This window comes from Capsicum annuum, chromosome 8, assembly GCF_002878395.1.
Source record: "Capsicum annuum cultivar UCD-10X-F1 chromosome 8, UCD10Xv1.1, whole genome shotgun sequence".
Lineage (NCBI taxonomy): Eukaryota > Viridiplantae > Streptophyta > Magnoliopsida > Solanales > Solanaceae > Capsicum > Capsicum annuum.
In genome coordinates, this window is record NC_061118.1 from 152383192 (window position 1) to 152446371 (window position 63180).

Here is a 63180-nt window from a genome sequence, read left to right on the forward strand (position 1 = left end):
CAGAATTCTAGGGTAACTAAGTCAGAAGAAGTGTCATCAAAGGTCAAAAGAGCAAAAATGCCAAGGTCCATTGGTGATGTAAGCGCAAAGTGCAAATAAAGCATGAGCTTTTAATGAAGAAAGACACAAATGAGAAAAGTACGAATATGTATGTGTAGTCCAATACTAATAATTTAAAGCATGAATAACAAATATATGCTTCTAAGGTGAAATATCAATGATTTAGAGTTTCTTCGTCAGGAATACACTCATTGGCAAGGAAAAGTAGCCTTATAGCCTTCATAACAACACTGACGTGCCGATTAAGCGAGGCAGAGCGCTCAACATGTTTTGCACCTCACTTCAAGGCTTAAGCGTGCCTTCGCCTTTGAAAACACAGGTGAAAAGCACAAAGAACTACTCCACTGCAGAAGAGAATTATAAAGTAATGGTCACTAGTCCACCACTCCTTCATATGCTGGAAAATCTAGTACCATCCATCTCCATTATGGTCAAGTATTCCCTGCTGAAACTAATGAGGTTATGCTTTGTGATAGAAGATTACAGACTTCATGCACTAAGTTGAAAATATTAAACGTCAAAGAACCAACATGAAACTAAATTATCCCGGGGGCAACTCCATACCAGTAGAAGTTTTAATTCACGATGGAAAGAAATGTATACGTGAAGAGTCATTGAATGCTTCATGTTATTTGCACAATGCATATCTTCTGGTAAGAAACATTCTTGCACTAATAAATTAACACTAAAGATTACCATGTACACCAGTATCCCTTACAGTAGCCATGAACTTTTCAACACCGCGCTTAAGTATTGGATTATAATATGTGAACAAGGCAATAGGGCAGGACAACTGAGGAACAACCTGTCAAATGTTGGGAAAAAAGGTTAAAATATCACATACTAGCAGGGTTGCCTGTCATTCTTTAATTAAAAAGCGGAGGCTATGGATTTACATCTTCTAACATTGACATAACTTTGGCAAAGTTGGTTCCTTTATTCAGTGATCGTGAAGCAGCAGCCTGAAAAAACGGTTTTAAGTAAAGAAAATGAGAAAAACAAGAAGTAAAGACAAAATTTAGGACTAAAATGCAGTGATTCCTTTTATCAAAACCTGGATGACTGGCCCATCAGCCAACGGATCGGAGTATGGTACTCCTAGTTCAATGATATCTGAACCACATCTATCCAGCACTTTCAGTGCTTCTGCAGTTGTTGCCAGGTCAGGATCCCCAGCAGTGATGTATGGAATTAATGCCACCTTTACAACCAAAAAAATGTGAGTTTCCAATTCAAAAATCAGAGATGATAAATAGAAATACTATTGAACTGTAAATCATCTCGACGCCGGAGCTTTTACAAACCATTTGACTATCTCGGACAAGCTCAGTGTGAAAAAAAAATGAAAAATTTTCACTTGATTGTTTCCTTTCCATTCAATCAATGTTCTAGACAGAAATTCAACTAAAGCAGGTGAAAATTCTCTACAAACAAAAGTCAGGATCTTTCTAGGGGATAAACCGACCTAATCACTAAGGCCTCATTTGGTTGGAAAACAAGTTATCCACGAATACGATTGTCATCCCACCCTCAACGTAGAATAAAAATAATACTACAATCGCAGAATAAGTTATCTCACGATTTTTTTTTCCAACAAAACATGGGATAACTCATCCTAAAATTAATCTCGGGATTAGTTGTCCTTATCCCTTCTACCAAACGAGCTCTAAATTCCATACCTCCATAGGAGCAACAGATAAAATCTTTCCCAAAAGTATCAAAGACAATCAAAATCTCACACAACAAAAGAAGATTTCTGCATACATAACAACTCAGCACTTCATCCATCATTATTCAATCATATACCAAATTCTGACCAATACCAAATTCGAGAACTAAAATCCTCCAAAACAAAAATAAAAAACTTTTTATTGGTGGGGGGAAAAGAAGACTGAGGTGGAATGTGATACCTTGCCTTGTTTCTTCAATCGAGTGAAAGTCTGGGAAAGTCCAACAGCTGCTGCATTGGTGGTGAGGGAGGCCATGGTAAGAGGTTTAGGGGAAGTCGAAATCTTGAGTCTCTGTGTATATGATTTTGGAAAAGGGTGACTTTGGAAGTTATTGCTATTGGAATGAATAAAGTGAGTTGCTTTCAGAAAAGATGCCATACCATCACCACAAGGCCCCGGCCAACTTTGTTGAAATGGAGATGTGTAAAGTATCTATCTCTACTTTATTGGCAATGAAAAGGCTTTTCCAGATTTAGAAGGGGGGTAAGGAAAAAATGAGTATTCGCGTTTTGGTCCTGTATGTTTGGTGTAATTACGTTGATTATTATTAATAGTTGTTGTATTCCGCTATCAAGTCAGCTTCAGCCTACCAACTACTTTTGTTTGAATGGTTGTTCGGTACTGTATTCGACGCCCTCCATTCAATTTCTAAATAAGTCCTCTTTTTTAACTTGGGCACAGACACCTTTTGATAAACTAGTTTAGGTGCGTGTGTATAAATATTACGATAAATAGGATATTTATTTAAATAATAAAAATAAATATAATAATTAAATTTAATAATTTTTGAATATGTAAAGATGAAGAATTTATTTATTAAACCTAATTTTTACCAAAAATATTTTTAATAGTTGACCGATATTCATCTACCATTTGTAAATTGCAATAAAACAATACAATGATAGACACATCAAACAATACAATTAAATCTAATCTTTATACACAAAAAAATTTTCAAAATCATCCACACTCATCTACCACTTGTAAATAATAACAAAATAATACGATAATAAAGATATCAAAATAATACAACTAAACCTAACCTTTACATAAGAAAATTCCTCAAAGCCGACCAACATTTCATCTATCACCTGTAAACTCAAACAAAATAATACGCTAAAAGTGATATCAAAACAATACAATTAAACTTAAATTTTACACACAAAATTCTCAAAGCCAGTTGAGATTCATCTACGAACTGTAAACTGCCACAAAATAACAAACCAATAGAGATATTACGATAATACAAAACCTAACCTTTACCTAAAAAACATCGAAGAAGTCGAGGGTTAAAAAATCAAGCATCCACCAATCTAGACATACAATCAAATCAAGTTAGATGAGCATCGATCATATTCTCTCAATAGGCAAACCGGTTTGTTCTTAGTATTACGTATTAGGAGTATTTTTCTAATTGAACAGTAGAAAGAAAAATATTAATTAATTCTCCTACCATATATTTTAGGAGTTCCATATATTTTAGGAAAGTATAGTAGAAAGGAAAATATTAATTGATTCTCCTGCCATATAGTTTAGGAGTCCCATATATTTTAGAAAATCAAGTTAATATAATAAAAATAATTAAATAATAAATTTTTAAAAATGGTGAAAAGACAGTTTTATCTAGAGAAGAATCTTTCAATAAAAGGCAAAAAGTTCAAAAATTCTAGATTAGTGTCTTTAAAATTAAAAGTAATTTTACAAACTTACTCTTGATTAAATTTTGGTTATAATCGAGATATTTTTGAAGACATAAACATACACTTCATTAGAAATAAAATCAAAATTTAAAAGAAACATTTATAAAAAAATTACGAGTAGTGTATTGTATTCGACGAATAAAATAACTTTTTATGGCGAAAGTTGGGAAACAAATTTACTTCCATATTAGTTATGTTCTCTCCATTTTTCAATACACTCAATACAGTTTTTAAGAAATCCTCTCCACCTACTTGGTTCGGTCTCTCTATTCACATACTCCCTCTGTTTAAAATAGAATAATATAATTTGATTTAATACAAAATTTAAGAAAATAAAAAAGACTTTTGAATTTTGTGGATCGAAATTGAAGCAATTCGCAGTTGTATCTCTTTATCTTTATGATCATTTTGACCCATTTTTGGTAGTCAATACAGCGACTGTTTAGTGCATAGCCTTTATGACTATTTGATGGAGAAGTTGAACAATCAATTAAACGTCTGTGTCAAAGATGTCGAATCCTCTCTCTCCTCATACAAAAGTAGGCCAGACCACAGCCATGATTTGGTCATAACGTGATAAATATGTGAACTTGAAATAAGAGTAACTCTCATAAACGTAGCAATCATACGACCCCATTAAACACACGTTTTATTTTATGAAAATTGGAAAGGGAAAGAAAGAACTCTCAGACTACAGAATCTGCATATGTTGCCCAGGTCGATTAGAAGGTTTAAAAATAGGCAGAGCTGGTTGCAGAAAGCCAGCTTTCAAACAATATGACTAGTTAGTTTGTCTTGTGGCAACACGGATCTTAAGTTCTTTAGATGCCTCATGATATCTATCATCGCGCAAAAACCACTACAAGAGACTTGAACTGGGCTACAAGTACTCCGTCTTTAGCAATCTTTCATCAGACTCCCTTGGCATGAAGCTGACCTCTGCCCTCTAATGGCACAAATCTTCTTTAAAATGTACCTGGAATAAGAGCATATACATATCAAAGATCATAGCTATTAGTTTATTTTCACATAACTGCAAAGACATAATGCACATACAATTAGGTTAATTATTACATTACGATGACTGCCATGTTTAGCCGAAAAAATAAACTGAACTATATGCATACACTCGTGAATAGAAAGCAATCAATAACCAAGCAAGCAGCAGAAAGGGAATAAACATTACCTCTTCATTCACTTTTTAATTGGTTTGGTGACTGCGAGAAAAACTCTTTGGCATTATTTGCCACTTCTGCCTCCAGTATCGCTTCTAACACAATGTCAGACCCCTTTGCTTCATCTGAAAGAACAAAACTATTAACCTAACAAAGGAAGACAAATCTCAACAAACTACTTCTAATCAAACTGCTGAATGCACACAGGGCGTGGGTGGGGGATCGGAGTTGATTCTCAAGAAAACTTCACTCTTCATTTTGCCAACCGGCCTTTCATGTTGGGACTAAAGTGCCTCAATGTGTTACAGAACAAAATTTCAGTACTTTTTTACAGAAAAGATAACATCGTTATAAATATTTAGTATTTATGTTATAATTTAAATATTGGCATGCCATTACCAAACCAAAATTAGAAACAGATTGGATTGAACTACATTTAGATCAATCTCAAACTAGACACATGAAAGAAGAATCTACTGTAATCCCTGACCGTAAAGTTCCAAATCTGAACCTTAGCTACTGCAACGTTGTTACTACCTCCCTCTCTAACAAAGTTAGCAGACAGTTCCGCTAGAAACAAATGATTCTGAACTGTATATTGTAGATTAGGCAACTTGGGCTGTCATTTTGCAGGTAGAAGACCGAATATCATAATTTGGGGCATTACCATCATTATACACCAGACTTCATATCTTAGAAAATGTTTAATTTTACAGCATCTTTGAACCTATCTTTCCAGTCATGACAACAAATGGCAACAGTAGACAGAACCAGCAGTGGGAAGATAACTCACCCCAGTAGGATTTCTGCAAAGGTCCTGCTCAGAACCTTTAGAAATACACAGAATTTTGCAAGTCGAATGGTATGTACATAGTAGTTACCAAACAGTAGAAAACTATTCTGTTTGAAAGGATATAGGACCAGTTGGGACTACCAAAAAAGAAGCCCGAGGAAATCAGAATCTCGAAAATGGTTCCTTACCTTTATGTTTTGGCAACAACCCTGCACTCTCTGCTGAAACAGGGAGCACAATAATACTGCCAGATTCATCAGTCAGCTCTCTCAAACCTTCATTATCTACAGAAATGGATTTCAAAGGTGTTGTTTCAGCCAATCTAGCATAAGCAGTGGCTTGGCTGTGCATATCGGTCGTCAAAGCTTTCCTTGAACTATAATCCTGGTAATTATTAATCATATAAATATTTCCAATTGAAAAGAACGATAAAGATAATGAAAATAATAGTCAGGGAAACCACAAAACCTCAGTTGTGACAGTTGCCACTGTACTCTCCTTCTCGGATATCTGAGGTCCCTTTTCAACAATGATGCTCTCTTTATCAGATTTTTGAGGTCCATTATCAGCTGAGTCACAAAGAAGAACTTTTTTAGAGTCGCAAAGAAGAAGACTACGTGAGAAACTAATTTTTTTAAAAAAAAAGCCTAAAATCAACCAAGTAAAAACAAAGAAATACCAGTGCTATTTGCAGTTGTTGTATTGATGCTGTCTACAAGCCTCGTTGTCAATGAACCAGGATTCATAAAAGAGATAGTCCGAATTTCATGACGTATGGCTTCCAATTGAGCCATGGTATCTTGCAGTTCCTTATGAACCTGATAAACAACTTGAGCTGAAGGATAAAATAATATTTGGTAACATTTCATTTCAAGCTATTATAATTTAGCCAATAAGCTTAAGAGCAAACAACAAAGTCTATATCAGTTGTAGCCATAATGTAAAAACTCAGCTCCAAAAGATGAAGGGGAAACTTCTACATAGATACGAATGAAACCTGGCGAGCTTGAGAATGCTCCATGACATTTTCAAACTGACCACGGGCTAATTGAACATAACCAATTGCACGCCCAGCAAATCTGCCTGCTGTTCTTGCTATAATTGGCAGATCTTTAGGTCCTACAACCACAATTTAATGAACAACATATTTCCATTAAAATTGGCAGAAATAAACAATCACCAGTAGCAATTGCAACAAACAACGTGATTAATTCCATAATACAGCTATAACAACCACACTTACATAACCGAGCTCAACTAGTTTGGAATTGAAGCATAATTGATAGCTTGCGTACTCTTGCAATCAAAACCTAATTATTCAATGGATAATTTTTAACCTATTTTAATTAGCACCTACTATTTATTTTTACAGAAATTAAAGAAATTACATGAAATATCATCCTAATATCGGTTATATGGACCTCAAAATTCAATTTTGGACACCTAAAAGGGAGTAAATTGAAGAATAATATTAAATGAGGAAAAAAACACGAGAAGACAGGGAAAAAAAAAAAGAGTACCAATAAGAGCAGCAGTAGCACCGAGCAAGAGAAAAATCTCTCCATATGAAAATCCAAACATCTCAAATATTATTGGTACTACTTAGCCATGAAGGCAATGGGCGAAGAACGGAAGAAATGAAATTGGAAGTGATCAATTATAAGTTAGCTAATTTCTAAAATTAAATTAGATTAAGCTAATTAAATATTTTTAAATTAAAATTTAGATATTTAAAAACAGTAAGAAAAGTATTTATAACTTGTAATTCTTTTAATGTCAATAATATATTTTGAAATATGAGTTAAAATTTAAATATAAAAAGCAAAAAAATGACACATAATTTATTCGATTTGTTTTTATCACCTAACCGCATTATAAATTGAAATATTTGGCCAAACAGTAGTAAGTAGTTTGCAGAAACGGCCAGAGTAAAAGATAATACCCATTTGAGTTATCAAAAAAATTCACGATTATTTTATTAAAATTAATCCTTTTTGGAGCGATTTTCTATTTTTTTGCTTCGCGCACTAAGTGATGGAGGTAATATATAAAGAATGGGTTTACACCCCCAAACTTTGTTTTAAAAATCAAACATCCCTTTAACTTTGAATAATAATTATTCTTCCTCCTTTTTTTTATTTGATTTTTCAAAATACCTACTTTATTTTTATATTTATATCAATATTTGAATATTTAAAAAAAAAATGATAACCACAATTTTTATTTTTAATCTATATAACATATTTTCTATAAAAAGCTAAAAGTTATTTTTTAGATGAAAATATAAAAGTGAGAAATATTAATTGAGTATATAAGTTAATGACATTCTATAACGAAATAATGAGAAAAATAATAAAAATTAGTTTTATTAAAAACAAAAATTCCAATATCTATTTATACGTGAAAAAAAAGGTAATTATATTTTTATAAATATATTCAATGCAAGTAATATAAATTAATTAATGCAAGTAATATGAATTAATTAATAGTCGAGGGTCCTTCAAAAACAACTTCTCTACCTTCTCAAGATAGTGGTAAGGTTTGCGTACCCCTACCCTCCTCATACCTCACTTAGGGGATTTCAGAGGGATGAAAATCAATCAAACACCCCCTTAATATTGAGCAACAATTATTCTCCCCCTTTTCACCATGTAATGCCTATTTTATCCTTAATATTTTTAATATTCTGTTTATATAATTTTTTTATATTATATATATATATATATCTTTCATAATCGAGGTATTTATCATTTTTATTTAAATTCATTTACATTATTAGTAAATTCTTTTATAAGTTAATTACAAAATCTAATGGTATTTTTTACATTCAAAATTTTTATATTATAGGTATGAAGTATGTATGTGTGTATATATAATTATGTATATAGATGCATATTTTGATTCTCTCCTTTTTAGATATCTGTATAGATAAACGACTTTTGGTTGTGAATATAAATTATTTTTAAAATTATAATTTAAAATTCATTAATAATAATCATGTATTTTTTAATAAATATAGATCTACAATAATATCGTACTCGATGAAATTCCCTAAGTGAGGTATGAGAAGGGTAGGGTTATGCAAACCCTACCACTACCTCCGGAAGGTAGAGAAGTTGTTTTCGAAGGACCCTCAACTATTAATTAATTTGTATTACCTGCATTGAAATATATTATAAAAATATAATTACCTATTATTTTCACGTATAAATAGATATTAGATTTTTTAATTTAAATAATTTTTTTTATTTTGCTCATTTATTTCGTTATAGAATGTCATTAACTTATATACTCAATTAATATTTCTCACTGTCACACCCCCTTTTCACCAAAAGATTGAATTTTAAATTTGAAAGGGTTTTTATTATTGAGTGACAAAAGATGAAAACTTGTTTCAAAAAAAGATTATTTATATTTAAACTCAGAGTCGCCACTTGACATAATTCCTGTACCAAGTCACCTTTGGAAAATCCTTTTTGAAATTATTTGACTCTTTAAAAAAAAAAATTGGTTTGCGAATAGAGATTCCGGCTAAGGAATTCTGTTGACCGAGGGGAAGGTGTTAGGCACCCCTCGATCCCGAGGTTCGACCACGGTCGCTTGGTGAGTATATTGGCTAATTTGACATTACAAATGTATAAATCACACAAAACACATAAAACAACCAATCAAACACATGAAACAAAATAAATTCGAAAAAACATAATGTCCAGTCCAATTATTGCAAATCAAGATATAAAAATACGAAAATGTAAACCTACTTTAGTCTAGACTAATCCTAAACTACGCTCCAATGCTTTACCCGATGCCTCGGTCCTTCATCACAGTCATCTTCCACCAACATAGTACATCGGGGCATTCCCCGGTGAATAAATACAAATACCTCGGGGCATTCTCCGGCCAAATGAATACACTTTTCAAATAAGGTAAATAAGACATTCAACAAATATTCCAAACATTCCAACAATCCACCAATTCTTACTTTGCCTACCCGAGCCTACTATTTGCCTACCTGCTTGATGACATATCACGTTCAACATCAACAATGAATCAAAAACCAAGATATTCACTTTTATCAATTTTTAATTTCCGACCCCCAAATAACTAATTTTACTTCCCAAATGAGATATCATTTCATCACACAACTCATAATCAATCCATAATCAAGGGAATCAAACTCCAAATCAAAACAAACAATTCACATCATCACAGATCAACCAACACACCGTGTTCAATTCAAAGTATTGAATATAACAAACAACAAAATAAAGAAGAGAATGAATAGAATTGGACCTCAATGCCGCTTTCAAAATCGTTGCATTATTCCGATTAAAATCCGATAGAGTCCGCGTTCGAAATACCTTGATTTGAACCTCAATCAATGAACTCACGCAAACCCGAATCAAAACTGATTTAACCCTTTTTAGGAGTAGCCGAATTCAATTGTGGTTTCCACCGAAACAGCCGTATCATAGAATGGTTTTGGGACTTTTTTTGGTGAGTTTCAACCAAAATTAATGGAGGGGCCGGCTGTTTTCCAATAGGATCGTCAGAACAAACAGAAGCGAGTGGTTCGAGGGTTTCGGGGCTGCGAATGAAATTTTCCGGTGAAACCCACCCAAATTTTCTCTTTCATACGTTTTCTCTCTGTTTATCTCTATCTCTCACTCTTCTCGTCACCTTCCTTATCTCTTCATCTCTCCCTCTCACTGGTGTGTGTGTGAATCAGTGAGATATAGTATATGATAGTGATGACTTGTATATGGCAGTAGTGTGTGAGCGTTTTTGCGTGCTCTGTTAATGGAAATGTGAGGTTGTGTGTAGGTTATATTGTGGAGAAAATGATGGATGATCCCCTTTCTGATAAAGGTGGTGTATCGTATATATAATGGGAAAGATGGGTCAGTTTATTGTTTATTGAAAAATGGAAGAAAATGGAAAATACTTAGGAAGATTCTCCTCTCTATGTGTGTGATCCGTAGGCCCCTCTCTATTGTGTATTCTTTTCTTTTCAGTGAGTGCTCTTAGGATAAATGTTATTAATTGTTATTCTGAAAGGGTTCTTTTTTGTGGAGAGCTCTCTGTGTCCACGAAAATGGAAAGGAAAATGTCATCAAAAGGGGTGGGGTAGGGGGTAGGTTATAGGGTAGGTGGGGTAGGGTGAGTTGCTTAGGATAAAATTTATTAGGATAAGTAGAGTAGTGGTAGGTTGTTAGGATAGGATTAAAACAAGATAAAATTTGTTAGGGATTTTGTTAAAGGTTATTATTTTTGTATTTTTGTGAAGGGATTATCACACGGGGTAGGACACATTGTAAGACGAGGGTAAAAATGAATAACTTGGGTCTTCGGGAGGGATAAAATTAGGTGTCTACATCATGCCCCCTTTGAATGTAAACACGAAGTATTTTCAGATAAAGTAGTAGACTACGAGACCAAATTTTGATCCGGCCATTATTTAAGGAAAGAAACAGAAGAAAAAAGAGCAACTGGGTCTTGACTTAAGACATCCTACCTACCCAAGTTATGAAGGAATCAATTGACATGTATCTCAAAGGGTTGGAAGGAGAGGAACTATACCGAGTTGGAGAGTCGAGTGAGGTTCCATCGAGGTTCCGGTACGCAGCTCTGTCGTTACATCAAAATAAAAATTACAAGTTAACACATAAAAAAATTACAAAAATCCTATCTATGCAGCTTCTTTTGGACTTTTGACTTGAGTTTCATCACCCTATTCTTCAGGCGGGCTCCTGACTTACAATTTATTCAACTTGTTGTTTGGCTTTTAATTTTTTTCACCCTGTTCTTCAGGTAGGCTCCTGACTTGTAATTTCATCACTCTGTTTTCCGGGCGAGCTCCCAACTTTTAATTTCATCACCCTGTTCTTCAGGTGAGCTCCTGACTTGCAATTTCATCACCCTGTTCTTCAGGCGGGCCCCTGAAATCAAAATAAAAACTAGAACGAGAATTATCCCAAACAAAGATTACGATAAAGAAAGATTTTATTTTTCTGAAAGTAATGTCCCATTTTCCAAGAGGGTCCTGAACAGAAAGTAAATTCTCATTTTTCAGAAGGGTCCTGAACAGAAAGTAAATTCTCATTTTCCAGGAGGGTCCTGAACAGAAAGTAAATTCTTATTTTCCAGGAGGAACAGAAAGTAAAATCATATTTTCCAATAGGGTCCTGAACAGAAAGTAAAATTCCATTTTCCAGGAGGGTCCTGAGCAGAAAGTAAAATCCAATTTTCCAGGAGGGCCCCAAGCAGAAAGTAAAATTCCATTTTTCAGATGGGTCCTGAACAGAAAGTAAAATCCCATTTTTCAGGAGAGGCTTGAGCATAAAGTAAAATCCCATTTTCCAGAATGGTCCTGAGCAGAAAGTAAAATCCCATTTTTCAGGAGGATCCTGAACAGAAAGTAAAGTCCCATTTTCCAGGAGGGTCCTAAACAGAAAGTAAAATCTCATTTTTTAGGAGGGTCCTGAATAAAAGTAAATTTCCACGGATGCTTTTCCAATGGTAACTGAATTAAGTAAAGCGAATTTGCCCCTATTTTAACAAAGAAAATTTGTTAGTTGAAAACATAGTGGTGGCTTGCAGCACTTGGCTGTCCTGACACCTGCTCTAGTGTCCATTCCCTTCATTTTATTTCGGATTGCTGGCACTTGCCCCTGCTTTATCGCGTCATTGATCCAAACTCAGATTATTAAGAGTGACTCTGAAATAAACACACTATCTCTGTTTTTCCATGTTTCTCAGATAAACCCTTTAAACCTTGGTATTTCCATGAGTTTTCAGATTTGCCTGTTGACAAAGCTTTCTACATGCCCTTTTTTTCAGCTCACAATCATGTCTCTTTCATGCACTGGCCTTTTGGTCTTACTTTGTGTAATTGAAGAAGTTTGTAGCCAGTTTTGAAATCTTTTCTCACTTGTTTTGACATGGACTTGACTCAAAGACAAGAGAAAAATAACAACAATTTTTACTTTATTCAGATAACCGACTCAAGAAAATAAAAATATAACTAAAGAGAAGAAGAAAAACAAAAACGACTATGAATATCCCCATTAAAAAAAATGAAAGAAAAGTTTATCTGAAAATGACAGTCAACTCTAATGATTATGACATGCATATCAGATTAAACTACCGGATCTTTCCATCCAAAACTTTCTACCAATTGTTGTTGAGTTAATGACCTCGAAATTGAGTTGCTTCCTTAGGTCAATTGCATTTAAGACCTCATTTAGCTAGTGGCCCCTTGAATGATTTTTGCCAACAAGCCTCTCTCATTTTCCTTTTCTCAGCTCACCATTGCTTATGGTGTCCGCGAGGATTTTTCACCAATGAGACTCTTATTTTTATTTATCTCAACTCACCGTCGTCTTACAGTTTCCGTGAGGGTTTTCACCAATAAGACTCCCTCATTTTATCTCTCTCAGCATACCATCGTCTTACGATGCCCGTGAGGATTTTCACCAATAAGACTCTCTCATCTTTATTTCTCTTTTGATTTCTTATGTCAAGGAAGATAAGTAGTTCCCTAAATGCATCATCATATCCCTTGCATGCTTAGCCTTAACATCCTCAAAGATTGATCTGAAGGTCTTTCTTTGGTTGTAACTTGGCTTTTGGATAGGGTTAGAAAGAAAGAATGACATGGGGCCCAAACGACACTTGATGTGGGGTAGGACTTACAACTTTTGGAATCGACTCAAACTACAAGAATTAACTCATGCCTCAGTTTTGTTGACTAGGTGACTCTAAATTTTATTTAGTTGGACCTAGCCCTGAGTAGGGCAACCTACATATCTCACTCCCGAGAGAGGAGAATCAGGTCACGTGTAGTTCTGGCAACTCGTTCTTTTGTTTGATTTTGATTTCCTTTTCTTTTCTTTTATTGACTCTCTTCTTTTTGAAATTTTTTTACTCAATTTTTCTTGACACTCTTCTTTTTTCTTCCTTTTTGACATATTTTCTCTTTTTTTTTTGAAACTTTTCTAACTCTATTCTTTTGCTCGATACTTTTATTTTGAGTTTTGCTGACTCTATCTTGATTTCAAAAAAGGTGTATGAAAGAAAATAAAACTAAGGCTCACATGGGGTAAACAAAGCATGACACAATGTTTGGATAGCTGAATGAAATGCCTTCATCATATCAATCCTTGAAAATGCAAGTACATATCATGCAATATGAAAGTGAGATATGAAGATCATTTGTGACATCTTTTTAAGCATTAACTTTGATTGAGTCTGTGCGTCACTACTTCTTCGGCAAACTCCAAATTTGTTGTACATTCCTCACATTGAATGACTCATGCTTTCGTGGAGCTGATTTTCTTTCTATTCATGCAAATACTATTTGACCTAATTGAGCCATGTCTTTCAATTGATGACCAAGTTATTCTTGTAATTCTCAAAATAATTATCTTAATTTTCAAAGAAGGCTTGAACTTGTCCCCAAATGTCTCAGAACTCTACCTATTTTCTCTGATGCTATCTTTTTCTAACTTTAACCCTCTGATTCAATGTTCATGCTTAAACTCGATTTTAAGATCTGACTGAAAATTCTGTTAGCATGTCATATCACTAGAGTCAACATAAATGTAATGTGGAAAGAAAACAAACAAAAACATATTTAAAACACACAGGAGAAAGGGACACTTTATTTAATTTAAAATAAAAGATAGAAGGGTTTGAACATAATGACAAATGAACAAAACAAGATAGATCCCGAACTACAACCTTGAAATAATTTAGATAACAGAAAATAAAATAAAACAAAACAAACTACCAGACCTCTTCCTAGTAAGGAGAGGGGTGACTTCTCAATTGCTCAGCCTGACATCTTAGCCACTGGTTTGCATATCAGCATGACTAGAGTTTCTTCACTGTCAATGTTCTGCACCATAATCAATTTGTCTTGAATCATCTTTTCAATTTCTCTTTTCAAAGCATGACAATCTTTAATAATGTAACCCTGAACATCAGAATGATATGCACATCGTACATTAGGATCAAAACTTCTTGAATGTGGGTCAGAAGTATACCCAAGGAAATGAGTGATCATGCCTCGTTGTGCCAATCTATGAAATAAACTGGCATATGACTCTCCAATTGGTGTGAAACTATCCCTCAATTTCTGCCTCATTTCATTGTTTAACTTGGATCGAACATATGGCCTAGAAGGGCTTCAGTATGTTTGGGGAATTGAAGGATGACTTTGAGGAGTTGGTGCGCGCCATTTTATGTAAGGAGGGAGTTGAACATATGGTTGTGCGCAATATACAAGATAAGGAGGGGGTAAACAGAGTATAATGGATTTTGGGAGTGATTATGAAGAGCTTGGGTATGAAATTGGGCTTGAGACTGACGACAACGACGACGTCGTCTTCTTGGATGTGCCCGTTCTCCAACTACAATAGCAGTGTCATATTTCTCATTCTTCTTCCCTCCAGGTTCCCTTAATTGATTGCAATATTGTCCCAAATATTTCACGGATTTCTCATGCCCATCTTGCTCTTCAAATTTCGATATCTCAAAGATTGGAGAAAGGTTAGCGCTTGAAGGCATGCCCCAGTCTTTGTATGAAACATCTTCTTTACCCGCAGGTCCTAGAGAATTTTCATAGCATTTTCTGCACTCTTCATTTTTTCAACTATTTTCTCCGACTCTTCTGGCACACTGGACTTCTTGTTAAGAAATTTTGGTAGTCCAATTAACTAAAAGCAGGCTCAGGAGTATAATCCAAAGAGTCTCAACAAAAAACAACAAATGTGTTAGAGTTCAACACTTTTTTAGAACCTCTTTTTCCTTCTTTTTTTTTTTTTGAAAAGATCACCGAACCCGAGAAGGGAGCCTACGTATCTCACTCCAGAAAGAGAAGAATCAGGTGTGCGTAGTTCGTGAAGTTTTGCCAAAATGACCAATTAAACTCTTTTCCTTTCTTTTTCTTTTTCTTGAAACTTTAAAAATAAAAGAAAATAACAAATTGTCAAAAGAATTGACGAAAATCTTTTTGCATTTTTCACTTTTAAAATCCCTATACAAAATGAAACCTATGATTACCAAAGAAAAATCTTTTTGGGTTTTCAATTTTGAATTTCATATGAAAATGAAACTTGAACCTATTAAAGAAAAATCTTTTTGTAATTTTCTTTTAAAGATGTATATAAAACACTTACTCTAAATAAAGAGTGAAGAAAACCTTTTTGAATTTCTGAAATAAGATCCCCGAACCAACAATAGGTTGTCCACGTATCTCACATCTGAAAGAGGAGAATCAGGGGTGAGTAGTTCGTCCAGATTGGACAATTAATGATTAAATAACAGATTGCATCCTGACTTGAGACATGACCAGAGACACACGATGAACAACATAACAAAATCCTTTTTTTGAGTTTTCAATTTGACACCACATAAAAAATGACACAAACAGCTATGAAAGAATATCTTTTTGGTATTTTCGATATGATATATACAAAACTTCTACCACCTTTTTTGATTTTTCCTTTCATAAAAAGCTCCTAGTTGAAAAAAAAATCTTTTTAAAATTTTCGAATTATGAATGCATGATGAAGGAACAAAAGGAAAATCTTTTGGATGTTTTTGAGAAAATGAGTGCGAAAGGTAAAAAATCTTTTTGAATTGTGAAGAAAAAAAATCAAAAGCCATAAAGAACTCTAAAAACTTACGAAACTCTTTTTTTTTTCTTTTCGACCCACTTTTATTTCTCCTTTTCTTTTCAACACTTTCTTGTCTACACACTTTACTTCTAACACATACTTTCCCCAAATCAGTCTGTCAAATGACCACGTTACCCTAAAAGATGCAACATTTAGCACGTAGGGATGCTTTTAGAGGCGAGTCTCCTATAAAAGGCCACGTGGTTCTCGCTAGGTCTCAATATGATGCAGATAAGCATGACCTAAAGGCTGACCTACGTTGGAGTCCACTAACAAGGCTGTTCGGGGGAGCATATGGTCGATAGTGGCTGCTTTGCTTTCCACTTACTCCATACATCCAACGGCTCCCCCCCCTAAAATAAAGGTGACTCAACTAGAGTTCGTGCGCACGACGTGCACTCCGGGACTTGTTGCAGAAAGAATTGATCCGGGTTATGCAAATGATACCAAATATAAAGAGGTAACACATAAATGAAGGCTATAAACACGTATCACGTAAGCACTCAACAACGATAAAACGATAACACAAAACAACACAAACAAAATGTCTATACACCCATAATGTCAAACTAAGTCGATACAACTCCAAAAATAAGCTCGAATTCTAAAAGTCCCCAGCAGAGTCGCCAGAGCTGTCACACCTCCTTTTCACCAAAAAGATTGAATTTTAAGTTCGAAAGGGTTTTTTATTATTGAGTGACAAAAGATGAAAATTTATTTCGAAAAAGGATTATTTATATTTAAACTCAGAGTCGCCACTTGACATAATTCGGTGTGCCAAGTCACCTTTGAAAAATTCTTTTAGAAATGATTTGACTCTTTTAAAAAAAAATTGGTTTGCAAACAGAGATTCCGACTAAGGAATTCTGTTGACCGAGGGGAAGGTGTTAGGCACCCCTCGATCCCGTGGTTCAACCACGATCGCTTGGTGAGTATATCGGCTAATTTGACATTTCAAATGTATAAATCACACAAAACATATAAAACAACCAATCAAACACATGAAACAAAATAAATTCGAAAAAACATAATGTCCAGTCCAATTATTACAAATCAAGATATAAAAATACGAAAATGTAAACCTACTTTAGTCTAGACTAATCCTAAACTACGCTCCAATGCTTTACCCGATGCCTCGGTCCTTCATCACAGTCATCTTCCGCCAACATAGTACATCGGGGCATTCCCCGGTGAATAAATACAAATACCTCGGGGCATTCCCCGGCCAAATGAATACACTTTTCAAATAAGGTAAATAAGACATTCAACAAATATTCCAAACAATCCACCAATTCTTACTTTGCCTACCCGAGCCTACTATTTGCCTACCTGCTCGATGACATATCACGTTCAACATCAACAATGAATCAAAAACCAAAATATTCACTTTTATCAATTTTTAATTTTCGACCCCCAAATAACTAATTTTACTTCCCAAATGAGATATTATTTCATCACACAACTCATAATCAATCCATAATCAAGGGAATCAAACTCCAAATCAAAACAAACAACAATTCACATCATCACAGATCAACCAACACACCGTGTTCAATTCAAAGTATTGAATATGACAAACAACAAAATAAAGAAGAGAAGGAATAGAATTTGGACCTCAATGCCGCTTTCAAAATCGTTGTATTATTCTGATTAAATCCAATAGAGTCCGTGTCCGAAATACCTTGATTTGAACCTCAACCAACGAACTCACGCAAACCCGAATCAAAACTGATTTAACCCCTTTTAGGAGTAGCCGAATCCGGTTGTGGTTTCCACCGGAACAGCCGCATCATAGAATGATTTTGGGACTTTTTTCGGCGAGTTTCAACCAAAATTAATGGAAGAGGCGGTTGTTTTCCAATGGGATCGTCAGAACAAATAGAAGCGAGTGGTTCGAAGGTTTCAGGGTTGCGAACGGAATTTTTCGGTGAAACTCGCCCAAATTTTCTCTCTCACGCGTTTCCTCTCTGTTTCTCTCTATCTCTCACTCTTCTTGTTACCTCCCTTATCTTTCCATCTCTCCCTCTCACTAGTGTGTTCTGTATGCGTCCATGTGTGTGAATCAGTAAGGTATAGTATATGATAGTGATGACTTGTATATGGCAGTGGTGTGTGTGCGTTTTTGCGTGCTCTGTTAATGGAAATGTGAGGTTGTGTGTAGGTTATATTGTGGAGAAGATGATGGATGATCCCCTTTCTGATAAAGGTGGTGTATCGTATATATAATGGGAAAGATGGGTCAGTTCGTTGTCTATTGAAAAATGGAAGAAAATGAAAAATACTTTGGAAGATTCCCTTCTCTATGTGTGTGATCCGTGGACCCCTCTCTATTGTGTATTCTTTTCTTTTCAGTGAGTGCTCTTAGGATGAATGTTGTCAATTGTTATTCTGAAAAAGGTTCTTTTTCGTGGAGAGCTCTCTATGTCCACGAAAATGAAAAGGAAAATGTCATTAAAAGGGGTGGGGTAGGGGGTGGGTTATAGGGTGGGTGGGGTAGGGTGAGTTGCTTAGGATAAAATTTGTTAGGACAGGTGGAGTAGTGGTAGGTTGTTAGGATAGGATTAAAATAAGATAAAATTTGTTAGGGATTTTGTTAAAGGTTTTTATTTTTGTATTTTTGTGTAGGGATTATCACACGGGGTAGGACACATTGTAAGACGAGGGTAAAAATGAATAACTTGCGTCTTCGGGAGGGACAAAATTAGGTGTCTACACTCACTTTTATTTTTTCATCTAAAAAATAACTTTTAGCTTTTTATAGAAAATATGTTTTATAGATTAAAAAATAAAAAATCTGTTTATAAAAAGTTTTTTTTAAAAAAAATATTCAAATGTTGATATAAATACAAGGGTAAAGTAGGTATTTTGAAAAATCAAATAGGAAAAAGGAGGGAGAATTAGGGGTGGACGTTCGGTACTTCGGTTCGGGTTCGATTTTTTTATTTTGATTTTTTTGATTTTCTATTTTGAAATTATAAGAGCCGAAAATCAAACCGAATTTCTTCGGTTCGGTTCGGTTTATATAATTTTCGGTTCGATTTTATTATGGTTTAATAATTTTGGTTTTTTCGATTTTGGGCCTGTTTAATGGGCTGCGTTATATTTATAAATTGGGCTACTGGGTAGCCTGACAGGTATAAAACTAATAAGTAATAACACTAGTTTGCCCTACAAATGGAAAAAATACATAAAGTAGCATACTTAAATATTAAATTACAAAAAATAACAACACTTTTATCAAATTACATTTTATAGCATATGTATTTGTATTTTTGTAGCAACAGTTTGCAAAAATACAAAATACATATCGATCATAAGGGCAGTAAAAATCATATGTATTTGTATTTTTGTAGCAACAGTTTGAAAAAATATAAAATACAACTTGCTATATTATGTAATTATGAAACTATTGCTATGAAACTCATAATTAAGGGGATAAGTATGTTATTTCTGAATTTTGTCCTTTACAAATTGAATGAATGGAAATGATTAGGTATATACAGAAAAGGAGATATGTACATGAACAAATCAGTGTAATATCTGCGAGTGACTAATTTCACTCCAAGTAAAGCCTTGAAGAAGTAAACAAATGGAGTTCTCTAAGTTACTTATTGCTTTGGACAACAATAAGTGACTACTTAATCCTGCAAACATCATTTGATCGCTAGTATCACTCTAGAATATTTGAACCGCAACAGTTGACTGTGAAACAAAAACAACTTTATATTCAACAGCAAACTATCATAATGCATAAAACAACTTTAACACTTGACATATTAGAATTTAGGAATTAGGTTTCTTTGCCTTCTGGAATGAAATCAATTTACTGATTTAGGGCCTTTTGGAATATATATTAATTTAATAATATAGATATATTAGTGTATATTATTTTATATTATATAAAGGGCCCTCTTAAAAGTTAAATATATATTATTATATTATATATATTATATAATTAAAAAAAGTATATTAAAAATTTCGGTTTAAACCGAAAAACCGAATTATGTGAACCTAAAACTCGTAACCCGAACCGAAATACCGAAATTTAAAAAAAAAAAAAACCGAACCCAAAAAACCGAACTGATTCGGTTCAGTTTGGTATTTCGGTATTTATGCCCATCCCTAGAAAGAATGATTATTGTTCAAAGTTGAGGCACGTTTGATTTTTAAAATAAAGTTCAGGGGTGTAAACGATTTTAACCTATAAGAATACAAAAAAATTTGGCCAAAGTAGTTGGAAGCTGCTTATTATGAGAACATTTTTGAAGAGTATCAATATTTGTTTGCCTGATAAGTTTGAAGAACGCTACTAATAATGTTAGAAAATTACTTGTTCATAATTAGTCTTCCAAAATAAAGTTACTTGTTTTAGCTGACGATAGTTTTTGTTACTATTCAAAACACTTCAATTATTTGAAATAAATATTTTTTAATTCCGAGAAGCTTAGCCAAACAAGCTGCAGATATGAAGATAAGTGCATTCATTGAATTCACTGGAAATTGCCTAGCCAGTTGCCTGAACATAACAACATCAATCTTAATACACATTTTCAGTTCTGAATGATACAAGTAGTCATCATGAATGAAGGTTGAAGAACATATGATATCATTGGAGTACTGTCATCGATGCCTGGATTTCTTCAAGTGTCCGTCCCTTCGTCTCTGGTACCAGCATTGCAACGAATACAACGACTGAGCCACAAAAGAACGCAAACAAGAAGAATATTCCTGCAAGTTTCGACACATTTAGTAAAACCGCTGGACCATCAAACAATCTTTCGGAAGAGATGGAGTGTGACATTACCTGCTGCATTCCATTGGAATAGGAAATTAAAGGTATAACCAACTAGCCAAGAAGTAAAACAGTTGACCAACGTTGTCAGACTTCCAGCAGAGCCCTTGATGTTTATAGGAAGTATCTGAAATGAAGATTCACAGTTTGGTTTGTCTGAATCTTTATAATAAAGTTGAATTTGACATCTTAAAGCCGGCTCTTAGACGCACCTCTGACATGATTATCCAGGGGGTACCACCCATGCCCATTGTGGAAGATATAGAAAAGAGCTGGTTATAGAATAAAAGATTACCAAAATGATGACAGAATATGGCGCGTTAGAGGTGGAGTGAATGTAAGGACTTCGGCAAGCTATAGGTGTTCGAAAAAAATATGGAGATGAATAAAAAATAAAGGATGTTTTCACAAACCAGTATGCCAGTGAACACCATTGAAGAGGTTAGCTCTGCTGATCGATGATAATCCTGTTCATGGTAAAGAAGAATCATCGATATAGGAAGCATCAGAACGACATTAATGTGTGTGTGGCAAAAGTAGATGAGAAACTGAAGAAGTTAATTCATGTATATATCACCAAGTTTTGCACCTCAAAAAGAAATCCCAATGCTGCAAGCAAGCATCCTAAGCAAGCCCCAGCCGAAGTAAGCTGCAAAAAAAGTGTTGAGACTTACTGAACCATACTTTATTGGCAAAGCGACATGAACACGGAGTCATTGACCTAACCATCATAAGAAGTCGTCGCCCAGCTTTTTCTGTAAGGATAATACTCATGGCAGCAAATGGAATCTGAAATGAAGAACAACCGTTTTGAATGTCCTTTTTAACAGTCTTTTATTCAACTGGAGTGTCAAGAGTTGAGAACCTGAAGAACTGCTATGACTCGAGATGCTGACTCTGCCGAATAACCTTGTAAAATGATCTAAACTTTTTAGATGTATGCCTATAAACACAAGGCTGTCGAATTAAAACAATTTATTTTGATTGTTCTCACCAGCTGCTCTAAAAATTGAACTGGCAAAAGAAGATATTGCACTACTCCCTCCAAACTGCACGAGAGCCATTAACCCTGTTCCAACCTAATGATATAGAATATCAGCAGACATGTCAGACGTATCATCTAAACTCAAAATTATTCCAACTCTGGGTTATGCATAAAGCTTACAATCAGTGGACGAGCATATTTCCTGCTGAACAACTCCATAAATTTAGATCCTGAGTGTTGCTGAACTGTTTCGGTAAAGTCCTGTTAAATAGAGGAGAGATTTCAGTCATAGCTGCTCTTCTGGAACTAGACTTCAATATAAAATATGAAAGGGACAAACATGTAAACAACACTGCTCGATAAGACATTTTTGATCATTCTGTTACTTTTATTTCAGCCGCTTCAGTGGAAATATCTGCATTTTCACCCCTCAGACGTTGTAGTGATGCTTCTACCTCCTTCTCCAAACCAATTTTCGACTGTCAATAGAACCACATCAGATATCATTCACCCAGAGGAGCTAGATAGCTTGAAATCAAATATAAAAACAGCTCAGCCAGAGAAAAATTTTAAAAATAACAATAAGAATAAAGAGGAGAGATGTATGCTTCACTTTGCAGAAAGTACATATTCAAAAGCATTAGCGTTAATCCAATACTTGAGATTAAATAATTGCAGACTGTATTTCCCTTTGTATTTCTATTTGAAATAGTTGGAGCACAATGATCATTTAATGCCACCTGTTTATTCTTCGTAAATAACTAACTCACCAACCACCGAGGAGACTCTGGTATGAAGAATACACCTAGCACCTGTATAAAGCAAGGGATAGCACCTGGAAGGTCAACCAATTTCAAGAAATTAGAACAGAAACCTCTATATAATCAGGCATCTTGTTTTTGAAATTCTCTTTTGCAGCAACTGTTGTATGCATTGTATCATTACCTACAAGAGCTAAAGTGCGCCAGCTCATGTTATTCCCAATGTAATACGACAGTGAAAAGCCAAGAGTCAACGTGAACTGCAAAATATCAAGGCTTATATAGAAAGAAAATGAATTGTAACCACCAACCAAAATCGACAAAGTTTTTCATTTACTGCGGCAGCTGCTACAAAGCACCCTCGGATATTCTTCGGTGTGACCTCTGAAATGTATATAGGTGCCTGTTTGAAATTTAAGTCGGGTCATATTATGCATCAGACCTTATTTCGTCTAAGGGACGGACAAAGTTATCCAACAAAATTTAAGAAATTACCACATATAACTGAATTCCTGCACCAACTCCCATCAGCAACCTTCCAGAATCAAGCCACCAAACTCTCTTTCGACAAGCACAAACACGTAAGTTGAACCAGAATAAGGAAAGCGCTATTAGGGAGTCAGAAAAAGAAAGACCTTATAAATGATGTATTCTGTATCTTAGATGAAGACAAGGGCGAATCCAATATATAAGCAGTGGGTGCACATACTTGGACTTTAACCATGTATATGGGAAGTTTAAATGGAAGCTGCCTTTAAATTGTGTGTGTATCTTCTTTCTTCTTGTGAATATATACTTTCAAGAGGCAGCTGCCTTCAGATTCTGATTCCGTCTCTAGATGAAGAACAAGATGTGCAACATGCTTTTTAACCACTTAAATGAATGTCATGTAAACGTTGATGAGTTCCTGGTGTCCTTTATATTTTCCCAGGAGCTTCTATTGCAATATGACTGGGCTAATCAGATAATTGACATGCTATAGGCTTAACACGTGTTACAGCCATTGTTGATATTTCCCTTGAATGAGTTAACCAGATAATCAATATGTTCTGTGGCTATTTGCTTAACACATGTTACATGGCCTGACCGGAAGCAATAAAGGGAGCGAGGGAGGGGAAGCACACGCAGAGAGGAGAAAAGTTATTTCCCTGTGTGTTTGAGGTAAAAGACATTCTCTGTACCTTGCCAAAGGTTATTGAACACCAGCCCAAGATAAAAAACAAATCCAAAAGCCACATTGTCTGTATTAATCATAAACCAAATTAGAAACTCAAAAAGTTATTCAGGTTCAATGATTTTTTAGTAAGTGTAAGTTCAATAAACTAAGTAAAAGAAAAGAGACATACAACTCTCCTGCCAAAAACATCAGCCACCTTTCCACTTATCAGTGCACCAATCATTCCTCCCAATGTCATGATTGAAGCAAAAACTGAGTACTACAGAAAGAGAATAATTCAGACTATGGACAGAGAAATATTAGTTATTTTGTTTATACAATTATTTTGATCCTATTTAGGAGGAAAAAGTCTCTTCGTGAATTAAAACAAGAATGTCCCATCCAGGGAACTTCCTCTTTGTGAGCTACTTACTTTATCTGAACCCTCTACCGACAGACGCGTGAATTGCACTGGTCATTGTGCGGAATTCCAAGTCACCCAGTTCTTTTTATTATCACTGTTGGAGTATTTTTAATGATGACTTGGTTAGGGAGGTTCACAATTTCTTTGCTGACGGCGCTGTTCGACCACATCAAAAATTTACGCAAGGTCTTTGAAAGGTTAAGGAAACATCAATTGAAGATGAACCCAAAAAAACGTGCATTCAGGATTGAGCGGAGGCTTTTGTTTTAGAGTCGAGTGATGAAGCTCATGATGCTAAGGAAGCCAAGATCTTCCACAAAAAGGAAGGTTCCAAACAATCTATAAGAGAACCACACAATTTATGTGTGAATACTGATGCACTGCCAGTATATCTTGATATCATGGCGAATGTAATGAAAGCATACAGCAATGCATGCATCACTACCACTTGTCTACATATCAAGCAACTAGAATAAGGAAATCTTTAATTTATCAAAAAGAAAAAGAAGAATGTGAGCCTCTTTAAACCCTACATATATTCAGTATGTCCACATTACATGTTACAGGCTGTGAGATTAAGCCGGAGCCTGTAAATATTTTCGAGACTCCTGGACTAGGCTACTAATTATAGATTTATTATCTTCTAACACTTCAACATTTCCCTGTTTTGCAGTTGAATTACTGGATCAACAATTTTTAAAATCTCAGGACAGGGTAAGAAAAGCTGATCAGGTCAGTGTGAGAGAGCTGTTCTGCCACTTCCGAACACAGGAAAAAAGTTGTCAAATACTTACTTCTGCTATAGAGAGTCCCAGTTCATCCATGATCCCTAATTGCGCAGGAGATGGATATCCAGACTGAAAAGGACATACAGCCGACAAGCAATCAGAGGCAGCCACTTAGCCTAATCTCCTGAGGTCATTATACATTATACTAAAGCGAAATCTCAAGTATGCTCATTTCAGAAATATGTTGTAGTGCTTAAGACATATGCATGTGTCCTACCATTAAATTAAATACATTCAAGAGGAAAGGTATTTGGTCACACAGGTATGTGGAAATAAACCTATCCTGAAGACTCTAGATCTAACAAGGAACCAAATCTTATGCATATCTCACTCTTGTTGCGCTAGGACACAGTCGGAAGACCAACAGATAAATATTTCTGAAATTATTAAGGACAAAATGGATGCTTAATTCAGTCTTATCCAAAGTTGAAAAATTGTGTGCCTTCATTATCCCCATAATATGAATTAACAGACCTCAAAGCCCCACATATTCCTCGTACTTTTACAAGTAATACTTACAGCAAATCCATAGGCAAAGTAACCACAGGCAGCAACTGAGGAACTCAAAATGACATTTGCAGTAACATGGAATTGCCAGCTTTCTTTTCTGAGACTACTCCTATCTAACAAACCTTCTTCCATGCTTTCAGTCATAGTATGTTTCTACCTGAAGAAAAAAGGAAGAGACTGCTAAGCATGAAACTAGACATTTAGAAGAGTGAGAATAATGTACAATACTTCACGAGAGAGCAATAAAACCTATTCCGGTGCTAGTATGACGTGGTCAATATTATTATAAGCAAATATATATCAGGCTAAGAGTTTCAGAGATTTACAAATGAAGCCTTAAAGGAAAATGATATATAAAATTGACGTCCGTCTTTCAGCTATGGGAAGTCACACAAACACTATTTGATCAGTACTTCAATACAGAAAACCCCTTCACAAGGGTTTATCTGCATTATATCTTTGGCTGAATTGGACGCATCATTGGAAAACAAATAACAATGCTTCAACAACCATTTTCCAGTAACTCATCCAGAAAAGCATACTGAATGTTGTTGTTGAAGCACTAATAACTATGTTCTGCTGCTAAAGCACAAATGCAGCAAGCTGCTGGCCAACATAAATGGTCACAGATAGGAACATCTTACTAATCTACCTTTACTACACTGAGGGCGGCCTGATGGTTAGGTGGTCAGGATGGTAAATGCCTAAGTGATACATGTACTTGCAGAACTCTACACAGCATGCAGTTTTGGATTCTTCATCCACTCAGCATGAAATATCACGGCCAAGTAGCACATTTCACATGAGATCCCATCTTCATGCAGCGCCTTTCATAGAAGTCCCTGCTAATAAGGTCAAATAACGTTCATACTATATCTTTTTGCCTAAAACCCCTCATATTATAGCATGGAGGGACACAATTCACACTTCTCATGGAAAGACAATTTGCTTAAGAAATCATATATCAGAAAGTTATCTCGATCAAAGGCCTATAACCTCTCGGCATCCAGACAAACTAAACCAAGAACAACATAGATCATACCAACTAGTTGGGATTAAACATAACCATGATGGTACACTTACATTAGGTTCAATATTTATAGGAGGCTAGCTCTTTAATTTGTTCAGAGATGTTTATATCAACAGGAATTGCAAGGGAACCCTTAGTACCTAAAAATGAGTATTGGGATATGAAATGGTAAATGCAGGGAAATGGAAAGTGATGATTTATACAGTCGACCTCAGTTTGAATCGAGGCGTAATAGTTGTTATTTATCATTTACTAAAGAATGCAAAATAAGGAAAATTTCAACAACTTCAAGAGACCAATAAAATTAAAGCCAAGTAAAATGAGTATGGAGCTGTCATTCAACCAGTTGTTTCCAGTTTCACACAATACAGAATTACTGAGTCTTCTTGTAGCTTCAGTCCCCATAAATAAATATGAAAACTGAGAACACCATGTTAGAAAACTTTCAAAAAAAAAAAAAAAATCTGTTGAATTCAAGTCTGGATCACAACACAGCACCAAAATAATTCATGTTTAAGAAGATAAAAAACAAATAGGAAGCGGATTAAAAAGAAAAGTAGATACTAAAAGTTGATTCTAGAATAGCAAAAAGACAGTACATAACATGGATTTCTTAAAACAAGCATACAAAATATGTTCAAAAACTAGAAAGAAACAAAGTTATCAATTATCATAGTCTTCTTTAAAGATGAACTGCTTATAATAAATTCTAAAATCCAGAGAAGAAATGTTCAAGAATAGGTAAGTTAGAGCAAACCTTTTTGAAGGTTATAAGATGTTGTCAATAATGCAGCACCAAAAGCAGGCAAAAGGGAGTGTCAAGTGGAGTATAGCATTTGCAGAGAGAAATATATAGTAATGTACTAGTACTATACAACCAAGGAATATTTGGTAACTCAGGTCCACCATTAACAAGAAGTCCATCATGGAGATATATAAATAACTGTGACCTTTTTGTTCTTTTATCCGTCGAAAAACTATTCTCTTATCATGATCAAAAATAATTTAATTTTATAGTACTCAATTATTTTAAATAAAATAATTTATAGCTATATAAATTTTTAATTTTTTTTTAAAGTATTACTTCGTTCGTCAATCATCCTATTTTATACATCGTCATTTCTTTTTAAACCGTCTCAAAATTATTTTTTTTAATTTAATAATTATTTAATGACATAATATATTACATAAAATGAGACGGAGGAAATATATCAAATCAAAATTACCACGTAAAATAAAACAGGAAGAGTAACAAACAACAGCTTTAATTAAAAGAATCCTCCCTTTTTGGACTATAGTAAGTAGTAATTGATAATGACCAGCGCCAAAGCTACGTTCACATTTTTACGATGATGTGATGTACGTTTATCTTTGTAATTCTGAACACCATTCGGAAACTTTACACAGCAATTATTTTTAAAGGTGGATCTTAATTGGGGATTCTCAAAAACTTAATAATTTTTGTGTGAATTTTTTATTTATATTAAAAAATTTAATAAATATATAAAAAAATATAAATTAAGAATTCATAAATAAAATATGTCATTGATCTAATGTTAGACAAAGAATTTGCTAAAATTTTATTTTTAGTTTTATCAAAAATTCAAAAACTTTAAATCTTAGTATTAAATTATTTCTTTCTTCACTTTGGCACGCAATAGTTGCCTGCTTCTTGTATCTTTGGTGTTCCCCTTTTTGACACTCCCTTTGCGTCAGGTTTTCGACTTTTGGCACGAAATAGAAAGAAAAAAAAAACGTAATTGAATATTGTAATGATACATGTCCTTTAATATTTATCATAGTGTTAATTATGCAACTGAAGAATTGAAATTAAAAAAAAAAAACATTTAAGAAAAAAAATACTTTTTAAAAGTGATTACTAAATATAAGACAAATAATTGAAACGAGGGGATAATAAATAATTTATTACTTCCTCCATTTTAAAAAAAAATGATATAGTTTAACTTGACATGAACTTTAAGAAAGTAAAGAAACTTTTGATTCGTGTGGTCCTAAAGTAAAGTTGTGTCAAATATACCAAAACTTCCTTCAATCTTCTGGAATTGAGCATGCCGCGTGTAAAATTAAAATTAAAGTATTATTAAAAAAGAAAAGTCATTCATTTTGAAACGGATTAAAAAAAAAAAAAGTAGATCATTATTTTTAAATGTTTAAAGTTGACATTTTATTTATACATATAATTTTGTATTTGAAAACTAATTCTTCTATAAATGAGATTTGAATGAATAAAATAGATCGACCTTAGCACTATTTGGGTAGAGAAGTTATTATTCTAAATTAAAAAAACACATATATAGTCTTCAATTGACAATCTAAATAAATAATTTGGGACCAGCAACACTAAAAGAGTTTCATTTTTAGTTGGAATTTCAGTTTTGCTCTAAAATAATTAGGGAGATCCAGTAGTTGGCGACCTACCTTTTGTCTTTTTCCTTTGTTTCTTAAAAGTGATAGGAATACCTAGACGTAACATAAACGTTTGGTATCTTACGTTTGTAATTTGTAGATGATGAATTTCATTGCCGGACTTAGTAGGTAACGACGTAACGTACAAGGACGAGCAGGTTTTTTTTTTTTTTTTTTAATATATATAAAATAAAATAATAATGTCTAGTGTCTACCAACAAAGAAGAATTATTTTCAATATTGACTTTTCCTCTTTCTGCCATATTATTATAGCTTGTTCTATTTCTCCACAAATTCAAATAATAATGTCATCACAGAAACTGCAATCCTAATTCACACTTCACTAGATTCCTAAACAGGAAGGAACTATTCCATAGACCATAATAATATATGTTATACTGTTTATTGAATAGTTATTAGAAAGTACTCTAATTTAAATAGTGCACGCAATATTTAGGATTCATAAAAAGACAATTTGATAAAGCTGATTCGTATCTTGAATGAATAAACGAGTCATAAAGTTTGATTGAACTATACAATAATAGTGGTGTAATTGTTTAAGCAAAGAACTATGGAATAAATCATAAAATGTGCATGAATAAGAGTCTTTTTCTTGCAAATCAACATCAGTTGAGCAGTGTCATGGATGCCTGAATTTCTTCGAGTGTCCGTCCTTTCGTCTCTGGTACTATCTTTGCAACAAATGGGATCATCAACCCGGAAAAAAATGTGAACATGAAGAACACACCTGGTAAAATGCAGAATTTTCAGACCAGCTGGAACAACAAACAAAACATATCGGTTCGAGCAATTCTAGAGATCGATGAAAATGCATACCTGAAGGACTCCATGCAAATAAGAAGTTGAAAGCATATGTGACGATCCAAGAAGTAAACCAGTTGCATACAATTGCAAGACTTCCAGCTGATCCCTTTATGTTCATAGGAAATATCTGATATGGTAATAACTACTAATTAGTTTCTGTAGTACTCGAAAAGTTTCGAGTTGTGTAATGTGTGTATATGGAGGAAGATGGCTAATAGCTGACCTCTGAAACAATGGTCGAAGTTGCACCACCCACACCCATTGAGTAAAATATGCCAAATACCTGTTACAAAATTCGTGATACACGCGAATCGTTCATTTAGTCAACAGTTTGAGCTACAAAATCGGTAAAATAGAAGGAAAATGAAGTTGTTCAGCAACAGAGGGTGAAGAACAAACCAGTATGCCAATTAACACCAATGTGGCAGAGATTTGACTCATTTGATCATAATCCTGCTTGGAATAATGTTGAAAGTGATAAGTGTAGCAAGTGAAGCTTTTAGTGATTTTCATTTTATGAAAAGGTTGGGGGGGAGGAGGGTGTGTTGAGTACCTTACACAAAAAGCCTACACCTACAAGAAAGTTTCCTAAGCATGTCCCAGCAGAAGCAACCTGAAACCATTTCGTTTTGCTTCAAATATCTACTATCGGTCACTAAACTAGACATAGTAGTAGAGATGCTAGGTTCTGACCATCAGAACTGGCCGTCTTCCAGCAGCATCCAGTAAGAATATGCCCATAGCGGCAAAAGGGAGCTGAAAGAGAAGTATAAATAGATAATAGTTGGAGATGCTGTTGTAGCAACAGTAGTTCTGAATCACATTGTAGTTTCAAGAGTCAAACCTGGATGAATCCCATAGTTGTAGTTGCAAAACTGACCGAGCAACCTTTACAAAAGCGATAATCTCTTTATTTCTATCAAAGGCTATTGCAGTATAATTCGTTTTACAAACAATCTATGAGTTGCTAACCAGCTTTTTTGAAAATTGAACTAGCGAAAGATGAAATCGCATCAGTTCCTCCAGACTGCACCAAAATCATTACTCCCAATCCTACCTAGTAAAATTAACATAGCAAGAGGAAGCTCAATAAGTGATGAAAATGGAATAATATAGTAGTACTTATAAGAGGGATGTATATATCTAAGGCTTACAATGAGTGAATGAGCATATTTACGGTTGAACATGTCCAGATATCTTGATCGTGGAAGATGTGCAAGTGACTCCACGTTGTCCTGTGAAGAGATTTCATTTCAATCACACAATTTAATTTGGATAGAAGATGGTTTTCTCAGGAAAGGGAATAAGCTCATAGTACACATTAAGCTAGTAGTAACACATTTAGAAGCAAGTGACCTTAATTTCAGCTGTTTCTAAAGAAATATCAACATTTTTTCCTCTCAGATATTGTAGAGATGCTTCTGCTTCTTTGATCAGACCAATTTTTGCCTGCAAATAGTTCAATAAGTGAATTAGGAATCCAACTATAGCAGAAACTCCAGTATAAAAAACAAAACACAAACCCTTCCATCCAATACAATGGTAAGACAGAAAAGATATGAAAGTGAACAACTGACCAAAAACAAGAAAGTAAACAGCAAAACTAAAGCACCAAGCATTAGTTTGTCAATCGAAGTAATGTCTCCTTTATTTTTGTAAGTGTCCTCGACTGTATCTCTTCTCGAAAATAGTGTATTATTTTTACTGTATAATTTGAGAATATAGCATTGTGAGATGGGAGAAACACCAATTTAACTAGCAGGGTATTTTAGTCAGCGTGGCTAAGTTTTGCTCATTTTTAATGTCCAAAGCTGCTTGTTTGCCTTTTGGACAGAGAAACTTCCAATACGTATTATAGTTAGAAGTATATACACCACTCACCAACCATCTTGGAGATTCTGGTATGAAGAATATGCCTAATAACTGCACCAAAGAGGGTATAATTCCTGAAACAAAGAAGTGCAAAGACGGTAAATCAGTTCTTCTACATCGCACATTATATAGTCTTCTCTTCTCTGCAGCTCCTTCTCTCTTGTGCCTGGCTGTGCATACATTGTTATATAGAAGTAAATACAATATAGGAAGCACTCTACCTACTATAGCCAAGGTGCGCCAAGTCAGGAAATTCCCGATCAGAAACATCAGTGAAAAACCAAAATATACCATGAACTGCAAAAGCATAGCAGTTTTAACTTTTTAAATATGCACGATTTGAACATTTCCGAGTCACAGAAAACAATGGTTTCTCATTTACCGCAAGCGCAGCTGTGCATCCACCTCGAATACTCTTTGGTGAGATTTCTGCAATGTATATAGGAGCCTGCATCGTGGTGAACCTCTACTCAATATGTTTTGCACAGGAAGAGCACTGAAGAATTTTCTGTAATTTAGCTACTTACCACATAAAAGAGAAGTCCAGCTCCGACTCCCATTATAAATCTTCCAATATCAAGCCACCACACGCTCTTGTAACAAATAAACATATCAATGAGTTGAACTCGAAAAATAGGCTGAACGCAGTTCTCCAGACTATCTACTGAGAAAGTTGAAAAAGAATCAGAAACTCTATCCACTGAAAGTTAAATTAATCCCTGGCTTTCTATATCAATTTTTGCTAGACAACAATCATTTAAAATGTATTTTGAGATGACTGTCTATTATTGGAAAAGATACTGCTAAGATATTTTAGACCAATAACAGTCATTAACATTCAGTAGAAAAAGTACAGAATGACCATTGAATTACATACCGTTGCAAAAATTATAGATAGCCACCCCAGGATGAAACAGAGATCCATAATCCACATTGTCTGTAAACATAAAGCACATAGGAAGTTCTTTAGCGATTGTCATCTTCAAAAATTCACGAGGCATGAAAGAAGAGCGTTGAAAGAGAAACATACTACTCTCCGCCCAACCATATCTGCAATAGTGCCACTCACTAACGAACCTATACTTCCACCAAGTGTCAGAATAGCTCCAAATGCTGAATACTGTAGTAGAACAACAGCAAAAGCAGTACGAAAGGATGAGTTACGTATCAGAGATCAGAATCCCAAAACTCCAACTAAATCTATCGTTTTTGAACTTCATTAAGGTTAGCAGGCCCCGTAGCACTTTAGTTATTCCGGAAGTTACGAAATCACTGACTCCTCAAACATGTACTTGGAACAAAGCCACCCAGCCAACCACTACAGCGCCCACAAAATTAACCTCTTGCAGTGCATGTTAGTTGCCTATTATATTGCAGCACTCACTCCCAAACTAACCGAAAGTGTTTGGCTGAAATTCTTTAAAGGCCAAGTCTGGATATTCACACACCCAAACGTTCCGATTATATAGAAGGGAAATAAAGTTTATAAAGTGTGCACTTACATCTGCAATGGACAACCCCAGGTCAGCCATGATACTGGACTGGGCAGGAGAAGAGTAGCCAACCTATAAAACAATCATCACATTAAATATAAACTCATCAAACACCTTAATTAAGTATACCATCACAGCATAAGGATTTACTCATCTAAATTTGGAACCATGTAATCATAGATAGAGACAAAAACAAATAATATGAAGAGGAGAAAATCATATTTATTGCTCGAATTCTACATTACTGTACACTTGCTATGTTGTTCTTATATTATTGTCAACTCCAAATCCCCAACTCTTCGATTCTATGTATGCACTAACAGTCTAAAGAATTTTCACAATTTTCCTAACTTAAAGCATATTATACTTACAGCAAATCCATAAGCCAAGGAACCACACATAACAACACAAGTGCTTAGAACAACAGGCGTTGAACAGGACGTGCCAACGGGTAATATGTTTCCCTTAGGATGTAAAAGTTGTTCTTCCATGTTGCCTGTCTTGCTATTTGCTATGCTAGCTGTTTCTCTTATCAGAGGAGAAAAGAGAGAATTAATTCAAAACAAAGAACAGCTTGACATAAAAATCAGACTTTGTTGAAAGAGTTAAGCTTATTAACGCTTGTAAAATCAGTATTTCTCTTACCACACGTCTTTTCCCTTACTTCAGAGTTTTACTTCATATATGTATATAACTTCCCATCAAACACGTTAAAATAAAGACTTCAGAAGTTTTGGCACATTAAAGAGCATGAGAAACAGCATCAGTAGCCCATTTAGCAAGCCTACCTCTCCACACAGAGATAAAAAGAGGTGGACCTGACATAACTGACACTAAAAACATTTGATGCTACGTACTTTACCTCAACATCAGACAAAGTAGAGGAAAATATTTTCAAAAACCAGAGGATACCTATATTCTAATTTATTTTTTTTCAAGAAACTATATTCCAAATTGTGAAGAAAAATTAAATAATTATTTGACACCCCCCAGCATCATACTAACAACTGACAAATAAAAACTGATGGTATACACAACCCAAAACATTGGAAAGTACGTTAACCATACACAAAAATCCAGAAGCCGCCTCTACATACGATTTGGACAATCTTTACCTTTACAAGAACATCTAACATATATAATAATGGGAAAAATTGTTTTGAGGTTTTCAAGCAAAGCATGCATGATTATAAAAAAAAAAAAAAAAGAGAGAGTCTGTGTACTAAAGTTCCTGCGGCATGCATGGGGTCTGGGAAAGACCGGACCACGAGGGTTTATTATATGCGGTCTTATGCTGCATTTCTGTCGGAGATTGTTTTCACGGCATGACCATGTGACTTTCTAGTTACATGGCAGCAACTTTCCTAGTTACTCCGAGGCTCCCTCAAAGCATGCATGATCATTTGGAAATTAATTGTAGTTTCCATTAAGTAAATGGAGAAAGAGATCAAAAAAAAAAAAAAAAACATGATATTTCAGCAAAATGTGAATCATAAGCACATACTTCAGCTCTTTGAGAAAAAATCTTGGCATCACCTAAAAGAAAGTAAGGTTATATATAATGATAACCTGAGAAATGCTTGTTTAGTGTATTTATGTTGGATTTAATGAAGCCATTAAGATTGTATACTAATAGTTTAATACTAATTAATTAGTACTAATATTTAATTTGAGCTTAAGATCACCATCATAATCTTTCTCCTGTTACTCTCCAAAGTCCAAACCCATCCATCCACTAGTTTTGACTTTTATTATAGCTTGTTCACATAAATTAATTGAATATAAGTATATTTTTATTATAGGATAACTAGACAGCATTAGAGAATTACTACTTTTTGTAAGAATATTTGAATTAAAAACTAGAAATGAATGAGGTCCTTTACTTCTACGTTCATGATATATGTTGCTTTATTGACTATACTACATTTCCTCATAGATTTATGATAAATAATAATATTAACTTTCTTGAAGATCTTGTTAACTATTTTAGTATCAATTTTATGAGAATCATTTTAGTTAATACATACAAGTACTCACGCAATTAGAGAAACTACAGCTACTAAATTAAAAATTGCCCAGGAAATTAAAACAAGAGGAGCTAAATTATCAACCCAGCCTTTTAAATTTATTTTATAATGAAATAATATATGTACATTTATATTATGTAGGAACAAATACAAAGCCAATAATTGAGAAATTTCAACTTCCTTTACAAAATAGTTCACGTGTACGCTAACATGCTTTTTTATGATTAATTATGAATTCCATAAAATTCTTTCCATCTAAATGTGGCACATACCTCCTCAGTTTTTGTACTTGTAAGTTTCATTTTGTCAGCGATTAGCCAATAATAGTACTATATGATTACACCTAAATAAAATTCTGGATAAATATTTATCGCGGAAAATATTGAGACGTTAATATTTAATACTATTAGTTGACATTGTTGTACATTAATTAGGTGCCTAACTCCTTCCAAGTTGAGATGAAAGCATGGTAATTTTGTTTTGTTTTTTAATTAGAAGTGGCGAATTAATTAGCAAGTTTTAGTCCTCGCCTTTCAAATAGTTTGCTATTTAATATTTTTCTCGTATTTCTGATGTTTAGTTTTTTTTGTCTTTATTGCTTATTTAATAAAAATTTATGAAACAAGTATCCTTATTAATCCTGATGTAATTCGTTTAGTATAACTTCTATAAGAATTAAGTTATGCAATATAAATTATGTGGTATCTCGTGTCCTATGCTTTTGTTTACTGTCTTTTTATCTTGAGCCGAGGGTTTATCGGAAACAGCCTCTCTACCTCTCTAGAGGTAGTGATATGGATTACGTACACTCTACCCTCCTCAGATCCCACTATGTGGGAATAAACTGGGTCAGTTATTGTTGTTGTTGTTGGGGCATATATTATTTATCCTTTTCGGAGGAAATGGGTTTGTGTGTTATTTTCTTTTTCTTTTGAAATATATTATGCCCTCTATCATACAACATGACTTGTTACGTCTTTTAACGACATAACTCGTGAGTTGTATATACGAACATAAAAACTCGATTAATTATACATCCTAGTTATATATAGTTTTGAGAACGTATAATACATAAATATCTCATTTAATTTGACACTCTCTCTGACTCAAATTATTCGTCTTAAATTGAGATGATACATTAATTAAAAAATAATTAATAATATGCCTAATTTATCATAGTATCCCTATTAAATGATGTTTACATTTTAATTTTTTTCAAAAAAGTAATTAATCAACGGATAAAACATGAAAAAAAATATTTGTCTCTTCTTAATTAATGAAAAAAGATAAGTAAAAATGAGAAATTAAATTAGAAAATTTGAGACGGATAATTTGAAACAGGGAAGTATTAACTTATATTTTTTGCCTCAAATTTTAGATGTGTACAAATTATTTAAACTTGTATAGAGTTAAGTAAGTAAACAGAGAGATTTTATGTGGCATAATGACATAAATTGACCATGTATGACTCCATATAACATGTATATTTATTTGTTCAAATTTTATATAAATTTAATTATTTATTATGTACACCTAAAATTAGAGGTAATATATAAGAGTTGAAGTAAGTTAAGAAAAAACATATTTATATATTATCTCTTTTGAAAACTTGTCAATCGATTAGATAGAAACGATCTAAATAGAAGAAAATAATTCTTTCAACTTTTTTATACTTAAAAATAAAATTTAATAAAAAAATATAAAAATAAGAATAAACTGCTCAAATTCTGAAATAACTCATTAAATGTATTAACGAGTTAATCACGCCATGTTATTTTGTGTGAGATTTTAGTTGTTAATCACAACTAATTTGATTAATAATGAGCTTCATTAGCGACGGTCCGGCCCCGCGTTGGTCCACCGCACAAGGATGCATCACAATGAACTGATTTCGCCGGAGCTTTCATCTCCGCCGCCATTTTTTATTTTTTGATAGCCGTCGTATTTGCTACCTCGACTATATTCAAGCAACACATAGATAACTCTTCCATCGAGGATAGGACAGATAGGAAGAACCTGCTTCGCTATATAAAGCAACATTTTGTCATGTTTCCCTTCTGCAATGCCCACTTTATCTTTACCTTCCAAAGCTCGAAGTTTTGGTACAAACAAGAAGCTCAATAATTCATGCTTAGTGCAGAAAATTATCAATCTTTCTTCGCAAAGGAATCTTAAACAAGCCTTCAATTACCTTAACATCTTAACCCGTAAAGGCATTCGATTAGACAGTAAAGCTCTAGCTTTTCTTGTTCAACAATGCGCTAATTCCGGGTCACGTGAAGAACGAAAATGGATCCATTTACATCTCAAGACTACTGGGTGGAAACACCCAACGACTTTTTTAGCCAACCATTTGATCAATATGTATGGTAAATGTGGTGATCATATTGAAGCACGTAAGGTGTTTGATAAAATGTCTATGAGAAATTTGTATTCCTGGAATAATATGCTTTCTGGGTATACTAAGTTAGGCATGATTAAGGCTGCTAAAAGGTTGTTTGACAAAATGCCGGAGAAAGACGTTGTTTCTTGGAATACTATGGTGATTGGTCATGCTCAAGTTGGTTATTTCAATGAGGCGATTAAGTTGTATAGGGAATTTAGGAGGTTGAGTATTGGGTTTAATGAGTATAGCTTTGCTGGGGTTATAACTGCTTGTGTTAAATCCAGGGGTTTTTCTCTCACGGGACAGGTTCATTGCCAAGTATTCGTCGTTGGGTTTTTATCCAATGTAGTTCTTTCTAGTTCAATTGTTGACGCTTATGCGAAATGTGGGAAGATGAGCGACGCTAGGAGGTTGTTTGATGCAATGCGAGTAAGAGATGTTCTTGCCTGGACAACCTTGGTTTCAGGCTATTCAGGGTATGGGGATATGGTCTCGGCTAGGGAGCTGTTTGAAGCAATGCCTGAGAAGAATCCTGTTTCTTGGACAGCTTTGGTTGCTGGTTATTCCCACAGTGGCATGAGCATTCAAGCCCTTGATTTATTTGCAAAGATGATAAAGCATCAGGTCCAACCTGATCAATTTACATTTAGTAGTTGCCTATCTGCTTGTGCTGGTATAGCATCACTTAAGCACGGTAAGCAAATACATGCATTTCTGGTGAATGCTGGTTTTCGACCTAATACAATTGTTGTGAGTTCTCTCATTGACATGTATTCAAAAGGTGGAAGTTTGGAAGTTGCAAGGAGGGTATTTGATATGGCATATAACAAGCATGATGCAGTATTATGGAATACTATGTTATCTGCATTAGCACAACATGGCATGGGTGAAGCGGCAATTGAAATGTTTCTTAAGATGGTGAAGTTTGGAGTGAAACCGAACCGTATCACTTTTGTTGTCCTTCTCAATGCTTGTAGTCATTCAGGGCTAGTACAAGAAGGGCTTTCCTTTTTCGAGATAATGACCTCTAAGTATGACGTTCCTCCCGATCAAGAACATTATGCATGCATAATTGACCTCTTGGGTAGAGCAGGACGTTTTAGTGAAGTGATAGCTCAGATAAAAAAGATGCCTTGTGAACCTGATGATCATATTTGGAATGCCTTGCTTGGTGTTTGTAGAATTCACGGAAATGTGGAGTTGGGTAGAATGGCTGCAGAACTGCTAATAGAGCTGGACCCACAGTCTCCTGCAGCATATTTGCTGTTGTCAAGTATTTATGGTGTACTTGGGATGTGGGAAAATGTAGAGAAGGTGAGACAGCTTATGAATGAGAGACATGTTAGGAAAGAGCAGGCTGTTAGCTGGTTAGAGATTGAGCATAGATTGCTTCCATATTTTGGGTGCAATAAGTTGAATAGTTTAGAGAAAGATGGACACACTATTTTGCAACTGCTAGCTGATCAGAGAAATGATGATGAACTAGTACATGATAGTAAAAGGTAAATTTTATTCCCTTTTTTATCCTGTCACTGAAATGTTTTGCAAAATAAATGTGTTTAACACACGTTATGGTATTTATAGCATTTACCTAATTTTTTGGCAAAAATTGAAGCAGACAATTATTTTCTTTGGCCTGTTCAAACTTCAAACCACTATTTTTATATCCTGTGTGGAAATACGTGAACAGTATCTAGCTGCAGTAACAAAATTTTGTTGAATGTCTTCGTCTCTTTTGAATATCTGCAGTTAGAATTACATTAACAGTCTGTTTTGTATTTTCAATTTACCTGTATGTTTCATTTTTCTTGTTTAAAGATAATGCATGATTACAGCTTTGGGCCACTGCTCGACCTCCACACTCAACCTTTGCAAGCAAAACTTCCTCCTTCAGTGTGCTCCCCAGGCCATCTACCGTACATCACAAACTACTTCTATAATCAAAACCGGTCATCTTTATGTCTCAGTTCTCATACTAGTACATGTTCTTAGATGTTGATTTTTGTTACGTTACGTGCAAACTAGATAGGAAGGTCTGGAAGATGCGAATTACGGCGGAGGATTAGGGCCAGTTCGGGTCGCTAGTGTAGGGAATTAATTGGTGGGGGTGTATTCCTGTTATGATTCCGTATTCAATGTTCCGTGTTCCGTGTTCCATGTTTATTACGAATATGTGTGCTTTCCTTTGCTGTATATTCCTGCATTCCTGCTTTACTCTGTTTTATATTCCTTATGGGTGCCGTATCTATGTTATGTCATCTGCTTCTGTGCTGTACTATGTGTTTGTGTGATATCTCGTGACTTGAGCCGAGGGTCTTTCGGAAACAGCCTTTCTACTTCATCAGAGGTAGAGGTATGGACTGCGTACATCTTACCCCCCCAGACCCCACTAAGTGGGAATACACTGGGTTTGTTGTTGTTGTTGTTGTTGTGTACGTGCAAACTTCGGAAAAAGTAGTTTTTGCTAAATAATTCAAACTATGAAAACGCGAAACTCCATATGTTGTTTGAATCAGTCCCTACATGGGATGCATTCAAGAATATTACCTTTTCAGTGAGGATCATTCGATTGCAACGATGCCCTGATTGAAAGATTAAAATGAGGTTCGGAAATCTTAAGTTGGAAATGAACTCCAAGCAAGTGTCACTAATAGTATTGTTTTTGTTTATCTCACAGCTAAGTTACCACTTCTGAATATTTTCTGGTCCTGCGTCTCTCTTCCTCCCGCATGCATTGAGCCAGATTCCGATTTGCATCCAAAACTTGTCTCTCTTCCTCCCGCATGCATTGAGCCAGATTCCGATTTGCATCCAAAACTTGTCGATGCATTCATACATGATGGGATTGATGCTACAGGTGACAACCTTTGTGGTGAAGTGCATGGGCGACCCTTTCAACCAGCACATACCAAGAAATAAGCCTCATATATGCTCTTTTGGCTGTCATATGAGCTTCACAATTATCACCTGTGATTTATTTAGGGACTTAAATGACTGGTTGAAGTTAATTTGTATGTAAAGGGCGTTAACAGATAAGCTGCTGGTTTGGCCACTGGATACGTTTTTGGCGTGCCATGCCTGGGATAGATTGCTGAGGTGGACTTTCCCTGGCAAGATGCCTGCCTGGAAGCAACAGCTTCGTCAAGTCTAGGAATAGAAGCGCAATTAGTTCTTAGTGATTGAGAACCAAGGATATAGAGAGGTAGATGCTCTGTAATAGCTATTCAGGACCCTGCTGGATAGTATTTTGTTGTATTGAAAGATGCATGACTCAAATTTTGCTGCATTTTGATTTTTGTTGTCTCCATTTCTCTGGAGCGCAATTAGTTCTTAGTGATTGAGAACCAGGGATTTAGATTCGGCTGGTGCTCAGTAATAGCTATTCAGGTTCCCGCTGCATAGAATTTTGTTGTATTGAAAGATCCTTACTATCTCCACTTCTATAGAGACCAGGCCTACTTTATTTTTCCTTTGATAGAAAAGCTCTTATTGTCAAGCACAAGGGCTAACGAGCAATTTTCTTCTGCAAAGAATAATATACATGACACGTTTATTGATATATCAGCTGTAGAAAGATGACATTCCACCGGGATGATGATGATACTCAATAGTGGGTAAAACATCACAAGGGAGGTATGTAAAACTCACAGGTCAAGATTTTCTACACAATACTAATACCATCATTAAAGTTGTTTCGAGCCAAGTCAAAAACAAAATTCTATCATAAAACAGAAGAGCAAAGAAAGGTATGCTACATTTCCTAACAACCTGCATAACTGTTTAGACTAACTTACGTCGCGCTTTTTTCGGTAAAGGTAAAGGTTACATATAAGTCTCACTTGTATCATCTCACTAGAAGTTTTGCAGATCATATGCAGGTTATCCTCTGCACCTAGAGAAGGAACTATCATCTGATGCCTTTACTGAATTTGCTTTTCAGGACTTCCTGTAATTGCTGGAATATAAAAGAAAATACCTCTGCAAAAGAAAAAAAGGAAATATCAAGGATGGCTAAGAGAAAATGTTGATACCAGTATCTGAAAACCAGGCAGACTGATTTGGCAAACAACCTACTAAGCAAACAGATATAATTAAGTTAAATGACTAGAGTCTTGAGTCTTGACAACTATTTTCCTTGAATAGAACTGACAAACCCAAAAGTTGACAAGAGAACTGAATGTTATTGCGGAGAATGAGAGTAAAAGTAGCTGTTCCAGTCTTTCAGCACACTGCAGTAAAATATTTTCTAGGGAGCTGCAAAAGGAATATGGAAATATTCCGGTTGCCAAGGTAATCACAACGATAGAAGAATTAGTAGGCTGAGAGGGACTAGAGTTCCAAGTTAAAGTTAACACTAGTACACAAGTGAGAACCTCCTACTTGGGCTAGTTGGAAGATGAGAAATTAGTAATTGAAGGCAGGTTTCACGAAGCTCTTTTGAAAGAAGCTTTCCTTTTATTGACTGATGATGAGTCACAGGGATCAAACTGTTCTGGAGTGTAGCTGAGAAGGTGTGTTTAGGGAACGATGCTCTACATAGCTAGTCCTTTTTGAAGACGACAAGACATAGGACATTATTGTCCCTTAAGCCTATCATGTGGGTCCAGTGGGTCCGTATCTATCTTCGAGAGGCTATAGGATGTATTTAAGAAACTTCCGTATCTATCTTCGAGAGGCTATAGGATGTATTTAAGAAACTTTCCTTATTTTATTCCTTATCGTGCGAATTTCTATCTGTTTGCATTTTGAAGAATAAGCTGACAAATAACAAATCATCAGTTACGACTTGCGAGTACATTATTTCTCCTCATTTTCTCCTGATGTTGGAGCTATGGCCTGTGAGGACATTCACGAATCACAATGTGCTACAAATGGAAAACGCCTAAACTTTAGGTTCGTCAGCCAACGTCTTGAGTCTCATATGTTACTGCACTCTGCAAATGCTAACTGTGCTGGTCATTAAATGTGCAGTCAAAATCAATCAGCTGTATCTTCTTCTTTTTTTGTTTGTTTTACTCCTTTTACTTATATGGGTGTTTATGTCTATTTGCACGCACTTTAACTATTCCACATATAACTACTACCTTCCACATCAGCACATGTAACATGCAAGTAATTCTGCCTCCCAAAACTTGGGCAGATGGAAAAAATCAAAATAAGCTGCATCTTAGACCAGACAGGGAGTTGTTCTATTCTAAATTTCATTTTTGTCATAGGAATTGGCAGCAGCAACTGTAGACCTGGAAAGGTCCAATTAGAACTACGCCAATCTCGTTTTCGGTGAAAGTTTCAACACTTCCGACATTGGGAGTTGATGAAAACAGGAGTAATCAAACGCTGTTTTGACCCAGATACAAATCATAGGGACTACTGCAAACCCCAAATAACTAGCTCACAAGCTTTTACCATAGCCTTCCCTTCCAATTGAAAGTTCTTTAGAGAAAAACCTATACGTTGAAAGAGTTAAAAAGTCTTTTGCTATTTGCAAAATTCTTTACAAACATGTGCAAATAATCAAATGTTTCCCGCTCTACAGTAGAAATAAAATACAAAATTGCACTTCAACAAAAGTAATTGAAAGGAACGTGCAAAGCAGACACAACTAAAAAGATGATCCCCCAACATAATCAACTACAGAAAATGCTGTTCTCAGAGGAAAAAACAACGAAAAAGATAGAAAACTAGATTTTATACTCGCTAAGTAAGGCATGTAGGCCAACTTAATGAGGACATGCCATCTTATGATCCAATAAACAGGGACCAAGGAAAATATTAATAGAATTTATTCATGATAGTCTCAAGAAACAAAGCCAAGTATCTGCACATGAAAAAGATACAAGGCATAAGCTCAGTTACCATCTCTAGACGAGGCACAAAAATCAAAAACTTGGCATTTCAAACCCATTGACTGTGAATCCTCCATCAACCGCTATAACTTGCCCGGTAATGTAAGATGCCCCAGGTAGACATAAATAAGCTACGAGGGATGAAACTTCTCGAGATTCTCCAGGACGTCTAAGGGGAGTTCTAGATATGACTCCATCCAAAAAAGTTTTCTTTTCAAGCAACTACAAAAGAAAAACATCGAGTTCAGCAAAAATAGGAGAGCATGTGGTTAAGTGAAAAGTTTATATAAATATTAAGGCTAGATTCAGTAACATTAGCTTCCCATAACAAATCTCTCAAAATGCTAGAACTCTCGCTGCTTCACATATAAAATCCTGAAGCATTCTCCACAACGAAATAGAATCGGCCCCATTTGTGATATGAATCAACAAACTTTGGTAATACATATAACAAAAGGAAACCTTAGTCTTCAAAAAACATTGCAATCCCAACATAATTCTCTATACAGAAAACTCTGAAAATAACAATTTTTTCACATTCAGTTTTTTTTTCCTTTTCCGGGGAAGCAAAAAGATTCTAATCAGAGTTAACCATTTCCAAAGTCATTGCCACATCTAAAAGTATTTTACTACAGTTAAATATGTGTAACAATATACAAACAAGAAATTAAATAAACTTTATTTTCAGAAAGAAAAAGTATGACTTCACGGGAAAATGGTTGAAGAATAGATCCAAGGACCCGGAAAAGCACAGTTACTGTTCCCATGCATGATTCCTTTCCTAGTGAACACTGAAAATCATGACACTTTTTAGAGATACATGAATCCAAGTGCTTTAGCAGTTTGCCACTTGTTATTTACTCAACATCCAATACATTCCTTAAATGAATGCAACAGAATACACATTGCATAAGATCCAATAGATATCACCAATGGAGTGTGGTGGGGTGGATGAGATCCCTCCATCCATAACCAAAGGTCTCGGATTCTGACCATGGGAATGGAGAAAGCCCAGTTGGGAACTCTTCCGCCCTTTAATGGGATTAAGTGGGACAAATCCAGATTAATCGGGCATCGGGTTACAGAATAGGGATGATTATCCTTTAAAAAAAAGATCCTACAGTGGTGCACTTGCGGGAAACTCCTTGCCGAGGGCGTGTGCACCCCCGGGATTAGTCGAGGCTCGAAGAGTCTCGGACACCCGGCGCAAGTCAAAAAATAAAAAAGATCCTACAGATGATGTACATAATGAAGTTAGTTATCATGAAGCTCATGAGAGAGTTATTTTCACATTTATGATCTACCATGAAAACTAATGATAAAAAAATACAAGACCCATTTTACAATACATATAAATGTTGAAGTATGTATGTTAGATGATGGCTAAGCCATGTACTTGAACAATGGCTGTTCTTCAATTTGGCGTATGCCACTTAGTTCAACAGGCATGTGTATTCTTAGTAAAAGGCAAAAGAATAGCTCACTGTGTGCTCATTGTGTGGCATGCTATATATTCAGTTTGTTTATTGTGAACTATAAAATTTCTTTAAAAGGACATTTGCTCAGCCTGTAATGCAGTCTGAACTGCATCCACCCCTTGGGCCTCAGTGAAACCAAAGAAATGTTTGGCCTCGGGTAACCTTTCAATATCAATATCTCTAATCTGCAATTACATGGACAAAGAGATTCATAAACTCAAATTCATAAGCAAGGTCAAGAATATTACATGTTCTACCAAAGACGTCCTTATATACCATGGGGCAACACCATTAACCCGAATGCTATCTTTAGCCCATTCACAAGCCAGATTACGTGTGAGCTGATTCATTGCCCCTGAAGTTAGTAAAAATAAAAAAAGAGAACTCTCAGAATTCTATCTTCAATTGTTCAAGGACTCAAAAGAGTGTACAATGAGTGCAGCTAACCCTTTGTTGCTCCATAGATAGAACCGGAGGATATGTGCACCAGACCAGCAACAGAAGAGATAAAGACCACCGATCCATTTCCAGATGCTCTCAAAAGAGGGTGAGCAAGTTGACACAGATGGTATGCAGATTCTAAGTTGGTAGCAAACAGACCAGCATATTCTTCAGCAGTATAATCGGTGGTGGGCTTCCGAATGTTAGTTCCCACATTGCTTATCTATGGGCCAGAGACAAAAAGCAATAACGGGGTTCAAAAACTTTACAATGCCCGAAAATGAGGACATCTAAAAACAGGAAGCATAAGAGCACCAGATTGAGAAGGCAATAGCCTCTTTAGGACTTCTTTTTGGAACTAGCAACAATCCTTAAGAAGCTTTAATGGATCGCATTGGAATTTAAAATCCGAAAACACATGTAACACCACCATTCTAAATTAAAACTCTAACAATCACATATAAAGTCAGAGAAAGAACCTACGAATCGAAAGAATGTTAATGCTACATAAGCTCTTTCTATCAATTTTCCTATCCTTTCACCATTAAATCAGTATTAACCCTGTTGAAACTGGCTAAATTGGTTGCGGTGGAAGCCACATAAAATAAGATATTTGATCGAAAGGTCGAACAAACAAGCTCCGCAAACTAGAAGCCAACGGTGTGGCCTAGTGGTCAGTGATGTGGTTTGAGCATCAGAGACAAACACACACTGTGTTTTCTTTCCATCTGTTCTAGCACTGATGGAGATAGTTACTTGATACCTATTGTTGTTGGGAGGTCGCAGGTATTAAAATAAAAAATAAAAAAAGCTCCGCAAAAACTACTTATATATTCTGAAGCTAAACAGAATTTGCGTGCTATCAGCTAAGAGAGAAGATAGAGAGTAAGATAGAGAAAGAGAGGAAATTGATTCCCTAACTCATGCTGAGCAAAACAATAACCGTCTCTGTATTGAACTATCTAGAATGAATACATTCTTCTCCCTTATATACATGCCACATTCTCACACTATTGACAGTTGTACATCACTAACTAATCAACTAGCTTACTAACTAATCACCAATTAGTCAAATCTATATTAACTAACTCTTGTGCCAGTTGTACAATACAATCAAGTTACAGCTCCCGTTCAATTACTCCCCCTCAAGCTGGAAGGTATGAACACATCCAAAACACCCAGCTTGGAAACCAAATACTCATGTTGTGATCTAATCAACCCTTTTGTTAAAATATCTGCTTGCTGCTCATATGTTCTTAAGAACAATGGTTTAATCAATCTCATTTGAATCTTCTCCCTAATGAAGTGACAATCTATTTCGATGTGCTTTGTCCTCTCATGATATACCGGGTTTGCTGCTATTTGTAACGCTGCCTTACTGTCGCAATAGAGTTCTACTAGCAACTCCAGGTCTTTTCCTAATTCTTTGTACAGTCCTGTGATCCACACTATCTCTGAGACTGCAGAAGCCATGCTCCTATATTCTGACTCCGCTGAGCTTCTTGAAATGGTTGTTTGTTTCTTGGACTTCCAAGATATCAAAGAATCACCATGTTTAACTAGGAAACCTGTCACAGATCTCCTAGTGTTTGGGCATGCTGCCCAGTCAGCATCACAATACGCTATCACAATACGCTGTCGGCCTGTTCTGTTTTCTGCTACTCATCAATATTCCCATTGCAGGTTGTCTTTTTATGTATCTTACCACCCTTAGTGCTACTTCCATGGGAAATCTCTTTAGTGCTTGCAAAAACTGACTTAGTGTTTGCACGGCAAAACATATGTCTAGTCTTGTTAAAGTCAAAGTCAGGTAAAGCAATCTACCAATCAATCTCTGATATGATCCCATATCTTCCAATGCTGGATCATCTTTTACCCCTGCTATTTCATCCATTTCTCTAGTGGTTAGTCTTATGTTGTTGTCCAATGGTGTCCAGGAGGGCTTTGCTCCAGTAAGACCAGCTTCCTCTATCATTTCTAGAGCATATTTTCGTTGATTTATCAATATTCCTTTATTAGACCTGCTGAATTCTATTCCAAGAAAGTACTTTAGAGTTCCTAGGTCTTTAATCTTGAATTTGGCATGTAGCTCCTTCTTGGTCTGCTCAATTAACTTTAAGTCATTCCCTGCTATCATCATGTCATCAACATAAACCAAAATGACTACAATTTTCTCATTATGTCTTCTTATAAACAATGAGTGGTCTAGTTTACTTTGTATGAATCCTGAAGCAACCAGTGCATCTATAAGTTTCACATTCCATTGTCTGCTTGCCTGTTTAAGACCATACAGGGACTTCTGACAGTAACAATTTTCACACAGGTGAAAAAGTATCTTGATAATCAAGACCCTCTCTTTGGTTATGACCCTTAGCAACCAATCTGACTTTGTATCTTTCTACTTCACCATTAGCTTTAAATTTCACCTTGTAAACCCATTTACATCCAATAGGATGCTTCCCTGGAGGCAGAGGAACTAACTTCCAAGTATGATTGTCTTCAAGTGCAAGAATTTCTTCTTGCATTGCCTTAATCCACTTAGGATTAGAACAAGCTTCCTTATATGTCTTGGGCTCAGTAACACAAGAAAAGGCAGTCAAATAGTGTTGATAAGCAGGTGAAAGATGAGCATGACTTAACACCTGACGCATCACTCTATGCCATTGGATGTATGTTGGCGCAAGAAGGGCACTTCGCCCCTCTTTTTATTTATTCTTTTATTTTTTCTGAAATTGAGTAAAAAAATAAAAAATATTCGAGTTAGTTATAAATTATGAACTAATGAACTAGCCCTTTTATTGGTTATTAGAACACTAACACTTTTTCCCTTGGTCTATGAACGGGAAGGGTGAAAGCGAGTCAGTATGCTAATTCCTCATCCGTGAATATGTATGGAGTGCTTGCAGAAGCACTATTGGAGATGTAATCAGTCGTCCAAGTAGGTTGCTTCTTGGTCCTTGTGACCGTCTAGGAACAACCTCAATAGGCATATCAATAGCCACAGGAGTTGTGTCATAAGTGTCAGCAGGCACAAGTGCTGCAGGCAAGTGGTCAACAGTAGCATCATGATCAGCCTCAATGGGAGAATGAAGCAACATTTCATCAACCTGTACTGAGTCTTAAGAGACTGGAATAAAAGGATCAGTAGAGAAGTCCAAAAATATAGGAGTAGAAAGAGTCTTAGTTTGGAAAGGAAAAACATTTTCCTTAAACAACACATCTCTTGACATGAAAAAGGTGTGAGTAACTAAGCTATACAAAACATACCCTTTAGTTACTGCAGAATACCCCATATGAACTGCGGGGATTGCTCTCGCATCAAACTTATCCCTTGGAGGAAGCTTCTTGGCAAAGCACAAGCAACCTATTGTTCTTAAATGAGTGAAAGTAGGGAGATGACCATGGAAAACTTCGAAAGGAGTCTTTCCCTGTAAAGCAAAAGAAGGTAATTTGTTCATCATGTATAGAGCTCCCAATATACAATGTCCCCAGAACTTAAGGGGTATTGAACCTTGAAATCTGATTGCTCTGGCTAGCTCCAATATATATCTGTGCTTTCTCTCCACAACTCCATTTTGTTGTGGAGTGTAAGCACAGGTTCTTTGATGCACTATCCCATGGGTGGAGAATAAGGTGTGACAATGCATATTCACAAATTCAGTCCCATTATCGGACCTGACCACCTTTATAGTTTTGTGAAACTGAGTTTTCACTAAATGAATAAAGTTTTTCAAAATCATAAAAACATCACTTTTCAATTTAAGAAGATAAACCCAAGTCATTCGGAAATGATCATCAACAATTGTCAGGAACAATCTATAACCATCAAATGTTTGAACATGAAAAGGGCCCCAAACATCCAAATGAAGTAAATCAAAAACAGCTGCAGACTTAGTTTCACTAAAGGGAAATGGCGTCCTAGTATGTTTAGCCAAAAGACATATATCACAAGTATCTAAAACAAGTTTACAATCATCAAAAGCAACACCTAGAAGTTTCTGCATGGCTCCAACAGAAGCATGTCCCATTCTCCTATGCCACAACAATATATCCACCTTATTTTTGATAGCAATCAATCCCTTAATAGGTTTAGCATGGTGTTGTGCTTTCACTTTGTGTACAAGCAAGTATAAGCCATCTTTCTCCTTACCAGTCGCCAACACCTTCCCACTTGAGAGGACCTGGAATATACAGGAATCAGGAATGATTGACTGAACAATTCAACTCTTTAGTTATCCTGGAGACTGACATCAAATGATACCTAAAGTCAGGTATAAATAATACATTTTTAACGGTATAATCATTTAACACCTCACAAGAGCCAGTGTGAGACACATTGATCACTCCTCCATTAGGTAAGTGAACATTTTTGTCACTAGCACAGATATGTGTTGTCTTTAATAACTCAATATTAGAGGACATATGGTTTGTTGCACCTGTATCAATTATCCATTCTGTCTTATTATCATTTACACAGGATGCAGAAGCAATACCTGTGTTTTCAACCACTGTAACATGAGATGCAAAAGAGTTACCTCCCATGTTTTCAGCTTCTGATATAGACAGCTTGCTCATGCTTACTGAACTTTCTCCTACAGGTTCTTTCTCAAGAGATTGCATCACCTTGTTGAGGTAATAAGGATTCTCCAGCATCTTCAGCATTTTTTCATATTGAGAATGAGTATAGGAAGGCATCTATGAACCTTGACGACTATCATCATCAATTGACACACCTTTAGCATGTGCATAATCTGGAAATCGAGTAGCCTCTCCCTTCACATAGTAAGCTCTGCCTCTTGCATCATCTCCTCTCATATAGTATGACTTATTTCTAGGATCTCCATCTCTTATATTAGAAGAAGCACCAACTCCATTCTTCCTTTTTGACTTGAAATTCGGGGGATAACCATGAAGTTTGAAACAATCATCCATGGTATGACCAGGCAACTTAAAGTACTCGCACTTAGAATTCCAGTGAGGATTCCTTTTATACTTATTCGAAATGTCACGTTATTACTCATTAAAGCGGTTATCTCTGCATTTTCAGGAGGTCCAATAGTGTGAGCCATCACCCTTTGGCTTTCCCTTTCAATCATCATAAGAGTATGCTTGATTGACAGATGGAATTGGGGCTAACTTAAGAATTTGACCTCGAGCTTGTTCATATGAGTCATTGAGCCCCATTAAAAACTGTAACAACTTCTGCCTTTTTACAAATTCCACAAAATCTCGAGACTTCTCATAATCACAACCAGGGAATGGGGCTAAGCAATCAAATTCAGCCCAAAGTAAGCTCAGTTTAGTAAAATATTCAGCAATACTACTAGTACCGTGAGAGGTAGTTGCGATTTCACGATGCAGCTGAAAAATCTGCGATCCATCAACTTTAGCGAATCGCTCTTTAAGATCATTCCACACAGAGGATGCATCTGAAGATTATACAATTCCACTCAACAATTCCTTCGAAACACAGTTCATAATCCATGACAAGATTATTGCATTACAACGCTCCCATAGATCAGCTAGATTTGGACCAAAACTTACTCTTCTGCATGTGCCATTGATCAATCCCAACTTGTTTCTTCCAAGTATTGCAATCTTCATCGATCGACTCCAAACAGAGTAGTTTTCAGATCCTGTCAACTGTATAGAAATTAACACCACTCCAGAAGTATCCGGCTGATTAAGATACAATGAATGATTGTGCTTCAATTTTTCCGGCAGAGTATTATCGACTTCCACCGCCATTGCTGTCCTTAATTGTTTCCTTCGATCTCTTCTTCAAATCAGCTTACGCAGACCATATTAATGGCCTTGGGCTCTGATACCATGAAGCTAAACAAAATTTAAATTTGTGTGCTATCAGCTAAGAGAGAAGATAGAGAGTAAGATAGAGAAAGAGAGGAAATTGATTCCCTAACTCATGTTGAGCAAAACAATAACCGTCTCGGTATTGAACTATCTAGAATGAATACATTCTTCTCCCTTATATACATGCCACATTCTCACACTATTGACAGTTGTACATCACTAACTAATCAACTAGATTACTAACTAATCACCAATTAGTCAAATCTATATTAACTAACTCTTGTGCCAGCTGTACAATACAATCAAGTTACAGCTCCTGTTCCATTATATTCAGCTTTAAAGCACTACAATTACTAGATTAATTTGAATATAGAGACCATTTGTTAAGCAATTCATCAAGGGAGGGATTAATAAGAGAAAAGGTTATATAACTGACAAGAATGTTCAGCTTTCCGTCGAAAGCCGAGGAGACATTCTCCATAAGCTGAACTCTGTTTTCCCTGGAAGATGCATCGCAAACAGAACCTTTCACTTGAAGGCCTTTAGCGGCCCACTCTTGCAAGCGCTCGTTGAGCTCGGCTTCATTACGTGAACAAGTGTACACTGTGGCACCCAGTTCCGCTAATTCTTCCACAACCGCATGCCTAAAAATGAATATCCAAATTGAAATCTAGAAAAATGTATTTGAAAAAAGGTATTGGAATTCGGTTTACCCAATTCCACGTGTCCCGCCGGTTACGAGAGCGGTAAACCCTGAAAGAGACCATCTAGAACTGCTACCACTGCCTGCAACCTTCGCCATTGAAATATCACTTTACTTTTTCGAGAGGGTTCCCGATATAATTTTGAGGATAAGAATTAGAGTACTTTATTTTATTGCTATAGCCATGACTCATGAGTCGTACCCCTATTTGGTAACACTCTTACCATTTCCAGATTCATTAGATGTGAATATAATCTTTTTAATCTTATCGTTACAATTAATAGCATATATTAAACATAAATCATTAGTATTTTTGATGTCATTCCTATGCTCAACAAATATTATTAATATAAGTAAATAATAAAATAATAAATTTATTATTTTTAATCAACATATAAAATAAAATTTGCTCAAATAAAATGAAACACAGAGAGTATAAAGTTAGTCGAGCTAAAAATGTAAATTTTTGCTATACAAAAAGTGAAATCAAGTATACTCCATATTTTTTTGCTTATCATATATTGATTTAGAACAATCATTTACAAATAATAATTGACATAATTATTTTACTCACTAACCTTATTAATACATTATTTTCTTTGTTTCAAAAAGAATGAATTATTTTAACTTGGCATCGAGATTGATTTCGATCTATTACTTTTTCACTCTTTAATCACTATTATTTACTTTGATCCAGAGAAATTTAACGCTTTCTATGTTATTGTATAGATTTAGTCTCAACGTTAATTTCAAACAATGGATTAATATATTTACACATTTTTAGTCACGGTTCGAGTATATACGATACTAGATAGAGTAGATTGATTATGATGGTTATTGAAAGTCCCGATTCGAAATTAGACAGTGTATATGGATATTTCAAGTCCCCTGTGGGCCCCTTCATCTGTGAACCAGAATGCTGGAGAAGAATGGTAGCCTCAGGTCCTGCCTTTGCGAACTACTGTGTTAGAAGAGGTGCATACGCTTGATACGTTTGGCACTTGGATTGCACATGATTTGCTATTGGTTTATGTTGCATTCATTCATATGCATTATCTATCACCAGTATGATTGTTTGGTGTTTATATTTATCGACCTCATTGGGGGTTGTTTAGGTACAAGCTATGATTGTTATTTGTTGAGTGCTGCTTGAACCTTCCGGCTTATGAGGGCCCGGTTAGGTATTGTTTGTTTGTACTAACTAGCTACTTTATTATTGATTATTATGGTTAGTTCGTGGCAGGATAATTATGAATTGATACTCGAAATTGAAGGTACATTTTTAATTTCTTATCTTTCTCTATTACTGATAAGTTTCATTATTGATAGGTTACCTCATGATTAATCACCCTTTGATTAGAGGCTTGATTATGTTAGTACTAATTTTCCTACTCGGTTAGGATTCCTTGATATGTTAGGTTGGTTCCTCAGGTTATATATATATCCCCACACACACATACATGGCAATATAGTGCATCCCTCTCTATTCTTATCCAATCATATTGTATATGTATTTTTTGGGCTTGTATTATTATTATTATTATATATCCTTTATTCACTCTTAATTTGCATATTGGCTAGTGATATACAATATTATACCGTTACTGATATAATAGAATAGTATACCCTTATCGCTCCATTAGAATGATTATGTTTAGTTTTCTGAATAGCTGCCTATAGTGTATGATCTCGCTTTACCAGTTAATTATGCTTATATTATTTTTGGAGCTCAGTTTATCTCCACTTCTATAGAGACCAATGGCCTACTTAATTTTTCCTTTGATAGAAAAGATCTTAATTGTCAAGCACAAGGGCTAACGAGCAATTTTCTTCTGCAATGCCTGTCCCAAATGAGTAATGCAATAATATACATGACACATTTATTGATAGATCATCTGCAGAAGGATGCCATTCCACCGGGATGATGGCGATACTCGATAGTGGGTTAAACATCGCAGGAGGTAATCCCTAAGTATTTCAAAAACTCATGATTAAGATTTTCTACACAATACTAATACTATCATTAAAGTTGTTTTGAGCCAAATCAAGAACAAAATTCTATCATAAAACAGAAGAGCAAAGAAAGATACACTACCAGAGGCGGATCCAAAATTTCAAACTTGTGGGTTCCCAATAAAATAAATAATACTGGAAAAAATTAAACAAAAAAAAGAACCACCACAAAGGCTCAAACTCATGACCAAAAGCAACATGGCATGCATCTCAAGTCTTTCCCTCCTACCACTAAGCAATCCCATTACTTTGTTATGGGTTCCTACCTGTTAATATTTAAACCCATTGAGAATTAAGCCTTACGGTAGCGGGTGGGGGTTCCCGGGAACGCCCACCGATACCGTAGATCCACCCCTGTATACTACATGTCCCACACAACCTACCTAACTGTTTAGACGTGCATAAGTCGCACTTTTTTGGGGAAAAGGTAAAGGTTGCATATAAGTCACACTTGTATCATCACTAGATTTAGAAGTTTTGCAGATCACATGCAGGCAATCCTCTGCACCTAGAGAAGGAACCATCATCTGATGCCTTTACTGAATTTGCTTTTCAGGACTTCCTGTAATTGCTGGAATATAACAGAAAATACCCCTGCCAAAAAAAAGGAAATATCAAGGATGGCTAAGAGAAAATGTTGATGCAAGGATCTGAAAAACAGGCAGACTGATTTGGCAAACAACCTACTAAGTAAACAGATACAAATAAGTTAAATGACTAGAGACTGAGACAAGTCTTAAGTCTTGACAACTATTTCCTTGAATAACACTGACAAACCCAAAAATTGATAAGAGAACTAAATGTTATGCGGAGAATGAGAGTAAAAATAGCGATTCCAGTCTTTCAGAACACTGCAGTAAAATATTTACTAGAGAGCTGCAAAAGGAATATGGAAATATTCCAGTTGCCAAGGTAATCCAATGATAGAAGAATTAGTAGGCTGAAAGGGACTAGAGTTCCAAGTTAAAGTTAACACTAGTACACAAGTGAGCACCTCCTACTTGGGCTAGGTGGAACATGAGAATTTTAGTAATTGAAGGCAGGTTTCATGAAGCTGTTTTGAAAGAAGCTTTCCTTTTATTGACTGATGATATCAGTCACAGGGATCAAACTGTTCTGGAGTGTAGCTGAGAAGGTGTGTTTAGGGAACGATGGTCTACATAGCTAGTCCTTTTTGAAGACGAGAAGGCATAGGACATTATTGTCCCTTAAGCCTATCATGTGGGTCCCGTGGAAGTAGAGAAATAGGAGAGTCTTTTAGGGGATAGATAATGACTTAGCTATGCAAGGAACATGTTATTTTTAGTTAGCTTTTGGTGTACCCATGAAATTCCTGTTTGTATAGAGAATTGATTGTCATCTATAGACACCACCACTTTATGTAGGCTCTGTAATTCTTTAGCTCCTAGTTATATACAGGAGTTTTCTCAAATCAATTAATTTACCTAGATACCTTAACCAAGAATCTGTCGAAGGGGAATGAGACACCACCAGATCTGACCAAATAGTTCAGGAAGCAGGGAAAAGAGGAAATGAAATATTACTACACCGATTGGATCTGAGCAAATGGTTTTGGACAAACCTGGTACAAGGATCTCTTTCTGGAGCAATAATCCTTTCACCAGTAGAGTCCCTGGTATCTGCTGGAATACCTATAGATACAACCAGGCATTAGACCACATCATGCTAAATAATAAGGAGAGTAACAAGCCCTATGACCAATGAGACATTAGTTCGAAAGACAAAACACTATAATAAGAGAATTTACAGAAACACGCAGACGCATGTCATTCAGTTGGTCAGAGGGACAATTTGCAGATATTAATATATCCTGTTCGTTTCCATTCTGTGTTTGAGTCTTCAGGATAGAATTACATTGCTCAGCTGACAAAGTTACCTATAAGAAAACATTTAGATTCAGGAAAAACATGTAACAGGGTGCGGTAATAATCATAGAGAAGAACAAATGGAGCGTACGTCGACTTTAAATGAGGCAGAGTCTAATTTAGAGGATGCACCAATACTGTAGAAGTAGGATTCCACTGATTGCAAGACATCAAAGGCACTCTGATGGCGTTGCAGACCCTAAACAAACATTGGAAATCAATAAGAAAACTTGGACCCACCAGCAATGGAGTAATTAACAGAACTAGTACAACCACTTCGTGCCAAAACTAGTTGGTCTGCCAAAGAAATACACGACCTCATATGTAGGGTAGAAGTTCAAAGCCTTGGTGAATGCATAATGTGTAAACAATCATTTTTTATGCAGAAGGATAACAATGCCGTTGAAGTTAATCTTTAATCATAGCTGAATCTTCTATTGACTTATAAGGAACAACAATCGAAGCTGCGCTTTTCAGCCAGCTTGGTGTGCCCAACATGATTAAGAATTATGATGGGGTCAAAACAAACTTTGTTCTTTCAATAATGAAGGAACTATTTATATAGATTCTACTTGTATGTGAATTCTTTCCAGACAGCAAAATGGAAAAACGGTTAGTATGCTAGTGCACAAAATTTGAGTTGAAGTTGGGAAAATGTTTGTGGAACTCGAATTTTGTTTGGGGGTTTGGACATGAACTTCACTAGCAAAAAGAGTTCATGAATAGTCGAAGATTTGAAAAAATTCACTTGAAATACACCTTAAATCACTATTTCAACTTGAAAAAGAACATTTCAATTTAAGAAACCCAAAATTTCATTGGTCACACTTCTATTTGCAAATAACTATACTTGCAAGTGAAGTCATGGGCCACATGGTCACATCCTTTAAGACTTCAACCAGGTTGCATTGTACGCAGCAACATCTCTAACAAAAGACACAAAAATTGCAGATGGAAAAAGAGACAGTATTAGGTGAAGGAAATTACTCATGTCATGGAACATGGTCCAATCCTAATTTTCACAGACAAACTTAAGATATTTGAGCTTGGTTTTATCAGAATTATCAACTACCCAATGATCTCCCAGATGACCGAATAAAAAGCTAGTAATATCAGACCTCAAGCATGAATGACAAGTTATTCTTTTCAGCCACATGGGATGGTACAATCTTCTTGGAAGCAGGGAGAAATGACCAGGAAAGCCCCCATCGACATGTTTGACCTTGGACAAATTCAGTTGTCTTCACTATTGTAGCTCCAACCTCCCAAAGCTTTGATATCAGTACCTTTAGGTTAGTTTTTCTTCCAACCATTGAGGTGTACCACCTGGCAAACATGGGGTCAGGAAATATAAGGACTCTTCAATTGAGCTTTCCTGATAAAGTTCACTAATGCATAATGCAATAAACCAGATTCTCATAATGATGGCATACCCAAATGATTGTCTTAGTTGAACACTATCCTCAATAATGCGAGCGATAAAAGCACTCTCTCCACCAGGACAAACCATCTCCTGCACAGTCCCACCACAAGAAGTCTTTGGATTTAACCCAGCTTCCTCTATCGTCTCAAAAAATGGAGGATTGCACATACAGAAGTCGAATGTCTCCCCATCCTTGACTACACCAACAAGTATGGGTGGTCCATCATAACCTTTTCCTATACGTGAATGCATTTGGAGATGAGCAGGAGGTGAAGGCCCAATGACAACAGCCTCGTCTGTACATTGGCCATATTTTCCTGGTTCGTCATTCAACTCCTCACTGGAAGATGCTGGGTTGTCCATGTTAACTCTTCTGATCTCAATCAATTCAGAAATATGAGGATTACTTTTGACATTTTTCTCTGCCCACTCCAAAGCTACATCAGTAACATCTGTATAAAGCAAACTCTGAAGAATCAATGTTCTGCAAATATGTAGCACAGTTCTATTAGTGAAACACCAGCAATGATGCAAGTTAAGGAAGAAAATTACAAATTAGAGGGGACTACCAGAGCCAACAAACTTCCAACCCAGAAGAGATGCACCAAGAAGAGGATAAATGCAATTGGCCCCAGTTCCTATATCAAAACCTTTAGCAGTGTTTCCGTCAGCTTGAACTTTAGGAATGATGTCTGATGACAAAAGGTCTTCAATCCAATGAATATAGTTCGATCTGTTTGGGACTGTGGGGCAGAGCTGTCCATCAGGAATCCACCTACATAAAGAACATGTTCAGCATATGCAAGATAATGCAAGATAGGAGAATAACATCATTTGGAATGTAAAGGATCTATATAATCATACACACACTTGCATCTAAGCTGCATCTTCGGTTTGCTTGACACCTAACAGAGACAGAAAAAGCGTTTCTCCTTTTCCTTTTTTTCTTTTTCTTTGGTACATTATCTTAGCTGTTTATACACCAAACTGCAGGTAGGTTCCATCCCAGGCTTAGATTGTTTCAAAGTACCAATGCAGCTTGGTGAGCACAGCGCCAATAGTAATTAAGTAACATATTCAGTTTCTTCTAGCTTAAAACTCAAACATAAAAGATTTATTTGAGATTTTTTTTATCACAACTAAAGAAAAATCATTTATTATATATTTCAGTTATGGTTTAACATCTTCTATGGACTTTTAGCAATCAAAAGATCAAAAAATGACATCAAAAAAAGAAAAGGATTCTGGTTCCATCATTGACAGGGGGACAGCAGTTCTCTTTGTCTTTTCCTTTTTTTGCGGGTAACTAAGAATCTGCTTTTTACGGTTCGACATCAGAGATAACAGGTCCATTCCTCTAGCCCTTCTCCACTTAACAATACGGAACTTGGTTCACTGGCAGGATGCGAACTCTTACAATCACCTACCACACATCCTGCATTGTGCACTACTCTACCATTGAATCAAAGCCTGGGGTCAAGTATGTGGACAACAATATAACGAAAATAACTTCCATTCTCCCAGGCCACCATAGAATGAAAGTGACATGCAAGGTCAAGTTAAAAGAAACAACTTAGAACTGTAAAGGAGAAAACTACCTTAGCTTAGAAATGCTCAGGTTGCTAATATTTTGAACAATAAACTTAGCAACAAACACATTGACCAAAATCATGAAAATTGTTAGTATTCCTTCATACATATATGACAGTACCAACCTGAAATATTTGACACTATACCATTAGTAATACTTTTTAATACCAGTTTCACAGAATATAGTTTAACTTCACTATTCAAATGTAAATACCATTATCAATGGAGGTCTACTATGTAATGCTACTTTCACACACTTGAAAACACAACTTTAACTTCATTATTCAAATTTCAATTTCAACTTACTGTATGATCTTTTAAACCATTTTTTTCAAAACTTAAATATTTTCTTTAACCAGTATAAGTAGGGGTGTTCATGGGTCAGTTTGGGTCGGTTATTGGTCAAAACCATAACCAAACCAACTTAGTCGGTTTTAAAATTTCTAAAACCAAACCAAACCAAATAAAAAATAACCATCGGTTTGGTTCTTGTCGGTTTAGTTCGGTTTGGTTTGTTTTTTCGGTTTATAACTTTAGCTAATGATAAAAGTTGAAAATTTAAAAAACAAATCCAATCTAACATATGAGATGTCAACCGAGTGTTGTATATCAACCTTGAAACTATGATGTCAACTGAGTGTTATACTTCGGCAAAGCCATGACAACACCATATGAACACTTCTAAGAAAATATTAAAAAAAATATTTAACAGAATGATATTATAAACCCCCAAAAGGTGAACACATAAACTTCTTGCTCAACAAAGTTAAAATTAGTGATTGTCTATAGTCTAATGAATCTCAATTGTAAAAAAATTCAATATACAACAAGATAGTATTTTCACAATTAGTATCATTTGTTATTCAAAATGAGAAATTCATTTAGAATCTCATAAAGTACTGTCAATTGGACGAAGACATGTGACTGAATGTGTTGCGACTAAAGTTAAATCATGATTAAAATATAAAATGTAACAAATATTTAGATTGTATTTATGAATAATATATAAATAATTATAATATATATATATATATATATATCGGTTCGGTTTGGTTATTTTGTCGGTTATTTTAGAGTAAAACCAAACCAAACAAATTAGTATCGGTTTTTTAAAATTCAAAATCAAACCAAACCAAACCTAACCAAATATCGATTTTTTTAATCGGTTTGGTTTGGATCGCGGTACGGTTTGAAAAACCAAACCATGAACACCCCTAAGTATAAGTATAATAAAGAAGTCAAACAATTACCTTAAAACTCCACAATCAATCAAATTCTGCATATAAAACGGAACAAGGGTGTAGCCTAGTGGTCAATGGAGCAGGTTGAGCACCACGAGGTCTCGCATCCAATTCCCAGCAGAGATAAAACACTAGGTGATTCTTTCCATCTGTTCTAGCCTTGTAGACAAAGATACGTGTTACTGGTGGGAGGTGGCAGGTATCTCGTGGGAGTATCCGAGAAGTACGTAAACTGGCCTAGACACCACGATTATCAAGAAAATAAATAGAAAGTTTAATACAAGATGGAACGCAGGGACACTATAGAGTGAAGCAAAACACCATTTTACCAGAAAGGGGGAGCTAACAGATTGTGAATCAGCTCGCTAACCCAGTGAATAGTAAAACTTAGCAGTAACACAGTTAGGTGAGTATGAAAAATCTCAATTTATACAACACAAACAAGAAAACATAGAAGTGAATGGGGTCTTTTACCAATTGAGTCCATGATCATGGTGGAGGAGGACTCTGGTGAGTTCACGAGTGGCATTGAAATCGGTCCAGTCAATTCTTGGCCGACCATCTCCTGAATAGAAAACGTATGGTGCAAAGGTAGAGTATTTAGAGGCCAATTCGGTGAAATCAGGCGGGTTATCAAAGTATTTGTTGCGAGGGTGGCCAGTGGGTTTCTCTCCTCTCTTCCTCTTCTTGCTCCCCATTCCTACCAATCCCCACCTTTTTCTTTCTTCATTTACTCAGATGACCCTTTTTGGTGGAGTCATCTTATATTAACCTAAAACTTACGCAAATTTCACTTATTATAAAAAATTTCATACCTCCAAATATATTACAAAAATCTCATTTTTCTCTAAAAAAGACTTTCTATATATATATTTCGTCATATGAATCAGCCTTATAATATATATGTCCATCTTGTTATATATATATCTATCTTTGTCATACTTATTATGTATATAAATCGATCTTAGTAGATGTATATCTGCCTTGTTATATATAAAAATTTCTATGTTTACGTCAACCTTGCTATGAATATAAATTAAGAGAGAGAGTAAAGTAATTAAGGAAGTGGGAGAGAGTATAAATAATTCTAATAAGATTGAGATTTATGTTATTTTTACTACTAATTTAAATTTACGCGCTTTACGCATGTATCTCACTTTAATGAGTTCAAGTGTTATATTAAATACGATATTGGTTTAAATAATAAAAATAAATATTTTTTGACCTGCAAATTTCATACCACTTAAATAGATTATAATAGCACTTTGATTGAGTGTTATTTCAAACTTTGCTAATACTCTCCTCGTCCCATTTTACTTGTCTCAAATTTTCTAATTTGATTTCTCATTTTACTTGTCATTTTTCATTAATCAAGATAAGACAAACTCTTTTCCCTTTTTTACCCTTAATATTAATTATTTTATCTCCAAATTAAAATCTAAACATCATTTAATAGGGATATTATGGTAACGTACTGACGTTATTAATTATTTTTCTTAATCAGTGTGCAATGTCAAATTGGAACGAGTAAAATAGAATGGAGGGAGTATCTCATTTATTGGGACTCTATTAATTATTGTTCTTCGCACTAAAAATGTCATCGTAAATGATATCTGCTTGTATCATGTGTTCGATGAAATTAAGTTACTTTTTAGTATCCAAAGTAATGAAGTGGTTTATATTATTATTTAAATATAGATTTATAACAATTTGATTAGTATAAATATTTAACGCAACCAAGAATGAAAAGTAAAATAAGAAAAGAAACACGACAAACTCTACCATCACTTTAATTTAGATTTCAATAAATCAAAATCATGTAATTTGTGGTTAAAAAAAATTGTACTTAGAGTTATATTCCTAAAAAAAAGCAAATGAAAATTTAGTATTTTATTTGATTTATAGTCTATTTAAAATTAAGATACCTTTAATCAATTAATTAATAATGTTTATATTAATTTTCTCTATTTATTTTGATTTAGATTATTCTTCAAAAACTACCGCAGGTTAAAAAAAAACATATTTAGATACATAATTTTATCATCAATTAACTCTTGATAGTATCAATAATTATAGAGATAAATTTATTGTGATTTAAGTTATGTTTTTTACAATCTTAATATGTTTTTGAAGTTAACGATAATAAATTATCATATATTATTGATAGATAATTGTCAATTAAGAAGATTTAATGTAAATAGTAATACCTTAAATGTCAATAATTTCAACAATTTGGTGTTTGTTTCCATGCTCTTCATGATCATGGTCTCATGGGTACACTACATTCGAAATAAAATTGAAGGTTATTAACATGTTTAAGAGTTATACACTCCACTCTTTTCATTGAAATTTAATTGTAAGCTAGCACACAAATTAAACATAAAGAAAATAATCACACAAGATTGACGATTATAAAAGAAAGTTCAAAGTACAGAGAAAATACAAATAAAAAAATACTCGTCGAACAAACTCAATGTAAGCAAAAAAAACATGATCCTATAAAGTATAAATTCAAACCCTAGACTGAACACAAACAAAAAGAATTCATCAATGAAATTTTTGGCATTCGACTCCTATATAATTTATATTAATGTTTATATATGTACTATTGTGCCTATAATTGTATGATAATTTTTTTAATGTGCCTATAATTGTATGATAATTTTTTTAATGTAGTAGGCAACTTTATTTTTTTCAAAATTAGTCCTAATTTTTCAATAAAAACAAGGTAATATTAGCTTACTAAGTTATGAAGTAATTTAGATACATCATATTAGCTATATTTATGATAAACATTTTTTTCAAGAAATATATTTTTTATATTTTAGGACTCTTAATTTCTTTTCATATATTTATTTTATTATCAGTTTCTTATATATTTTATTATTTTAAGAGACCTTGGTCTTTAATTTAATAAATAATAATTGAAAGAAAAAATTTAAAAAGATAATTTTATCTATTGTAAAGTCTTTTGAGGGAGATTCTTTTAAAAAAATTATTATATTATATTTTTTTTGCGGTGTCACGTAGGGGTGAGTTTTTTTTTTAATTACAATTTTTAAATTATTATATTATATTATTTTTTTGATTTCACATAGGGATGGGCTTTTTTTTTAATTATAATTTTTTTAT

At 35.0% G+C, this 63180-nt stretch overlaps 6 protein-coding genes across 12 annotated transcripts; 1 reads left to right on the plus strand and 5 right to left on the minus strand.

The window, feature by feature from the left end:
- Positions 1 to 756: 756 nt before the first annotated feature.
- LOC107839528 (tryptophan synthase alpha chain) lies at positions 757 to 2380 on the minus strand (the record flags this gene model as incomplete). The annotated part of the gene is given in 4 exon segments (XM_047394636.1): positions 757 to 865; positions 957 to 1022; positions 1115 to 1261; positions 1971 to 2380. Coding segments are annotated over 4 exon segments (520 nt in total), but the record flags the coding sequence as incomplete, so codon positions are not given.
- Positions 2381 to 4051: 1671 nt separating this feature from the next.
- LOC107839527 (sec-independent protein translocase protein TatB) lies at positions 4052 to 7480 on the minus strand. Of its 2 annotated transcripts, none has more exons than XM_016683053.2 (7): positions 6979 to 7480; positions 6456 to 6577; positions 6138 to 6276; positions 5927 to 6027; positions 5647 to 5842; positions 4677 to 4790; positions 4052 to 4466 (listed from the first exon to the last, which is right to left on the minus strand). In XM_016683053.2, exons 1-6 carry the CDS (start codon positions 7037 to 7039, stop codon positions 4681 to 4683), a joined length of 729 nt encoding a protein of 242 aa, XP_016538539.1. In that variant the 5' UTR covers positions 7040 to 7480; the 3' UTR covers positions 4052 to 4466; positions 4677 to 4680. The 2 variants fall into 2 exon arrangements, with proteins under 2 accessions (XP_016538539.1, XP_047250593.1); XM_047394637.1 differs by lacking the exon at positions 6979 to 7480 and adding an exon at positions 6702 to 6845.
- Positions 7481 to 20606: 13126 nt separating this feature from the next.
- Positions 20607 to 33750, minus strand: LOC107879317. The gene is made up of 38 exons (XM_047395564.1): positions 33575 to 33750; positions 33213 to 33275; positions 32741 to 32830; positions 32588 to 32647; positions 32238 to 32303; positions 32093 to 32158; positions 31932 to 32007; positions 31720 to 31784; positions 31195 to 31287; positions 30993 to 31073; positions 30811 to 30895; positions 30683 to 30726; positions 30532 to 30594; positions 30392 to 30451; positions 30238 to 30291; positions 30062 to 30121; positions 29851 to 29965; positions 29650 to 29761; positions 28241 to 28310; positions 27906 to 27965; positions 25566 to 25709; positions 25053 to 25115; positions 24025 to 24114; positions 23860 to 23919; positions 23174 to 23239; positions 23016 to 23081; positions 22863 to 22938; positions 22688 to 22752; positions 22304 to 22396; positions 22098 to 22178; positions 21927 to 22011; positions 21798 to 21841; positions 21659 to 21721; positions 21522 to 21581; positions 21346 to 21399; positions 21145 to 21204; positions 20945 to 21059; positions 20607 to 20868 (listed from the first exon to the last, which is right to left on the minus strand). The coding sequence occupies exons 1-38, from the start codon at positions 33692 to 33694 to the stop codon at positions 20747 to 20749; spliced, it is 2910 nt and encodes a 969-aa protein (XP_047251520.1). The 5' UTR covers positions 33695 to 33750; the 3' UTR covers positions 20607 to 20746.
- Positions 33751 to 36959: 3209 nt separating this feature from the next.
- On the plus strand, positions 36960 to 41065 carry LOC107839525 (pentatricopeptide repeat-containing protein At2g21090). 4 transcript variants are annotated; one of them, XR_007043605.1, is made up of 3 exons: positions 36962 to 39118; positions 40294 to 40359; positions 40414 to 41065. XR_007043605.1 is itself a non-coding variant. In XM_016683049.2 (2 exons), exons 1-2 carry the CDS (start codon positions 37293 to 37295, stop codon positions 39606 to 39608), a joined length of 1983 nt encoding a protein of 660 aa, XP_016538535.2. In that variant the 5' UTR covers positions 36960 to 37292; the 3' UTR covers positions 39609 to 39732. The 4 variants fall into 4 exon arrangements, 3 of the variants coding, with proteins under 3 accessions (XP_016538535.2, XP_016538536.2, XP_016538537.2); XM_016683049.2 differs by lacking the exons at positions 40294 to 40359; positions 40414 to 41065 and adding an exon at positions 39452 to 39732 and having other exon boundaries at positions 36960 to 39118; XM_016683050.2 differs by having other exon boundaries at positions 40294 to 41065.
- A 208-nt stretch (positions 41066 to 41273) lies between these two features.
- On the minus strand, positions 41274 to 52147 carry LOC107839526 (tropinone reductase homolog At5g06060). 2 transcript variants are annotated; one of them, XM_016683052.2, is made up of 6 exons: positions 51906 to 52147; positions 51629 to 51836; positions 45388 to 45604; positions 45189 to 45295; positions 43473 to 43684; positions 41274 to 41594 (listed from the first exon to the last, which is right to left on the minus strand). In XM_016683052.2, exons 1-5 carry the CDS (start codon positions 51992 to 51994, stop codon positions 43496 to 43498), a joined length of 810 nt encoding a protein of 269 aa, XP_016538538.2. In that variant the 5' UTR covers positions 51995 to 52147; the 3' UTR covers positions 41274 to 41594; positions 43473 to 43495. The 2 variants fall into 2 exon arrangements, with proteins under 2 accessions (XP_016538538.2, XP_047250594.1); XM_047394638.1 differs by lacking the exon at positions 41274 to 41594 and having other exon boundaries at positions 43674 to 43895; positions 51906 to 52119.
- Positions 52148 to 53927: 1780 nt separating this feature from the next.
- On the minus strand, positions 53928 to 60915 carry LOC107839524 (U6 small nuclear RNA (adenine-(43)-N(6))-methyltransferase). Of its 2 annotated transcripts, XM_047394639.1 has the most exons (9): positions 60523 to 60664; positions 60058 to 60285; positions 57787 to 57992; positions 57228 to 57669; positions 56913 to 57120; positions 55886 to 55993; positions 55677 to 55805; positions 55491 to 55560; positions 53928 to 54502 (listed from the first exon to the last, which is right to left on the minus strand). In XM_047394639.1, the coding sequence occupies exons 2-9, from the start codon at positions 60087 to 60089 to the stop codon at positions 54432 to 54434; spliced, it is 1266 nt and encodes a 421-aa protein (XP_047250595.1). In that variant the 5' UTR covers positions 60090 to 60285; positions 60523 to 60664; the 3' UTR covers positions 53928 to 54431. The 2 variants fall into 2 exon arrangements, with proteins under 2 accessions (XP_047250595.1, XP_016538534.2); XM_016683048.2 differs by lacking the exon at positions 60058 to 60285 and having other exon boundaries at positions 60523 to 60915.
- Positions 60916 to 63180: the final 2265 nt, after the last annotated feature.

Excerpts from the sequence above, each read along its gene's own strand:
- LOC107839526 (XM_016683052.2), bottom strand. The coding sequence starts at position 51,994 with ATGGCGAAGGTTGCAGGCAGTGGTAGCAGTTCTAGATGGTCTCTTTCA. Across the intron at positions 45,296-45,387 it reads TATCTATGGAGCAACAAAGG|GGGCAATGAATCAGCTCACA; the intron begins GTTAGCTGCACT and ends TACTAACTTCAG. Across the intron at positions 43,685-45,188 it reads GGACGTCTTTGGTAGAACAT|TTGCTTGAAAAGAAAACTTT; the intron begins GTAATATTCTTG and ends TTTCTTTTGTAG.
- LOC107839524 (XM_016683048.2), bottom strand. The coding sequence starts at position 60,746 with ATGGGGAGCAAGAAGAGGAAGAGAGGAGAGAAACCCACTGGCCACCCT. Across the intron at positions 55,806-55,885 it reads CTGCCTCATTTAAAGTCGAC|GTAACTTTGTCAGCTGAGCA; the intron begins GTACGCTCCATT and ends GTTTTCTTATAG. Across the intron at positions 54,503-55,490 it reads GAAAGAGATCCTTGTACCAG|GGGTATTTTCTGTTATATTC; the intron begins GTTTGTCCAAAA and ends TTTTTTTGGCAG.
- LOC107839525 (XM_016683049.2), top strand. The coding sequence starts at position 37,293 with ATGCCCACTTTATCTTTACCTTCCAAAGCTCGAAGTTTTGGTACAAAC. Across the intron at positions 39,119-39,451 it reads CTAGTACATGATAGTAAAAG|CTTTGGGCCACTGCTCGACC; the intron begins GTAAATTTTATT and ends GCATGATTACAG.
- LOC107879317 (XM_047395564.1), bottom strand. The coding sequence starts at position 33,694 with ATGGAAGAACAACTTTTACATCCTAAGGGAAACATATTACCCGTTGGC. Across the intron at positions 27,966-28,240 it reads AAGAAGCAGGCAACTATTGC|AATTACAAAGATAAACGTAC; the intron begins GTGCCAAAGTGA and ends AATGGTGTTCAG. Across the intron at positions 21,722-21,797 it reads GAGTCATAGCAGTTCTTCAG|ATTCCATTTGCTGCCATGAG; the intron begins GTTCTCAACTCT and ends TCTTCATTTCAG.
- LOC107839527 (XM_016683053.2), bottom strand. The coding sequence starts at position 7,039 with ATGTTTGGATTTTCATATGGAGAGATTTTTCTCTTGCTCGGTGCTACT. Across the intron at positions 6,277-6,455 it reads AGCATTCTCAAGCTCGCCAG|GTTCATAAGGAACTGCAAGA; the intron begins GTTTCATTCGTA and ends GTTGTTTATCAG. Across the intron at positions 6,028-6,137 it reads AACAACTGCAAATAGCACTG|CTGATAATGGACCTCAAAAA; the intron begins GTATTTCTTTGT and ends TTTGTGACTCAG.